Source organism: Galleria mellonella, unplaced genomic scaffold, assembly GCF_026898425.1.
Source record: "Galleria mellonella isolate WM207_F2 unplaced genomic scaffold, CSIRO_AGI_GalMel_v1 utg21103, whole genome shotgun sequence".
In the NCBI taxonomy this organism is placed as follows: Eukaryota; Metazoa; Arthropoda; class Insecta; order Lepidoptera; family Pyralidae; genus Galleria; species Galleria mellonella.
In genome coordinates, this window is record NW_026442038.1 from 1 (window position 1) to 51,519 (window position 51,519).

Genomic DNA, 51,519 nt, shown 5'->3' on the forward strand with positions numbered 1-51,519 from the left:
GGACTCCCCGTAGTGGTCGACCGGATGACGGCAGTATGGTACACCTTTGCTAAAGCACGGGTAAGTATTTCAGAAATCATGTTTCTTAATTCAGATTGTTTACAGTTGAACATGTAGTTGTAAATCAACATATACATAGTATCCCAATATTTTATCCCTATTTTTGGTTTGTCCTTGGACCTTTTTATGATATTTAAAACAGCAAACAAGCTGACGGCCCGCCTGATAGAAAGTGGTAACCGTCATTTTTAGACATAAGTACTATAGGCAGAATGCACAGTGATTCCCTCATGCATTGCTATTCTTGAAGACTCACTTACACGCGCAACTACTCTTTGAAATCAACTTCCAGCAGCAGTATTTCCGAACCGATACAACAACGTAACCTTCAAGGAAAGAGCATATTCCTTTTTAAAAGGCCGGCAGCACACCTGCAATACCATTGGTGTTGTGGGTGATCATGGGCGGCGGTAGTCACTTACTATCAGGTGAGCAGCATGGTCGTTTGCCCCCTTTGTTACAAGAAATCTTATTGTAGTATTTGAGGGTATCAAGTTACACTATTGAAGGTAACTAAGAAATAAAATGTCATCCAGTCTGTAACCGACCAGTAAACAAGTTTTTTCTTATACCACTGAGGTGGCAAACAAGCATACGGCCCACCTGATGGTAAGCGGTTACCGTAGCCTATGAACGCTTGCAATACCAGAGGCATTACGCGCGCGTTGCCGACCCTAAAGAAACCTCTTTACCCCCCTTTTGAAGAACCCCATGCTGTAATGTAACAGTAATCTTGCATTTTTATTTCGATATCTCTGGACATACGTTACACTTATATAAAAATATGTTATAAGTCTATGGTCTTATTATACCTATGTGTCCTGTAACTTCACTGTCAAATGCCAGTCTTCAAATCGCAACACACAGCTATGTATGCACAGCTATTTCAATGAGGGAAACACTGGTGTACAGTGGTACCCGTGCAAAACCATTTTTTTGAGAAAGGGATTGTTAGTAATGGAGACTGAGAATCCTATTGCTAGCAATATACCCAACCAGGTCGACCTCCTCGCGGTTCTCCCTGGAAACTATCATGGTTAATTCCTAATGAATTCATCATGATGAGCTAACTGGCCTGCTTTCATTCTCATCTATCACCCTTCACTGGTGCTCCGCAAGCGTATACCGTTAGCGCAGGCGGGGTTACCATATCATTTTTACCCATCAAAAAAAAAACCAATTTTTTTATAGTTTTCCTCTAGTAAGTTGGTCTGATTTTATTGTTTGTTTTCAGCGACCCAAATCCCCGCGGCAACGAGCTGCCGGAGCTGTCGACCCTGCAGTGGCCGGCCATGACTCCGACGGCGCGCAAGTACCTCAAGTTCGACCGACAGTTCACAGTCGAGGAGAACATGTTCGAGGACAGGTTCAAAGTGTGGGAAGAACTGTACCCTGTTGAATATTAAAGTACAGTTTGATTAAAGAAAACCAACTTTTGTTATACTCGGTTAATGAGAATCAATAAACACTATTTAATTTGGATAGTAGTTATGTTTTTTTAAAACTACCCACATATGTATAGGATAATCTTTAGTAATAGTATTGTTGAAGATTGCAAAATTTCTTTGATAAAAATAATATATCTATTTTTATTTTATTTATTTAACACTTTATTTATTGCACTAACATAACATGATTTGTTAAACAATTTTCAATACGTATAGTGTAGTACAAAAGGCGGTCTTATTGCTAAGCAATCTCTTCCAGACAACCTTTGGGTAGAAGGAATTAAAGCATGAATAGGTAGGTGGCGCGTTAAAAAAAAAATTTGTAAAAAATAATATCTGTGACAGCATAGTCATATACACATACATAAATAAACACATACATTCAAACATATACATACATATATACACATATACAGCTTATTTTTTTTTTCTATCAGTCACTGTTCTTATTTTGTTTTTTCTTGGCACAATTTCTATCTAAATATACGGAAGCTATTTACTATTACAAGACAATTATTTATTTATCATTTACCATAAAATTGAGAATTCCGTTATACTCTCCAATTATTATAAAATGTTTTTTTTTTTATACAACTTAGAATGGCGAACAAGCTGACGGCCCACCTGATGGTAAGTGGTAACCGTCGCCAATAGACATGAGTTGTACCATGGACATAACAGAGTATACTGTTTCGCCCATGATACCCCCTATGCGTTGCCATTCCTGAGGACTCAGGTGTTATTCCTCTGTACCGTGTAATTTCACTGCCATATCCCACCCTTCAAACCGAAACACAGCCATGCAAACACAACTGCTTCACGGTAGAAACACGAATGGGACAGAGGTGCACAAGCAATCGACTTTTGTACAAAGTCTCCCTCTGGTTTACTTGCTGTCTGGTTTTATTTACTGTAAAATTGTTTTATGATATCTTTTTATAACTTATAAAACATACTGAATACGAAATTCTTAGGAATGGAATTATTTAAAATCGAAATGAAACACAGAGGGAAGGACGTGTATGCTTATATTTACACAATGTATGTATGTATGTATGTATGTCTGGCACAACATACATTAGAATACAACATGGTACAGACAATTACTAATTCTAATCATTCGCCGGCGCCTAGGAATCTTATATTTGTAATTTTGACACAAAAAAAAAAATTATACATTCATCACTAGATTTTATATAATCAAAACTACAGCGCCACAAGTATAAAGCGGTGGTCATTTTCGGAACTAACATGTTATCTTGAAGTTTGCAAATTCTAAATTTAAATTATGGTGGACATATCAAACAGCGCCATCTTGTGTCACACTAGGCAAAACTTATGTGTACTAGACATTATAATATACATAGACTCTTACATAATTACATAGGAAACACCCACACTAATACAAACAAAAAAAAAACAAGACTGTTGACTGAATAGATTTATTTCACGTTTACAAAATGGTTATTTATACTTGTGACACTGTATACAAGTACATAGACGACGACCCGTCGTCGGTCTGTGGCAGAGCGCCATTTCTATTTAATATTTAAGGGGAAAGCAGTCGGCACAAAACAGTGCATTACTAAAATATTGACAAACCCATAAAGTATCGATCCATTACATTGGATATTCCATACATTGTTACATGACACTAAAATATTTAGAAAGCCGATTACAGTAACTGCACAACATTGTAACAATATCATAGACAAATAAAATACATTTTTTTTTCACGGCAATAATACATATAAACGTAGAATGTAAACATTTTTTGGCGCGAAATTCGAATCGAGATTTTTAAATTTAAATTTAGAATAACGTGACATACTGATATCGGCACTAAAGTATAATAACCGCCATTAGAAGGCGCAGCACGGTCATTCAGCGCGCGACTACAATACGTAAGCACTCCACAAAGTAAGTATTAATTAATAATAATAAAAAAAATATCATCTATATTATATTAATGAGCTCAAATTATAATATAAATTTTGTTCTTTACTTGTCTCTTTTAGTTAGAAAACCAACTTAAATTAAGGCAAAAGAACTATCTCTGTACAGCCATATCTGATGTTTTTCACCTTCACACTCACGTTATGTACCGGATAAGGCAGTAAAAATCGATGTTAGGTTCAACAATACATTCAATATTTTAAGTGGATAGAAAAAGTTAATTAAAAAAAAAAATCATACAAACTAAGAATGGTGTAGAAACTAATAATGTAACAATACTTATATTTTTTTATAAGCAAGTTCCTTGCTTCACATGTAACCTATAATCTAACAAACCATCCAATTTTTTAATAATTATTATCATAAATTATTACAAAAATTAAATAAATACACAAGAAGTCGTTTCTGAGAAGCCAATTGTAAGATGAAAATATAATAACTACCGGTTTAACATGTGTGTAATTAGATAAAGCTCGACTAGTTTCGAAATCAATCCGTGATCCTTAGTCATGAGCGGCTGTGATGCGAGCGCGAGCCTGACCGTACGCCACGGCAGCCTTTACATTAAAATATAATACGTGCTTATGAAATTTCTAACAATGAAAATCACTATGAAATCGTCATTGTAAGGACCAATATGGACTTTTAAAATTATTTTAGTCTATAGAACTGTAATTTGCTAAGAATTGGCGTCTTAGAATCGGCCTCATAGTCATGCTAACATTCACTCTAAAATCCTTAATATTAATAAAAAAATTCGTTTTGACGAGTATCATGGCATTATGGCTTAGGTCTGACATTATTTATTGTATTAAAAAAAAAATATGCCCACATACTGACGAAACTGGAATTAGATTCTATGCAACAAATAAAATAAACACAGTAAAATAAATATTCATATTGCTGTACAATTACTTATACATAGCCACTTTACAGTGTAAAATATTCAAATGTAATAAACTGGTTGCATAGATTTATTATGCTTTATTGTACAATAAAAATTGGTACGAGTGGCGAGCTTAATGCCGTATGGCGTTCTCTACCAGCTAACCGTTAGGTAAAAACAGAAATCGTTTGAGGGCAGTAGTGGCGAATATACATTACACAATACAATACGAAATATTGTTTTTTTTTTTTTATTAAGTGTCAAAGACCGCACGCTACACAGATCTCATTATCACAATCGAGTAAATACGTCAGTGACATTAATACTTTATTGTTTGTTCTACAACTCGCTTCAAATTATTCTACTAGAGTATTTCTAGATATTTTATCACATAGTCACAATAACTAAAAAGTAGTCAATTGTCATCTCCAAGAATTTTAATGGTATAAAAAACTTTGATATTATTACGTACATATATTTAAAATAAAATTATAATAATTAATTGATATTCAAGTAATAAAATGCTTAAAACATCTCCTTTAACCTTGTTAAAAATAAAAGTATCCTATCTAATCGATTTTGTGATCAAAATCTGATCATTTTCATAAAAGCAACATCACTATTTATATAAAAAAAGTATAATAAAAAAAAATGAAGTGCTTACATTTGTCGCGAAAAGAACAAGGTGCCAAATCGAGCGTGTTTCCATCTTGTTGGTAGCAAATTGGAACATTCTCGTTTCTTAGAAAGGTATGCAAGGCGATAGGCGAAGTCTCACATCAGCCGCCATATTGGATTTGTGATGACGTCATATACAAAATCATTAGTATTTTTAAGGAAGTGTTCTACCATAGATACTGAACGTCCTTCCAAAAGGAATACGGATTGAAACAAAGAATTTCATTAATAGGACTATGTGTTTCAAATCAACCATTATAGAGGGCAGCACCATCACACGATTTGCCATTACAAATAAAAAAAAAATTTAATAAAATATCTATGGGATCAATCTGTGAGTATCTCCTATCAGATAAAAAAAATTGCCAAATCACTTTCAAACTGACGAAATAAATTTAAAACTGACGGAGTTATGGGGGTGACATTAAATAAAAAAAAAAATACAACCGATTTAAGAACTTTTATCTTTTTTAAATCGATTGTAAAAGACACCATTTTCTAAGGTCGTAATTTTTTATACAACTTAGAATGGCAAACAAGCTAACGGTCCACCTGATGGAAAGTGGTAAGCGTCGCCTATAGGCATGAGCAGTACCGTGCACATAACAGTACACACACATACTGTTTCGCCCATGATACCCGCCATGCGTTGCCATTCCTGAGGACTCAGGTGTTATTTGTCTGTACCCAGTAAATTCACGCCATATAAATTCAAACCGAAACACAGCCATGCAAACACAACCGCTTCACGGTTGAAACACGATTAGGACAGAGGTACCCAAGCAATCGACTTTGTACAAAGTCTCCCTCTTAAAATCTACACACGTAATCTTTTAGAACCCACAATGGCGGGGTAACATTATGGCATATACTCTGACGTAACTATAAAGCACTGTCGCCTCGCATACAAAATATACAAGCCGCATGCACTACATGCACGCATTTGTACTTTAAATAGAAACATTTATAACTATTTTACAATATTCTAACAATTTCATATAGGTATAATAATATTTTGATACAATTTTACCTTTATGGCAACATTTGTAACTATGTTCCTTCACACATCACACATAGCTTATACGCAATAGCAATAATCGATTATAAAAAATACATTTCGATTTAAATAAAAAATAAAAACATATATCAATGTACAATATCAGATTTATTTATTTATTTTTTTTATCAAAGGAAACAATTAAACCAGCGAGATTCAGAACACTGGCAACAATACTACTTTTATTTTTTATTGACGAGCCAAAGTAAACAATTATATACAGCTATAATCTCGCAAAGAAGTTTATGACATCACTATTATGTAAATAGTACGTATATTTGTTCTGTCGCAGATCGTGTCTAGATAAATATTATATAATCATATTATTTACAATTTAAAAATTATACACACAAACATATATATATATATATATATAAACTGTAATATAAATAGATAAACGTTTATTGCAATTTTATGACATAAAAAACCCATAAAAATCACTAACTTCTACTTTATAATTATAAAATATGTAATTAGCTTTTTAATGGCCCACATGTGGGGCAAAAAAATCCAGTAGAACTCTTGTCTATGCCAAAAGCGAATTGAGTAAAACTCCAAAACATGTAAGGCATGGCATATAACAAATGCCATGCCTTACATGTTTTGGAATGGAAAATGTCCATTCAGGAATTGCATAACCGGATAACGGCTTAGATTTGTAGATTTTATAAATTATTTTAAAGCCTACGCCATCGACTGCATTAATAAACTGCACTACACAATTTTAATGTATTAATTACTTATACGTATATAGTGCGACTAACAAAGCTATAGCCTGACAACTTCGAACGCAGTACTGCGTAGTGACAGCGCTGGGCGCTTGGAAAGTAAGGAAAGTAAGGAGGCATGATTAATACTTACGAAACGTAAATTTGACCTCACCAAATAAGACTTGTACGCGTTTAGAGATCACGGTTACCATCTTTTGAGGTTGAGTCTTGTATTTAAACACGTTTTTTGTGGTAATGAAGAGAAAAGTGCGTCTAATCCAAAAATACAGTTTCCCCTCTTTCTTCAATACCTGTATATCAATAACGCAGTAGCGCCGCGAGCGAAGTTGTCTGGCTACACTATGACTATGTAAGTCAGTATTAAAAGTAGTATTGTTCCGTTAACATTATTTGTTCAGCAAAACTATCGCATCGCCGTTCACTAGCTGGCGCATTTGGTCTTCCCGTCTAACAGCTTCCGCCACAGGTCGAACTGCTCGTGATACCTCACCATATGTATGGCCACTCCCCTCTGAACCGCGCACGGGTGGGCGGCCACCTTCTTGTTGTAGAACTCGGGGGCGTGCTGCCGCTTTATGCCCAGCTTGTTGGCGAGCACGCCGGTCACGAACACGTCCTCGAGCCGCAGGTAACGCTCCGACGGCGCAGCCGCCAGCAGCATCCTAATCGCGTCAGCGGTCATCAAATAAGCCGGCCCCGTCGCGAAATCAGGAAACACCTTACCCGGAAACTGCAATGGTGATACGTAGTACTTCGACCGAGTCGTCCGCTTCGGCAGCGACTTCTTGACCACCTTGCCCCAGATCGTCTTCGTCGCGTTGACGCGCGACGGCGCCGACGCGAAGTCGAGCAGCTTCGGCACGTTTATGAACATGTCGTCGTCCGTTTTGAGGATCTTCGGCACGCGCGGGCAGTACGTGTCCACCCACTCGAGCATCGACAGCGTTTTGAGGGTGAGATTCGAGTAGGAGTCCATGAAGCGGCCGATTATGATGTCGCCGTAGAGGGCGTCCTCCGCGTCGACCGCGGGCCGCATCTTGTCCGGCGGCACGCCGAGCACGAAGGCCAGCGCGACGTCGGCCCGCGCCGCGTAGTGTCCCCACGTGAGCCGCACGGCGTCGCGCGCGGCCGCGTGCGACGGCGCCGACGTCACCAGCATCAGCAGCCGCAGCCGGCCGCCCAGCGCGGGGCACAGCTCGGGGTGCGGCTTCTCGTGGCCGGCCACGTACACGTCGTTGGTGATGACGGGGCCGGGCTGCGCCGGCTTAGGGCCGAGCGGGGCCGGCGCCGGGGCCGGCTTCGGGGAGGGCGGCGGCGTGTGCACGAGCGGGGCCGGCGGCGGCGCGGTGCGGTTGGTGGTGGTGGAGGGCGCGGCGGTGGAGGCGGGCGCGGGGGCGGGCGGGGCCGCGCGGGGGCGGCAGGCGCGCCAGCAGCAGCAGCACGAGCGCGCCCACCGCGCCCAGCGCCGCGACGTGCGAGCGCCGCACCGCGCCCATCGCGCCCTCACCTTACGACGTTACACACCTGGAATTGGAGAGCACGTCGTCAGCTATATGCATGGACTTCATCACTATTAACGTCAAATTGCTGAACACGTATCTCTTACCGTGAGAGAGGATTACCTCCGGTTACCCCATGGAATGCAATAGAAGATGCCAGACTTATAAGGAGCAAACGGATCAATCAATCAAACTATATATCGTTAATGAGTCCATGAGATAGAGTGAGATGACAATATGTGGTGTCCTGTTCCTTCTCATAGGAGTACTAACCGAAACAACTTTGTCGATTGATTCGTTAGTTATTTGTCTAGGCTAGCTTATTTTCCTAGCCGCCTCCTACGACTTCCTGGACATGTGAAGATGTGGTGATACATTATATTTTCATTCTGCCACTACTTGAAGATATTTAGAGTACTTTCCGCTTAAAAACAATAAAAGAACTGACTAAATGATGCGGCGGGCGATAGATCATAAAAATCATCATTTCAGCCATTATCCGTCCACTACTGGACATAAGCCTCCCCCATAGATTACCATAAAGAACGGTCCTGAGCCACCTGCATCCACTGGCTTCCTGCAATGCATTTCAGGTCGTCACTGCATCTAGTGGGAGGTCCTCCTACACTGCGTTTGCCCGTACGCGGTCGTCACTCAAGAAACTTTATTCCCCGTCGGTTGTCGAATCTTCGAGCTATGTGACCAGCCCATTGCCACTTCAGCTTGCTTATCCTTCGGCCTATATCAATGAGTTTGGTTCTTTTGCGGATATCCTCGTTTCGGATTCTATCACGCAAAGACTCCGAGCATAGCCCTCTCCATAGCGCGCTGAGTAATTTGTAGCTTTTACATACGGGCAATCGTGTAGGACCATATTTCGGTCCCATATGTCATCACTGGCAACACGCGCTGGTTAAAGACCTTCGTCTTAAACAAACTTACTATAAAAAAATATTGTCCCATTTCCCACAGAATCTTTATCAAAATCGGTTCAGTATTTCGGTTTTTTTTTTTATAATAACCCCCAAAATTGATAACGTCATCAGTCACTGTAGCATTGATAACAAATATGAACGTGCGCGTGAGCATACACACGAGGCATACGGCAGCAAGGATATGATATTAATTGCCTTTGATACCGAATTGATGACTCCGTCACGAGTTGCGATGACCTTACGCACTTCACGAACGATATATGATCATCATTGCCGAGTATTTGTCGTGTAATTATAGTATTCGAAACGGTATTCGCAAGGCCGGCATATTTATTCTAGTTAGAACTAAGGTTCTTACGCATTTCATTGCTTATAGTTCTCTAAGTGGAAGGAAGGAACCCTGAGTTTTTTACACAACTGTGATGACATCATATCATATACATTTTTTTTAATAATCATTAAAATAAGTGTATGTATATATATATATATATATATTATATATATATTTTTTTTTTTTTTGATGGGTGAAAATGGTATGGTAACCCCGCCTGCGCTAACGGGATACGCTGGCGGAGCACCAGTGAAGGGTGATCGATGAGAATGAAAACAGGCCAGTTAGCCCATCATGATGAATTCATCAGGAATCAACCATGATAGTTTCCAGGGAGGACCGCGAGGAGGTCGACCTGGTTGGGTATATATGTATATATATATATATATATATATATATATATATATATATATATATATATATATATATATATATATATATATATATATATATATATATACATACTACAACATATTGCATTATAACATATAGGTTTTTATGTTATTAAATACAATACAATATTAATGCACACGCCTATTATAGGTAGTATTCACAGCATTTACTTTAACAGAATTATACAGTGCGTATATGAAGTAACAATTATAATGATAATGATAATGAATTAAATAACAATAGACTACAAATATTTTATATATATATATATATGGTATTTTTTATAAGAACTGTTATATCGATATACTTTTAATAAACAGTTATAAAGCGTTGTAGGTGAAACAGTTTACCGAGTCAGGCAATTTGTAAATTTATTTTTTTAAATATAGTTCTTATTAAAAAAAAAAAAGAAAACTACTTCTCAACTTGGAACAAACAAGACACAATTCCATTAAAATAGATTTGAGCAGTTTCGGAGATTAGCGTAAACGTACATCGTGACGTGGGATTCTTATAATATACAATTTTATATACAAAATAAAATTATTCGGTCATTTGGTTGCTGATAAATGTGCAAATTAGATATTTTTTTAATGTCAAATTAGTCATCATACAGTTATTTATCTTAGCTCATTACCGGATTGTATAATTTTGTATGAGAAACAACATATTCACAACTTATTCATTTACAACATGTATTTTTTACACCATTTAGGTGGGTAACAAAACAACCCACCTGTCAGGCGTTTACCGTTGAACACCTGCAATACTAGGGGTATTTCGCGCGAATTACCTACCCTAAAGATTTGCCCTTTTTTAGAAGAACCCCATGCTATAGTCTTGGAAAAACTTCGACAGGGAGCTCATTCCATAACCTAACCGTTCGTGGGAGCAAGTATCTTTGAAACCGCGCTGTACGCGATCATCCAGGCTCTAAGGTACGCGGGTGAACTCACTGTCGGATATTAAGGTGTCTAATGCGATGATAATGGAATGGTAACTCCGCCTGTACTATCGATCTACGCTGGCTAAGACTGGTACTCAGAGAGAGAGATGATAGGTGAGGATGAAGTCCGATCAGTTGGCCTGTTGCAACGTTTTCACTAGGAATCAAAGATGGTTTCCATGAGGGAACACGTGGAGGTCAACCTGATAAGGTGTATATTACGAAAAATAGCAATGAGGATTAACCCGTCCCGTGTGGTCTCGGTACAAATTAAGCCGCCCCTTCGTAAGAGCCAACTAAGGGAATGGCAGCAACGTCCCTCTTAAAAAGTCTTCAAAGCCTAACTGCGATTGCCAATCCGCCTGCCGTGAAAGCGTGGCGACCACTGGCAAGGACATGGGGGAGGTTCATGTTCAGCAGTGAACAGTCAACAGCTGATATGGTAATGATGATAAATGTAATTGTTTATATATATATATATATATATATATATATATATATTTTCACTTTTGTGTCTATCTGTTTATCCGAGCACACAAAAATTACTGAAACATTTTGATAAAATCCCAATAGGTAACAACGTGGGTAAATCCATGCACAACAACTAGTAATGAAATGTAAAATACCATTACATATATTTACCGTCAAGTAAATATAACAGACATTGGCGAGAAGCCATTTACAACGAGTTTATTTCGACTGTCGGTGCGTAAAGCACTTTTTAAAATCACCTATGTACCTACGCAATTGTCCTACATACAAGAGTAAATAGAGTTTTTTTTTAATGGATGATAATGGAATGGTAACCCTGCCTGCGCTATCGGGATACGCTAGCGGGGCACCAGTGAAGGATGATAGGTGAGGATGAAGCAGGCCAGTTGGCTCATCGTGACGAATTCAACAAGAATTGTTCACGATGGTTTCTAGGGGGAACCACGTAGAGGTCGACCTAATAGGGCATATTGCTAGCAATGAGGCTGTCAAACTCCATTGCTAACAATCCCTTTCCACCCCAAGGTAAATAGAGTTTCGACAGCGTCTATATATACAAGTACAAAATAAGAAAAAAAAGTAAAAATATAATAGTAGAAAGTGTCCAATGATAAAAAATAAATAATTACATTTTAGAATACAATGGAATAAAAACATTTATTGCCATACAATTACAATATAAAATATAAATAACATATACAAAAAGTGTTCCATACTAGGCAAAAGGAACCGGCTCAGTTGATTTTTTTTTTACAACACAGGGGGGCAAACGAGCATGCTGCTCACTTGATGGTAAGTGACTACCGCCGCACATGATCACCCACAACACCAGCGGCATTGCAGGTGTGCTGCCGGCCTTTTAAAAAGGAATATACTCTTTTCTTGAAGGTTATGTTGTCGTATCGGTTCGGAAATACTGCTGCTGAAAGTTGATTCCAAAGAGTGGTTGCAAAGATGCTGTGAGTGTCCCAGCGCAATGTGAACAGCTGCACAGCGCTGGTTTTCAGCCAGTCCCTCTCTTAACAAAACATAACCAAAGTACAGGGTACAACTGTAAATTGTTTCTTACAAGAATCTTTTCTCAAATATACTAATTAAAAAAAAAGGAAAGAAGTTTCTTTTCGTGCCTATATTTGACACATTTTTATTTTCTTTTATATATCATCATCATCGTCATATCAGCGTTTAACTGTCCACTGCTGGACATAAGCCGCCCTCTTAGAGGGCTTTGCCAGTAGTCGCCACGCTTGGCAGGCGATTTGGCAACCGCAATTAGCCTATAAAGATGTTTTTAAATGGGACGCTGCTGCCCATCCCTCGACTTTTAAGTTCCCTTAGTCGCCTCTTACGACACCCACTGGAAAGGCAGGGGTGGCCTACTACTATGTCGCGACCACACAAAAATATTGTAATCAAGTTCCCTTGATTACCAGAGGGAGACTTTGTACAAAAGTCGTTTGCTTGGAACACCTCTGTCCCATTCGTGTTTCTACCGTGAAGCAGTTGTGTTTGCATGGCTGTGTTTCGGTTTGATGGGTGGGATATGGCGTGAATTTACAGGGTACAGAGGAATAACATCTGAGTCCTCAGGAATGGCAACGCATGGGGGGTATCATGGGCGAAACAGTATACTCTGTTATGTCCATAGTACTGCTCATGTCTATAGGCGACGGTTACCACTATCCATCAGGTGGGCCGTCAGCTTGTTTGCCATTCTAAGTTGTATAAAAAAAAATGATCCCGGTGTTTTTATGTGAGACATAATTTTTAATTAATATCTAGATTATGCCCACTTGTTTCCCCTCAAGCAATCAAATATGAATTGTGAGGCTTTCTGCCTATATTTCCATTCTCTTATGGGGCGTCATAAATTAATTAAAAGATCTTATACTCTTTATGTATTTTGTGATATTACAAATACCGGAATAAAGGGAAGGAAGGGATTGTTAGTATGTGGACTATCAGTGCCATTGCTAGCAATGTACGTTACCAGGTCGACCTCTATTATAAAAAAGGAAAATCCTTACAAATAAAAAAAAAGAACAGAAACTAACCGAAAACCTCCTTTTTTGCAATCCTTCAAAATAAATTTTGCTACTTCTGGAAAAAGTTAATCTAACAATTCCAACTCTTAGCATGCAGGGGGGGAAGGGATTGTTAGTAATGCGGATTATCAGTCCCATTGCTAGCAATATACCCTTACAGGTCGACCTCCACGTGGTCCCCCCCTGGAAACCACCGTGCTGAATTCTAAGTGTATTTATCACGATGGGCTAACTGGCCTGTCTTTTCATCCTCACTTATCATCCCTCACTGGTGCCCCGCCAGCGTATACCGTTAGCGAATACCATTACCATTTCATTATCATTCATAAAAAAAAACTTAGCATGCAAATACCCGTATACCTTATATGTAAACAGAGAGATTTAATTAGTTTTCCAAATCGTGACGCCCAAACCACATAACTCCAAAGTAACGGCCTCGTTTGAATTGAATAGCCACGCAATAAACATTTCCGTGTTTAATGCAGGATTAAGATACGCGTAAAGATTACGCGACGACTCGTCGAATTTAATTGCTTGCATTCTTAAGCGAATTTTAAAGTGAAGATTAGTAATATATTGCTATATCTCTATATAGCCGTACCTATATATTGCTATATCTGTATATAGCCGTACCTATATATTGCTATATCTGTATATAGCCGTAACTATATATTGTCATATCTATATATTGCTATATCAATATCCAACCATACCTATATATTGCCGTATATATACATTCCTATATCAATATCTAGCCGTACCTATATATTGCCGTATCTACATATTGCTATATCTATATATAGCCGTAACTATATATTGCCACATCTATATATTGCCATACTATATCTAGCCGTACCTATATATTGCCGTATATATATATTCCTATATCAATATCTAGCCGTACCTATATATTGCCGTATCTACATATTGCTATATCTATATATAGCCGTAACTATATATTGCCACATCTATATATTGCCATACTATATCTAGCCGTACCTATATATTGCCGTATATATATATTCCTATATCTATATCTAGCCGTACCTATATATTGCCGTATCTATATATTGCCACACTGAGGACTCGGGTATTATTTCTCTGTACCCTGTAAATTCACGGTAGAAACACGAATGGGACAGAGGTGCCCAAGCAAACTATTTTTGTAGTATCCATCTGGTTATTATGAAGATGACACAACGGTTAACCGTCCACTGCTGAACAAAGGTCTCCTCCTTGGGGGGTTTCACCTGTAGTTGTCAAGCTTGGTAGGTAGGTTGGCAACCGCAGTTAGATTTTGGTGATGTTTTAAAAGAGATGCTATTGCCCATACCTCGACTCGACAATTAAGTTCCTTTAGTCGCCTATTACGACACCGACGAAGGAAGGAGTGGTCTATTCTATGAAGGGACCACACGATGATAGTAACCTCTGTCCCATTCGTGACCTGCCTCCATCCTCACCTCTCATCCTTCATTGGTGCACCGCCAGTGTATACCGATAGCGCAGGCGGGGTTACCATTCCATTTTCGCCCATTAACAAAAAAATCCTATGACAGGACCACTCAACAATTTATAACAGACATTTAAATAAGCAGATATAATGAAATACCAGCATGAAATACATGAAATACCAGCATGAAATACATGAAATACCAGCATGAAATACATGAAATACCATCATGAAATCACAACGCAAACAGTGGATTGTTTTATCGTAACCGCAAATAGAGACGTGCAATAATAATGGCGCTAAACAATTAGATCTTTAAACAGGGCAACATGAATATTGCGCGAGGAAACATTGCCGCCAAACGGAGACGCAAGGTTAATGTTGGACAAAGATGGCGGCCTTCAAACATTTCATAAGACGTAACATGTCCAAATCCTAATATGTCATTGAAAGCACAAGTGTGTTACATGTCTATAGGCGACGGTTACCACTTTCCATCAGGTGGGCCGTCAGTTTGTCATTCTAAGTTACATATAAAAAAAATATATAATTTTTTATTATTATTATTTCATTCATTAATTGTTCACTGCTCAACATAAGCCTTTACCTAAGTGGGTTTTCCCAGTAGTTGCCACGCTTGGCAGGCGGGTTGGCAACGGCAGTTGGCTTTGGAAATGTTTTAAGAGGGACGTTGCTGTTTATTGCCCACTTTGAGAATAAATTATTTTTTAGCGCCCCCACTTTTTTCTATTACTTTAAATTAAATTAATCAATTATTGTGAGCTATATTAGCGAAGATTAAACATTAATTCTAAACAAGCCTCTACACAACGCCTCCATTTGTTTTCTGGGTCTCTTGCCGCTGCCCTTTAGGCCTGCAGCGCCCACAAGGGGGCGTTATCGCCTACTTTGGGAAAGGCTGAGGGCCTACCATGAAATGTTTTCCGAAATTTCGGAGCCAAACGAAACACAAATTTGATGTTAAAATTACATAATACATGCCGTTTGGAAACATTAAAAATGTTAAAATATTGTTCCTTTGGACTTTCATGATAGGATGTATGACGAATGAAATGTTAAACGCCATTTATTGGTCCGATTTTGGTACAAACAAAAACACGAAATTGAGTCCGAAATTTCGGAATTTCATTTCTTGGTAGACCCGCTGATCTAGGCTGGAGGGTATAAAGGTGAACTCCCTGTCTATGGCGAGTCGTACTTCCAATTATCGACGATGCAAGGATATGACGTATTAAATTTACGCAAATTGAAACAACTATCGACGATGCAAGGATATGACGTATTAAATTTACGCAAATTGAGTAAATACAAGTAACAATGTCAAAGTCTAGCGAAATATTTGCATTGTGATTATGTAAATTAAGGCGGTTGCGCGTGACAAATTAAATAATTAATGGTTTTATCTCAAGTCTCTTAGGCATTCACGTAACCAGAATATTTTAATTAGCATCAACGGAAAGAAACTCAATTTAAACAGCGAAAACATCAAGACTTCAAAAACAAGAAGGATCTCAAATGGATTGTATTTATTTATTTATTTATTTTGGAAAAAGTACAGCTGATTTACAGTCAATACATAATCAAATTTATATCTATGTTAAGCCATGAATCGTTTTCACATATGCATAATTACACTTTTTATTTATACTTTATTGTACATAAAAATTTACATACATGTATATAATTTATATAAAATAAAGATGTACAACAGGCGAGCTTAACTCTGTAAGAGTTCTCTTCCAGCAAACGCTGAGTGGAAAGAAGCATTAATTACTACCGGGCAGTGTGCGTACAATAAAAAGAGGAAACAGTATAGTCGTTTTTAGTAAAAAATAATAAATATGTTTACATATATACAAAGTAACTTATATACTTTATAATATATAAAATACGTACATATACATACAGAAACATAAGTTCATGAAGACAGAAGAAGATATTCAGCGATTGACTTTCACGAATATGCAGTGGAAGAGAGTTCTATATTCTTTTTATATATTTTTTTAATGGACGATAATGGAATGGTAACCCCATCCGCGCTACCGGTATACACCAGCGGGGCACCAGTGAAGGATGATAGATGAGGATGAAGCAGGTCAGTTAGCCCATCGTGACGAATTCAACAAGAATTGTTCACGATGGTTTCCAGGTGGAATCACGTGGAGGTTGACCTAATAAGGCATATTGCTAGCAATAAGGCTGTCAAACTCCATTGCTAGCAATCCCTTTCCCCCCATTCTTTTTATATTTATTGCCTCATAACTCCATCAGTTGTAAACCGATTTGGAATTTATTCTTTATCTTTTTTTATACAACTTAGAATGGCAAACAAGCTGACAGCCCACCTGATGGAAAGTGGTAACCGTCGCCTATAGACATAAGCAGTACCATGGACATAACAGACTGTACAGTCACCCATGATACCCCCCATGCGTTGTCATTCCTGAGGACTCAGGTGTTATTCCTCTGTACCCTGTAAATTCACTGTCATATCTCACCCTTCAAACCGAAACATAGCCATGCAAACAACTGCTTCACGAATACGCGTAGTTCTGCGGTAGAAACACGAACGGGTGAAGGGATACACTTACAGATTGGTCATATCGAAATTTTATGAATACTAATTTAGTTGTTTAGTTTATAAAATTAAAATGTGGAACAAAATCTTAAAGTAAAAGTACGGTAGAGCTAGATGCAAACAAGCCATTGTGAGGTTCAATGGTTAAGTTTGTAAATCAAAATAACTGGTTTTGCGACACTTGAAGAGTGTTTTTTTTGTGAAACGTAATCTTATTGTAACTAGTTATTTAAAAAACTAAAATTAACAATCACAAACATAGAATGGTCAACCGTAAAAAAGCGGGTCAAATGCGAGTCGGACTCCCCGCAACGTTTAGTACAAAATCATCAATTTTTTTGTGAAGTTACTACAAATTTACGGTTTTCGCATTTTTCCCTTTTAATTGTGCTGCATGACATTGCTTCTTGTCAAATTTCATGATTCTAGGTCAACGGGACCCTATAGGTTTTGATTCCCTTTGCGGCTGTCAAAGTATACGATATAAATGGAACATAAACGGCCGTATCTTTTGATTGCGTCGACTTAGAAGCTTGATTTTTTCACTGCTTTAAGAGATTGCAGCCCTGAGTATAAGATATTAATTTCAACTTGATATCTCCACGCGTTCCTAAGAAAAATGATCTTGACAGACGGACGGGCGGACAACGAAGTGATCCCATAAGAGTTCCATTTTTTCCTTTGGCGGCTCGCAAACCGAAAAGCAGCAAAACAACGACAATATCAAATCGAAGATCGATTTGTTGAAAGGGTGACGAATCGTCAAATAATACATTTGGCAAACAAAACGACTTATACATATTTATGAATTCCATTGTACATTAATATATTACATTGTTAAATTTTATAGCAGACAGCAAAATAATGTAGTAAACCGTTCGAGAGCATGTCAGACACGCTTCGTTATGGGCCCAGAGATTTGTTTAAGATATTATCCGACTTCACAACGAAAGAGATTCGAAATTATTTTATTATTATTATTATTTCTTTATTAAACACCATAAATACAGATAAGTACAGAGAGAAAGCTAGATGGCGCAAGTCAGACACAGTAAATACAAAAAAAGTAATCAAACAAAATGCATAATATTCTAAATAACATTTATTTTATATTTATTTCATTCTTTTATCTCTTTTACTGTGTATTATGTGTATGTTTGTATTGTAATTTGTGTGCTGTAAGTAATGTAAATAAATTATCTATCTATTTATTATTACAAAATTTCAGAATTACAGAAAGTATGTTATATTAGCGTTATTTGTCAGAGAGAGACTTTGTACAAAAGTCGTTTGTTTGGCACCTCTGCCTCATTCGTGTTTCTACTAACACCTGTGAATAACACCTGAGTCCTCAGGAATGGCAACGCATGGGAATAATCATGGGCGAAACAGTATACTCTGTTGTGCCCATATGCTCATGTCTGTAGGCAACTGTTACCACTTTCCATCAGGTGGACCGTCAGCTTGTTTGCCATTTTAAGTTGAATAAAAAAAATTAGTTGGTGTCGTGTCGTATCAAGAGGTGAAGAGACTCGCTGAAAATCGTAGTGAGTGGCAAGAGCTACACCGACAAGTGTGCAGCTCTTAAATGGATAGATAGATATAAAAAAATGCTCTTTTTGTAAGTATAAAAAACATTTCGTAGAATCAATATGGGACGAGAAATGGAAATATCATGTATGATTCATGACAATTATAAACCGCGTAGAGTCATAGCGGTGCGCGACCTTGTACCATAATAATGGTTACTAAATGTGGGTAATTTAAATGCAGGCATATTAATGCTAATAATGTTGCCAATACTGGCTGTGGTAACGCTATATTAAAGAGGGAATTGCTAGCAATGGGGCTTTTTTTTGATGGGTGAAAATAGTATGGTAGCCCGCCTGCGCTAACGGGATACGCTGGCGAAGCACCAGTGAAGGGTGATCGATGAGAATGAAAACAGGCCAGTTAGCCCATCATGATGAATTCATCAGGAATTAACCATGAGAGTTCCAGGAGGTCGACCTGGTTGGGTATATTGCTAGCAATAGGATTTTTAGTCTCCATTACTAACAATCCCTTTCCCCCCGATTTTGTTTGTTTATAATGTTGTTTGTTTAAAAAAAAAAACATTTACACACCTGCTTGTATGTAGCGGTAAATACTGTTGAACAATTGTAAAAGGGTAAGATATGGCAGTGAATTTACAAGGTATAGAGGAATAACACCTAAGTCCTCAGGAATGGCAACGCATGGGGAGTATCACGGGCGAAACAGTATACTCTGTTATGTCCATGGTACTGCTCATGTCTATAGGCGACAATTACCACTTTCCATCAGGTGGGCAGTCAGCTTGTTTGCCATTCTAAGTTGTATAAAAAAAAAGATGATAAACTCCAAAACTACACACGAGAGTGGATAAACTCCAAAACTACACGACCGATTTTAAAAATTCATTTACCTACACAAAGCCACATTACAAGTGACATAGGGTATAAAGTTTTTTCGAAATTTCTATTTACCCGTGAAAAACTGGGTCGGATCGCTAGAATATCTTCTTATATATAAAATTCTCGTGTCACGGTGTTTGTTACCAAACTCCTCCGAAACGGCTTTACCGATTTTTATGAATTTTGTGTGGATATCGGGTAGGTCTGAGAATCGGCCAACATCTATTTTTATACCCCTCAATGATAAGGGTGACCCACCCCTAAATTTTTTTTTTTTATTTCTTTGACAAAATTTTTTATTTTTATTTAAATATGATTTAGCATTGAAAAATACATACAACTTTAAATTTTCACCGTTTTACGATCAACCCCTGTATTTTAATCGCGATTTTTATAATTTGTAATAAGTGGTAAAACAACGTTTACGGGGTCAGCTAGTCTAATATATAAAATTCTCGTGTCACGGTGTTTATTACCAAACTCCTCCGAAACGGCTTTACCGATTTTTATGATTTTTTGTGTGCATATTGGGTAGTTCTAAGAATATGCCAACATCTATTTTTTATACCCCGCTATGATAGGGGTGACCCATCCTTTTTTTTTTATTTTTGAATTTAATTTTTGAATTTTTTTTTTATTGAAAAATACATACAAATTCAAATTTTCACGCTTTTACAATCAACCCATGTTGTTTAATCTCAATTTTTATATGCCGCAATATGGTTGCAAGATGACAATCGAATACAATAATTGTAGTACGATATATTTTCATGTATAGTTGAACAAAAATAAAGTCGAATCTTGATCTTGAATGTGTTTATTAATTTTGTACAAGAACGTCACAATCGAAAGTGTCAGATAAAAACATTATTTTTCTTTTTTTGTATAAAGGGTCAGCAAAGAGTTCATATAACAATTATTAATTAAACATTCCGCCACCCAAGGACTACTATAGTCCTTCACAATATGTTAACATGTAACACAAAGTGAGATGATAGAAATCAAATTACTACATAACTGTTAGAAAAAATTAACAAATTTTAGTTATTCAGTGGCAGAGGGCACAACTTAGCTACAAGTCTTAAAGAAATTGTTAGCTTAACATTAGAATATATTTAGACCATTTGTACTGGACACTAGAGAGTATGATATATTTGCTACTGTTTGTTGTTTAAAACAAGATATACATTTATTCACAGTACTTGTAACAAGACTTTAAACGAATAATCCAATACCTCTGTCTGACGTAATTTAAAGGTAAGTTGCAAGTAACCATGCAAAGATTTAATATGTGCATCAGAAACAATTAGTTTACATAAATGACATTTGTTACTTAAAATAATATGAGACTATAGATAGTTCGAAACCTCTGCATTCACTAGTCTGCCACCCACTCTTAGTATCTTTTGTTCATCAAGAAACGGATTAAGTGTATATAAAACTTACTTCTTTTGTGAATTTGCTTGTTGTGAGTTAAAGTTTCAATCTCATCTTTAAAATAGCTTGTGACCAACGAGTACATACAAGCAAAACAATTTTTATTTCAGAAGCAGTTAAATAACAATTACAATCCCTTCTAATTGAATTAATTTTGTTTTTACAGCATTGAATAAATGGTTTAAATATTTGTTTATGTAGTCAGTAATATCATTATTTTCAGTGATACAAATGTGAACTTTAACTTTTGTTTTAACTTCTAAGTCTGTTTCAGGAATATCTATATCATTATTTATAATATCATCGGGTTGACTTAGAAAATCAGGGCCGTTCTACCATAGTTTTGACTGTCTCAAATCATTCGGATTTAAACCTCGTAAGCTTAAATTTGCAGGATTATTAAAAGTATCAATATAACGACATTGACTACTATTTGCGATAGTTAAAATTTCTGCTGTTCGATTAGCAACAAATGTTGTCCAAGCACCAGGTGTTTTACGTAACCACGTTAAAACTATAGTAGAATCAGTCCAAGTGAACACACAATTATTTTGTATTCTCAAAACAGTTTTAAGGCTGCTCAACATCTTGGCTAGTATAAATAGCACCACAAGTCGTGGCAATGTAACTTGTTTTACTGAAGCTACACGTGTTTTCGCGAAAACTAAATGAACATTAACATCTTTGGCATTCCAAACTCTGATGTAGACAACAGCAACATAAGCAGCACAAGATGCATCGTTGAAGCCATGTAATTCTAATCTAGTAGTAGTATTTGAAATGCTGAGCCATCTTGGAAAGGGTATTGTATGATTTGCATGTGAGAAAATTTATTTAGGTAAGTGAATCATTCAGTTTTTACTTCTAGTGATAGCTCCTCATCCCAATCCAATGCAGCTAGCCATAATTTCTGCATGAATATTTTAAGAACAATAATAGAAGGTGCTAAACAATCAAGAGGATCAAAGAACTTAGTTATCGCAGAAAAAACAGTTCGTTTAGTGACATTGTGAGATATAAATTGTAAACTTAGTGTTAGTTCAAAGTTGTCAGTTTGTGACTTCCATTTAATACCTAAAGCTTTAATAGCTTTTTCTACTTAATAGTGACTGTACTTAAAGAATCTCTTTTATCGTTCGAAATTGGATTCAATACTAGTTTACTATTAGACGACCATTTGTGCAAAGGAAAGCCACCTCGAGCTAATAATTCAGTTAACCGATTTTGAAGAAATATTGCATTTTCCTCTGTTGACGTACCTGTTAACAAATCGTCCATGTAGAAGTCTTCCTTTACAATTTCAAATTCTTTAGAAAACTCACCACATTCATCTTCAGCAAGTTGGTGCAGTGTACGGATGGCTAAGAAAGGAACACAAGACCAAACGTAGGTTACTGTAAGTAATCTGTCCTCTTCATTAGGAACATTGAGAGATTCACGCCATACGACTCTTTGAAGATCTATATCTTTTTTAGATACAAGTATCTGTCGATGTATCGACTTCTGTATATCTACAAATAAACATATTTTGTGTTGTTTCCATCTTGTAATGAAGTATCGAATATTTTGAAGAAGATGAGGACCGATAAACAATTCATCGTTTATTGATTTTTCAATTGCAGGTTCAACACTACCATCGAAGACTACGCGCAACTTTGTACTCAAGCTCAACGGCCTAAGGACAGCATGGTGAGGTAAGTAGTATATATTTTTATTAGTATTAAGTTCATTTTCAGGAATCATCTCCATATGTTCGTGTGACAGGTATTCATCCATAAAGTTACTATATTGACTTCTAAATTCAGGTTTGTGTAAAAATCTCTTCTCCATCTGTTGCAGACGATTAATAGCCAAGGTTTGTGAATTACCAAGACTTGTGGAAAGAAACTCTTTAAATGGCAAGCAATCTATGTATCGACCATCATCGTTACGTGTGTAAGTATCCTTATAGTGTTTCTCGCATTGTACTTCTGATGTAGACATAGGCTTTTTGTGAGGAACGTGCTCTTCGATCTCCCAAAACTGCCTAAGTAACTGATTCACCTCCAATTTAGTATGAGCTACAGTCACATTGTGAACTTGTGTATCAGTTTGTGAAACGCTTCCAGACAGCAACCAACCCAGGCGAGAGTTAAGAGCAACGCGAGAGTGTTGTGTTTATGTATTCCATCGAGAATTATGTGAGCATGCACATCGGTACCCAATAAAACATCTATAGGACTCGGCTTGTGAAAATCAGGATCAGCTAGATCTAATTGCATTGATGAAGGCCAAGTACCTTGTGGAAATTCTCGAGGCGGTAGTATTGAAGTCAGTTTTCTAAGTACATAAGCGTTAACTTCAATACGTGAAAGTGATGGGTTTTTACAATGAATTGTGAGTGTTACCATAGACTTAGTAGTAACTCCTTGTGAATTGGATATTCCAGTAATTTTACCAATTACAGGTGTGCGATCAAGATTCAACAGTTGTACAGCTGCTTCAGTAATAAAAGAAGCCTGAGAGCCCTGGTCTACAAGTGCCTTGAGAACGTAAGTAGAGCCATTCTTTGCCTTTACTTTAATTTGAGCTGTAGGTAAAATAACTTGTTTATTATTTGTTTCAGGTTTCGTGTTAGCAGTATGACAAGACGTAGAGGGACTCTGTACTGACTCATTTCTCTCAGTTGTAATCTCTGGTTTGTTAAGAGTTGTTAAATGCAGCAAAGTGTGATGACGTCGTCCACATTTTTTACAGGTTGTGCTTTGCCGACATTGTTTCACGGAATGACCCTTAATCAAACAGTTGAAGCAGATGTTGTTCGTTTTTATAAAATATTGACGTTCTGATTTGGTAAGTGTAGCAAATTTCTTACAATGACAAATATAATGGTTCTGTGAACAATATGTGCAAGTACTATTTACTTCAGTAGCGTAAGTTTTGACAGATGTAAATTTTTGTGGTGTGTATATCTTTTTTGACAGTTCTTTGACTTGAGTTGAACTAATCATTTCTAGTGTTCTGAATCTATTCTCCAAGAAAGAAGCTAAATCGGCATAAGTAGGAATCTCAATAGAATTACCAAGAGACTGCTCCCAAAGTTTATGTGATTCGGAGTCTAACTTTCCGACAATGACATATACTAAAATAGCATCCCAGTTAGAAATACATATGTTGAGATTTTTCAACGAGTCAAGACATTGACTAGTAGTGTCTAATAATTCTTTGAGACTTTTAGTTGATTCGCCAGCTAACTTCTTTTGACTTAATAAGCGATTCAGTATGTTGTTGACAATAATCCTCTTGTTGTCGTATCTTTCTTCCAGCTTTTTCCATGCATCGAGATAATTAGCTTCGGTAAGTGTGAAATTCTTTAATAATTCTGCTGCTTCCCCAGTTAAACTAGACTTAAGGTAATGATGCTTTTCAATTTTAGACAAACTGTTATTGTTATGTATTAATGAAATATATAAATCTCGGTAGCTAATCCAATCATTATAATCACCAGAAAATACTGGAAGGGGTATCGGAGGAAGATGTGGTCTCGAGTGTGAAGATGATGCGATGGTGATGGTGTTATCATCATCAGTTTTAATTGATTTTGTTTCATGTTCATACGAGGTCTGTCCGGAAAGTTCGTATAAAAGTGTTCTGGAATGCGAGAAAGAGGAGTGGGGAGGCCAGGTAAGCGCAGGACCCCTTCCTTATGTCCCTAACAATGCTTCAGTTCTGGTCTGACCGCCGTGCGGTGCGAACTGGCTTGTCACGCCATCTGTGAAGTTACCTCTTAACGAAACCCCGTCGGCATGGAGCCCGCTTCCGTTGAAGAGCAGCGCGTCGTAATCAAGTTTCTCTCGAAACTCGGCAAGAATGGCCGTGAAATTTTTGCCGATCTCAGAACAGTTTATGGGGATGATGCTGTGAAGGAACCAACCGTCCACAAGTGGCTAAAAAGATTCAGAGAGGGCCGAGAAAGCGTTCAAGATGACCCACGTTCAGGACGTCCTTCCACTTCACATTCCGACGAAAACGTGGAAAGAATTCGAACTTGTGTTAATGGGGACCGTCGTTTAACGGTCAGACAGGTGGCTGAAGAGCTTAATTTGGGCAAAACCGTGGTCCACGAAATTCTAAGAAACGAACTTCAAATGAAAAAAATTTGCGCCAAGATCGTTCCGTGAGTTTTTGAGTAAAAATTCCATTACGGTGACCGAACACCCCCCCTATTCGCCGGATTTGGCCCCGTGTGACTTCTTCTTGTTCCCAAAAACCAAATTGGTACTTCGGGGGCGGCATTTGGGGGACATAAATGAGATAAAAAAAGCTACGACGGGGCAGCTGAGAAACCTACAACCAGAGGACTTTCAAGGAGCCTTCTCACAGTGGAAACGGCGTTGGCACAAGTGCATTATGTCACAGGGGGAGTACTTTGAAGGGGATAAAATTGATTTACCTGAATAATTGTAAAATAAAATTTTTAAAAAACTTTTATACGTACTTTCCGGACAAACCTCGTATAACCAATCTTTTATCCAGGTCTTGAGATCTAAGTAAGCCTCTTCAGTAGAATTATAATTTTCCTCTAGATCGAGGTTATATGGCTTAACATCCGAATCTGAATATGTAGTTGTAATGTACTCATATTGTTTATTATATGATGACCAGTACTCACATAGCATCTCTAAACGTGCATCCAAATATCCTCTTGTAATCTTAGCTCGAGCGCACTTCTTCGTGTTAGTTAGTAATTTCACAATTTTATTTGAATTGTCCAACAACATTGTAATACGTGATCTAATATCTTCTGTCATTGTGATATGCAAACAACAAAGTCCGATATATATATGTGAAAAAAGTATTGTACACTGAAGTTGTGAATATTTATGCGTTTAGTACTGCACGATATTTATTTACTTAATTATGCGGCTATCGAAGGACCAAATGAACAAAAATAAAGTCGAATCTTGATCTTGAATGTGTTTATTAATTTTGTACAAGAACGTCACAATCGAAAGTGTCAGATAAAAACATTATTTTTCTTTTTTTGTATAAAGGGTCAGCAAAGAGTTCATATAACAATTATTAATTAAACAATAGTTCTAGAAATAATGTATATGGTAAAACAACGTTTACCGAGTCAGCTAGTTATTATTATATAAAACATAGCGTGTAATATAAAACTGTTATGGTCGATGTGAGGTCAGTCAATCACACGTACAGTCTGATTATTTACATCATTACAGATCATTTACTGTCATTATATCGTACTACATATCTGAAAGGAGACAATATCAGAAAGGACACTTGATACGACACGACGAACTTATGAACATCAAATAATAGAAGGTAAGAAGGAAGGAGGCGAAGGGGAGACTAAGGTATAGTTACACCAGGCAGATCAAGGAAGGAGTTGGTGTCGTGTCGTATTAAGAGGTGAAGAGACTCGCTGAAAATCGTAGTGAGTGGCAAGAGCTCCACCGACAAGAGCACAGCTCTTAAATAGGATAGATAGATAGATACTGTATCGTATTAGCAAAATACCGTGCATAATCATGGCCAATCGCTAATTTATAATATTCACAAAGGCTTATTATTTATTAAGGATATTTATTTATTTATTTATTGGCCATATTACAAAAAATATTTAGTACAAAAGGTGGACTTAATGCTATGATAGCATTCTCTCGCAGTCAACCTTTGGCAAAACAGAAATAGTCGAGGGATGGGCAGTAGAGTCCGTTTTAAAACATCAGTAAAGCCTAACTGCGGTTGCCAATCCGCTTGCCAAGCTTGGCAACTATTGGCAAATTTCCCCCTTTTGGGGCAGGCCTATCTTCAGCCGTGGACAGTTAACGGTTGACGTGGTATGATGATAACTAGCTACTACATATTAATTAGTAAAATAATAATAAAACATTGCCCCATAGATAGATAGAGTAGAAATGAATCTATTGATAGGATCGCTATCGGTGGCGAGTTCATGAGACAGAGTGAGATAGCAATATGCGTTGTCCTGTTCTTCCTCATGTGATCTTGACTAAAACGATTCGATCGACAGATTGTCTAGTGGAGTTCGAGAGAAAAGATTGTTAATAACTAGAACTCGTAGGGGGGAAAGGGATTGTTAGTAATGGGAGTCTAATGAAGCCATTGCTAGCAATACCTATTAGGTCGACCTCCACGTGGTTCCCCCTGGAAACCATCGTGAACAATTCTTGTTGAATTCATCACGATGGGCGAACTGATCTGCTTCATCCTCACCTATGATCTCTCACTGGTGTCTCGCCAGTGTATACCGATAGCGCGGGCGGGGTTACCATTCCATTAAATAACCATCAAAAAAAAAACTAGAACTCGTGTTACTCACAAGTCAATTACCATTCATATCATCCATTAAAAAAAAAACTACAAAAGTCGTAGGGTATTTACAAAATACCTCATCGTTTATCGGGCCAGTAAATGAAAAAATATGTATACACAAGTGCCCACATTAAAATGTCTGTCACTAGCAAGATAAGGTGTAATCACTAAATATACGAGGGTGAAGCTGTCATCATTACATTTTTATGCAAATATTAAGCACAAGTCACACAGAGCTAAACTAAGCAAAATTTGGTTGCATAAATTCCTGCGTTGTTTATTGTCCAATTTCTTAATATAAGGGTAGTGCCGACTCTTAAATATAATAACATAATGACTAGTCCGTGGTCACTTGTAAAACAATAGGATTGTTCTCATTGAGTAGGTACCTAAATGAAACATTCGCAAGTTTGTAATATTAACAAGAACCCGAACAATTAATTAAGTATGTTTGCGTTTACAAAGCGAATCCAAACCAGCCCGCTTATGACAACATATCTTCGAAACAATGCACTTTAATGCAATGAATTGTTGTGGCGGTCAGGCGCAGGCATGCCTACAGTACAACGACAGTAACGCAGTAGTTTTGCAGGTTTTGCTTTTTTTTGTTAACTAAATTTATTTCAATCAGTAAGCATGTCTTCACGAAGCACTTCATTTTAACTTGTTGCTTTCGTAAAACTGGCTTAGTATTTTAATTTAATTTATATTTGTAAATCACAGTGTTTTGGCAATCTCTTATGGACTCCCGCGATACAGGTTCGCTTAGTGCGGGGTCCAATGTACTCTCTGTTGTAAATTTTTTGTGTTTAATAAATAAATAAATAAAAGTATATAATTCAAATTTAGAATCCAGATTTTTCCTTTGTTTTTTCGTAGAAACTAGATTGTTTATAAGAGATTAAGCCGCATAGCTTTGTACCTTTGCCTTTTGCACTGTGAACAAATCGTCATAGTCGTAGAATACTGACAGACCTGACAAATATTACATATATAGATCCGTCAGTATTCTACGACTATGACGAAATAGTGGTGTAATAGTTTAATTATTCATCATACAAGGGGTTCGATTCCCAAACAATAACGTTTGTATTCATAAGTATGTCTTTTTGTGTTTACCATTTTTTTTTTTAACAATTTCGCAAAAGATCATGATCGCGCCATGTTTGTTACATAGAAATCCGCCCCCGGGCCCCGGCACCTACCGATCAAACCGGATTTATTACAATTCACTTCAACAAAAACTACTACGATCGACGCGTGTACAGGCCGCTTATTCATTACCAATTACGTCACAGCGCGGCACGGCAGCATTTTTATAGGTATTCGACGCGTTGACTGACGGTCATTCACTTTAAGAGTACATGTTTATAGAATTCTGCATGTGGATACATTGTAATACCTAACTACTTAGTGCACAGTTATTGGTTATATTTACTGAAATAACCTCCGTGGCGATTGGCAAATTTCGTAAATATATAAATAATAAAAGAGAGAGATATTAAGTAAGAATATTTTTTCTTATACCACTATGGTAAGTGGCTACCGTAGCCCATAAACGCCTGCATTATCAGGGGCATTACGCATGCGTTGACGACCTTAAAAAATCCTGTTTACCTTCGTATCTTTTTGGGGATTGTTAATAACGCGAACTACCAGCCCCATTTGCTGCCAAGTCGACATCCCCGCGGTCCTCACTGGAAACCATCGTGCTGAATTCAAAGTGTATTCATCACGATGGGCTAACTAATCTACCCTTTCATTTCACCTATCAACCCTCACTGGTGCCCCGCCAGCGTATCCCGTTAGCGCAGGCGGGGTTACCATTCCATTATCATCCATTAAAAATAAAAGCTTTAACCCTTTTTGAGAGGGGAAAGGGAGTGTTAGTAATGGAGACTGAGAATCCCATTGCTAGCAATATACCCAACCAGGTCGACCTCCTCGCGGTTCCCCCTGGAAACTATCATGGTTAATTTCTGATGAATTCATCGTGATGGGCTAACTGGCCCGTTTTCATTTTCATCTATCTCCCTTCACTGGTGCTCCGCCAGCGTATCCCGAAAGCGCAGGCGGGGTTACTATACCATTTTTACCCATAAAAAAAACCCTTTTTTGAAGAACCCCATGCTGTAGTCAGAAATCAAAATCAAAGTCTTGAAAAATCAGGCGAGAAAAGATAAAAAAAAAAGACAGAAAAGAGACGTCTTGTCTTCTTATAAAAAAAAAAAAAGTTGGATTGTACACATTAATTTGAAAATGGAATTATATTACTACCAAATCACTACGATAACTCGCAAACTAGCGGGCTACTAGTAAGAAGTGACAGATGAGAATGAAATCAGATCAGTTGGCAGGTAGTGACGAATCGAACACGATGGTTTCCAGGAGCACAACGAGGAAGTCAGGATTTTACGAGTAAATTATACATGTAACAATGGAGCCAATATTTTTTTTTTTATGAAATCTAGAACGGCAAACAAGCTGACAACCATCCTGATGGAACGCGCAGGACGCACAGGAACGGTAACCGTCGCCTATAAACCTGAACATCATAGAATCATGATTATACCAGTTATTGTTTGCCCATTCCTAAACATAAGCCTCCCCCTATTAGTTGGTTTTGCCAGTAGTTGTGTAATATACAGATAAATAACTACAGTGATGGAAAATTACGTATTGTTCGTTCACAGCGAACAAAGAATATTGTTATATGATAAATATGTTAGAAGAAAGTATCTTAACTAAATAGAGCGATTACAGCTTTGCTTGCTATTGATTAAATAATGAGTTATTATAAACTTTGGATATTTACCTAATGATCACTATGCTAACATATGTTTGTAATCTTATATAAGGACCTCCCACCCTTAAGAAATTCAGTTGTTGTTATTGTTGTTGTCCAGTTGCAGTTGCTCTACAATTACTGAGCTGTTCAGTAGCTATTATCATAGTGCTAATCTCTAGTCTAAGTCAATTTTATACTCTTTATTAAAACTTATAAATATTCTTCGGCGATCTTTTCTTCTGACGACCCGAACATTACAAATTGGTGTCAGAAGTGACGGATTTCGTATCCTGATAATAAAATTCAACGGGTCAACCAAGGAAACATCGACAAGCAGATCGTAACCACATTGGTACGTGTTTGTACGAAATACCTTAGAAGCAAGACGCACAACGAAGTAAAAATCAAATTCGAGTCAGTAGTCGAGACACATTTACCCTCGATACTCGTCTAAGATTTGTTTAAGAAGAGTGAAATTGGAGTTCTTCAAAGATTATTTCATCTTTACTCATCCAAGACTTAGAAGATAGCACAGCACTGCACCAGCGGTTCTTCGTTATACCTTGGCAGTTACTACCACGGCGTGACTACGAGCCCTACAACGAAGTAACAAGCAAAAGGAACATCTCCGCAATATAAAACTAGACAAGTAAGTTATATTGTGTATTTAAAATTTATGTAACATTTTGAAAGTTATAAAATATTTTAAGTTATAAAAAATAATTAAAGTTAAATATTTTTGTAAAAATGTCTACTTCAGAAGATATTAAAAATAATGGATTTATCGATATTAGTCTGGCAGAAAGAATGATACAAAGATATAATGGTGATAAGGCAAATTTGCATGTTTTTATTGATAACTGTAATAATGCGTATAATTTATTAAATCCAATATACAGAATTGCGTTTGTGTCAGTAGTGTTATCGAAAATAGAAGGAAATATTAGGTCGACATTATTAAACCGAACATTTAATTCATGGGATGCTCTGAGAGAACATCTATTAGAAAATTATTCCGAAAAACGAACATTTGCACAATGGCAATTAGAATTAAATTCATGTAAACAAGGACATAATGAGCCAGTTTTAAATTATTCAAATAGAGTTGAAAATTGTTTCATTAAATTAATTAAATCACTTAATCCAAAATTAACAAAGGAAGCGCGAGAGGCAAATATAGACTTATTGAAAAGTCAAGCATTAAATATTTTTATAAGTGGTCTCATACCTCAATTACATATATTATTAAAATCACAAAAACCTTCCAACTTTGAGGAAGCCGTGTCTATAGCCATATCTGAAGAGCAAGAAATAAAATCGCGTCAAGAAATGAGCTCAAAACATTTTGAAATTAATAAAACAAAGCGTTGTTCGAATTGCCATATGTTAGGACATTTATCATTTCAGTGTAGAAAACAACCCATGATTAGGTCCGTTCAAACCAATAGAATACCTACATGTTTCAATTGTAATAAGAAAGGACATGTGTCACGAGATTGTTGGTTCAACAAACCAAATTCTAATAATTTTAATAATTTCAAACAAAATACTCAGTTTAACAACAAACCGACACGTTATCAACATAATTATAATAATCAACGACCAAATTCTTATAATAATAAATTTCGTGGTACAAATAATGTAAACAACGCGTCCGATACTTTAAACTCCAAAGGTCCCAGGATGCCGGTCGATCCCAGGACAACCAATTAAAATCAGGCCGAGTTATGTCGATTAATACTGGTGGTTCGTCGTATGTTAATTTAAGAGTAAAAGAATTAAAAAGAGAAGAAGGAAAATTTTTAATAGATACTGGTGCTGAAGTCACCCTAATAAAAAATAAAGCTTTAAAAGAAAGCACAATGATTTATGAAGATAAAAAATTAAAATTAAGCGGTATAGATAATGATGCGGATCCTACAGAAACTATAGGCTATACATACTTAACGTTTTACTTAGGAGAAAAAAGAGTTTGTCATACCATCTCGGTGGTGCCCGACAGCTTTCCTATAGACTACGAAGGTGTTATTGGCAGCGATTTTCTGCAGGCAACGAATGCCGTAATCAATTATCAGAATGGTCAAATAAAATTGTTACAAGAATGTTTAGAAATAGAACAATATAATAAAATGATTAAGGAGGACTATTATGAATCAGATATTGAGAGTAATTGCGACTTTATAAAATCTCCTATTCGAGATGAATTTTTATGTGAAAAAATAAATACTAAAATGAGTAAAATTAAAAATAAACAGAAAAAAGGAACGCAAGTTAATCAAAGCGAAGAAATAATATTTGAAAGGAAATTAAATGAGAAGATTATTCAATCAAATGAAAATGAAGAAGATTATATAATTATTGAACCAAGATGTGAAAAGGTTATTTCTGTAAATATAATAAATTCTAATTTAAAAGAGGGAATTATTCCAGAAAATGTAGAGCTATGTAAAGGTGTATATTTATGTCCAAGTATTGTTAAAATCAAAGAAAAGAAAGCGATAACCATGTGTTTAAACACAACAGATAAAACTATTAAGATAAAAAGAGTGCATGTTCAATTGGAACCATTAACGAGAAATGAAGATAACGAAACGACAAAAATAAATAGAATAAATGAGAAAATAAATTATAGTAGTAATCGTTTAAATAAATTAGAACAGTCATTAAGATTAGATCATTTAAATAATGAGGAAAGGAAAAGTATTGTTAATATGTGTAAAGAATATAATCACATATTTTATTTAGATGGTGATAAATTGTCAGCAACAAACACAATTAGGCACGAAATACCAACAAAGGATTCGTCGCCAGTAAATACAAAGTCTTATAGATATCCTGAAGCATTGAAAGATGAAGTAAATAATCAAATTAATAAACTTTTAGAAAATGAAATAATTAAACCCTCATCCAGCCCTTGGAACTCTCCAGTATGGGTAGTCTCTAAGAAGATGGATGCATCTGGAAAGAAAAAATGGAGGCTTGTTATAGATTTTAGAAAATTGAATGAAATTAGTACTAGCGATGTATATCCATTACCTCAAATAAACGATATATTAGACCAATTAGGTCACAGTAAATACTTTACTACGTTAGATTTAGCATCAGGGTTTCATCAAATCGAAATGCATCCTGATGATCAAGCAAAAACAGCTTTTAGTGTACCTCTAGGACATTATGAATATACTAGAATGCCATTTGGATTAAAAAATGCGCCAGCAACGTTTCAGCGGTTGATGAATAATATATTGACAGGATTACAAGGTTTAAAATGCTTCGTTTATTTAGACGATATAGTTATTTATGGAAGTTCACTGGAAGATCATAATTTAAAATTAAAGGAAGTATTTGATAGGCTTTCACAACATAACCTAAAATTACAACCAGATAAATGTAATTTCTTAAAAACTGAAGTAATGTATTTAGGACATCAAATCACTCAATATGGAGTTAAACCAGATCCAAAAAAGATTGAAGCTGTAAAAAATTATCCAGTTCCTGAATCACCTAAAGAAATTAAAAGCTTTTAGGCTTAGCAGGTTATTATAGACGATTTATTGAGAATTTTAGCCAAATAACGCAACCTTTAACAAAATTATTGAAGAAAGATGAACCATTCATATGGACAAGCTTACAACAGAATTCATTTGAAACTTTAATAAATAAATTATGTGAAGAACCTATTCTTCAATACCCTAATTTTTCAGATACATTTAATCTTACTACCGATGCAAGTAACTATGCCATAGGCAGCGTTTTATCACAAGGTCCACCTAATAAAGATCTCCCTATAGCTTATGCTAGCCGAACGTTAAATAAAGCTGAAATTAATTATTCCACTACGGAGAAGGAACTTCTTGCGATAGTATGGTCAGTAAAGCATTTTCGTCCATATTTATACGGTCGAAAGTTTAAAATTATAACCGATCATAAACCCCTCGTATGGCTCTTTAATGTAAAAGATCCAGGGTCAAGATTAGTAAGATGGCGGTTACTCCTTGAAGAATACGAGTATGAAATTGTTTACAAACAAGGAAAATTAAATTATAATGCAGATGCTTTAAGCAGAATACGTCCGAAGGAAAACGTAAAGTTACAAATTACCACTAGAAATCGTGAAACTTATTCATCATTTTTAAAAGAAATCGAAAGAAGACCTATTTTGTCAAATAATTTAGAAGAATATAATGAACCTATTTCAAATAAAAGTAATAAGGTAATATTTTCATCGTGTAATTTAGATATTTTAAATGAAAAACACCTCCTGGAATATAAAACAGAAGTTGAGAAAATCAGAACAAACAACCCTACACAGTATGACGTCATAGATTCACAAGACTCACAGAAAAATTCTTTGTACTTTGTTTTCCCTAAAAATAATTACTGGGATAAAGTAACATATGAAGATTTGTTTGAATGTCTGAAGAACCTGAAAATTAAATTATGTGAAAAGAATGCTAATGAAGTAAATTTTGAAAACTTTTCATGTTTCCATTTAAAGTTTCATAAAATAAGAACTATGCTAAGATATTTATTTAGAGACACAAATATAAAAATAAATGTATTTCATAACAGAATTATAACTCCAAAGCAAGAGGATATACCTAGAATTTTGGATGAAAATCATACTAACCCAATTTCTGGACATATAGGTTTTCATAAAACCTATAGGAAAATTAAAACTAATTACACTTGGAATACAATGAAAAAAGACATCAAAGAGTATATAAAAAGATGTAAGTCATGTCAAGAAAATAAATTAGAAAGAAGAAAGAAAAAACAACCCATGGAAATTACATCTACATCTACAGAAGCATTTGAAAGGATTGCATTAGATATAGTAGGACCTTTACCGGTTACTGAAAGCGGAAACAAATATATTCTCACACTTCAAGATGATTTAACTAAGTTTTCTCAAGCATATCCATTAAAACAACATGATTCCGAAACAATAGCAGATTGTTTTGTTCACAATTTTATTTGCAAATTTGGAATTCCTGATGTGTTATTAACAGATAGAGGTGCCGATTTTACTTCGACGTTAATGAAAGATATATCAAAATTATTTAAAATAAAGAAAATAAACACGACGGCATATCACCCACAATCCAACGGTGCGCTAGAAAGAAGTCATGCCACGTTAGCTGATTATTTAAAACATTATGTTAATGAAGACCAATCAAATTGGGATAAATGGATAGATTTTGCCATGTTTTCTTATAATACTAATATTCACACCTCAACACAGTTTACACCTTTTGAACTTATTTTTGGAAATAAAGCGAAACTACCAACGTCAATAGTAAAAACCCCAGAATTCAAATATTGTTATAGTGATTATTTAGATGAATTAATGTTGAAACTTAGAAAATCCAGACAGTTAGCACGAGAAAAATTAATAAAGTCCAAGTTAAATAACAAAGAAATATACGATGCGAACAGTAAAAGAATAGAATATAAAGTAGGAGATTTAGTGTATTTAAGTAATGAACAAGTAAAACCCGGAAAGTCAAAGAAGTTATCACCATACTATTTAGGACCATATGAAATAATTGAAATAAATTCTCCAGTAAATGTTACTATTAAAATAAAGAAAAATAAAAAGAGAGTTCATACCAATAGATTGAAACACGCGTTTGTTTCGGAATGAACACCATGATTGGAGTTTTGAAGATGCTCATTATCATCTACGGATGTAACGCAAATAGGTTAAGTTCGTATAATATTACTAATATAGATAAAGGCGGAATATATTTTGAACATTTAGGTAAAGTCAACCATTACGATAGCGAATGGAATATGATTAGTTATTTGGATATTTCTGAAATACATCAAAAGATTGATTTAATAGATAACACTTATAGTAAAACAAAAGAATTATGTAATCATCAAAAGTTTAATAATTTTTCTCTTTGTGAAACATCATTTACAGTACTAGATCAAATTATACCTCAACTCTATAGTCAAGAAAACATTTTAAAGGAATTAACTGGTAGAACAAATACAGTTCATCGAGTAAAACGATCTTACATTGATGGTATTGGAAAAATATTTAAGGTTCTTTTTGGTACTTTAGATTCTGAAGATGCCGAACGATATGACGAGGCTATTAACAATTTAGATTCTCATGAACACGACATATTAAGTTTATTAAAGACTCAAACTAATGTTGTTAAAAGTACTCTTTCAAATTTTAATAATACTCTTACAGATTTGTATTCTAATGAAAAAATTTTCAATAAAAATTTAGATATTCTCTCTAATTATACAAAAAGAGTAAACACGATAATTTTTGATATAAATTTAAAATAAGATATTGATGAACATTTGTCATTGTTAACCTTAATTACTACAAAAATAAGTAATGAAATATCAACCATCATAAACGCAATCCTGTTTTCAAAAAATAATGCATTACACCCATTAATTATAACACCTGAACAGTATATTACAGAACTCAGAAAAACTGTACCATATTTGCCATTACAAACTAAATATCCCTTAAGTCTTTCAATTAGTGAAGCTTCTGAATTATTGTCATTAGTAGACTTAGTTTCATATTACATGAATGGTAAACTTGTATTTTTAATTAAAACCCCTTTAATAACACAAACTAATTATGAATTGTATAATGTTGTTCCTGTACCCATTAGAAATAATGATAATACATTTGTATTCATTTTGCCCAAAGAAAAATATTTCATTATATCCAGTAATAAAATGCATTATGCATATTTTAATAATTTAGAACATTGTAGAAAATTAAGTCAGAATTACATATGTAAACTTAACTCACCTTTGTACTCTGTTCATGGAAGTCCTACATGTGAAACTCAATTAATGTTTGGAAATATAAAAGTTCCTAATGAATGTGATACTAGAGTGACATACGTTCTTAACGAACAATGGTATAAGTTATACACTAACAATAAATGGTTATTTGTCATTCCTAGGAAAACTATTGCAACCATTAGCTGTAAAGATAAAGAACCTATCGATTTTGATCTAATTAATACAGGCATATTGTCGATGACCGATAATTGTAAATTATATACTGTGAACATAATTTTGCAAACTGAAATAAAAGGTCTAATTAGTGAATATAATTCTGTGTTACCTTCGATTGACATTGTGAATGATGATTGTTGTAGAAAAATAAAAGATAAAAATATATCAAAAATTGAATTTATACCTTTAAGATCTCACGATAAATTAGATTTGGAAAGTCTTAAAATAGCCAGCCATAAAATAAATAAAGTGGAAGAAATGATAACTAATTTGGAAAATGAATCAATTTATACTAAGATAACAAATAACGCGTACTTTATCTATATTTTCATGTCAATTGTAAAAATATTGTTTTGTTATATAATATACCGTATTGGAAAATATATTTATAAACGTAAATTCTTCTGTACTAATCGAAGTAGATTATTAGCTCTCGAAGATTCTCGAAATTGTTGTGCTAGAATTACTAATTGTATTACTTTAAGAGTGAATAATAGTAATAATACTGATACTGAAAGAGATGTTGAGTTAGAAGACATATCCTCTACAGAAGAACCGGTTTTGAAACCACTAAGAAGGAGCAGTAGAATTGCTCAATTAAAAGTAAATTAAATTGTTAATGTAATGAAATGTAATGTAATGAAATAAAATAAAATGAAATAAAATGAAATAAAATGTAATGAAATGAAATGTAATGAAATGTAATGAAATGAAATGAAATGAAATGAAATGAATTAATTTTCTTTATATTTAAAATAAAATATAGATTATAAGTACCAAATGTATGATAATTTATAGATTTAATATTAATACTATATAAGAATAATTGTTTGTTAAAATTACTTTAATGATTTTGTATTAATTGATGAAAAAAAATGTACACATAATTTAAAAGACAATGTATTGTCTTTCTTAACGGGGGAGGATTGTAATATACAGATAAATAACTACAGTGATGGAAAATTACGTATTGTTCGTTCACAGCGAACAAAGAATATTGTTATATGATAAATATGTTAGAAGAAAGTATCTTAACTAAATAGAGCGATTACAGCTTTGCTTGCTATTGATTAAATAATGAGTTATTATAAACTTTGGATATTTACCTAATGATCACTATGCTAACATATGTTTGTAATCTTATATAAGGACCTCCCACCCTTAAGAAATTCAGTTGTTGTTATTGTTGTTGTCCAGTTGCAGTTGCTCTACAATTACTGAGCTGTTCAGTAGCTATTATCATAGTGCTAATCTCTAGTCTAAGTCAATTTTATACTCTTTATTAAAACTTATAAATATTCTTCGGCGATCTTTTCTTCTGACGACCCGAACATTACAGTTGGTATGCTTGGCAGACAGGTTTTTTTTTTGGGAGAAAATGGTATGGTAACCCCGCCTGCGCTAACGGAATACGCTGGCGGAGCACCAGTGAAGGGTGATAGATGAGAATGAAAACAGGCCAGTTAGCCCATCATGATAAGTTCATCTTTTATGCAGGCACGGTTACCATTCCATTTTCACCAATAAAAAAAACCCGATTCTACATAAAAGTATCATTCTCTTGTAATTTTTCCTACAATATTAAAGGATTCGCAGGTCATATGTATTTTTTTAACAACTTAGAGCATTAAACTGCCAGTACAGCCTGTATACTAATAGCGCGGGCACAATCACCATTCCATTTTGACCTGTCAAAAATCCTCATGTGTCGCCATTTTACAGTGTTACGCCTTTGCCTTTCTACATTATAACAATACAGAACTAATTTTAAACTTTCGCGTCGTTTACACATATTTTAAATCTACGCGACGAAAAATGTTTGCAGGTAAAAAGCACTAATAGAATTATTGATCGCGTTAAAACCTAATAGTGTATTTCAAATACCTAATTAGATTCCAAAAATTTCGAATTTTATCGACCAGTTTATGTTGAACTAAAATCTATTTTTAAAGAATCTGGTACTAAGGTAAACAAACCTATTTCTGTTAAAACTACCACACACACAGTTTAGTTTCTACTTGTCTAAATCATTTACATCACCATTTTTTGCAATTATTTATCAGATTAAATAATAATTAAGAAATATAATAATAATATATTACTATTTTATTATTATAATAGTTTGTTTGGGTACCTCTGTCCCATTCATGTTTCAACCTTAAAGCAGTTGTGTTTGCATGGCTGTGTTTCGGTTTGAAGGGTGGGATATGGTGTGAATTTACAGGGTACAGAGGAATAATACCTGAGTCCTCAGGAATGGAAAAGCATGGGGGTATCATGGGCGAAACAGTATACTCTGTTATGTCCATGGTACTGCTCATGTCTATAGGCGTCGGTTACCGCTTTCCATCAGGTGGGCTGTCAGCTTGTTTGCCATTCTAAGTTGTATTAGCGTAGTTGTAGTAGCGAGGAGGTCGACCTGGTTGGGTATATTGCTAGCAATGGGATTCTTAGTCTCCATTACTAATCGCTTTCCCCCCACAGGTGTATGTTTCATCTTGATACTCCAGCTAAAGATTCCCTATTTCTAAAATCCATATGTAGTAGCAGAAAAAATGCTGGTGGTAAATAAAATACTTTAAATAATACATTCACTTTAGTTCATTGGTTAAAACACCTACAGTAGTGTTGCCATATCTCTTTGTATTGTATGAAAAATATCTTTCAGTTCATTTAATTGAAATTTTAATAGATATGAAAAGGAGAGTACTTTTTAATGGGAAATGAAATGGTAACCTTCATGCACTATCTGTATCTGCTGATGGTATACAAGTGAATGATGGTAGACAATAAATTCACCAGGAATCTAGATAATATCTAGGAGGGTCACACTGAGCAAACGCGAAACAACAATTTTTTAATAGACAATTACATAAAAAATATATATATATATATATATATATATATATATTTTAGTAGTTTATAGTCTTCATTAATTGCATTATTTTAGAAATTTTTTTATAAAATTATTCAACTTGTTCCACCATAATTTTAGAAACTAATTAGTAAATCAATTTTTTTTTTCAATAATCTTCTTTTGTAACAGTCTTGTAAAACTTATTATAAAATTTAACAGATTTGAAATAAGACTTCATTAAAACAAATAAAATTATTAATATTATTACACAACACTAGATGCCCGATAATGATGTTTATGCTAACCCTTACAAATATTATAAATATAAAAGTTTGTTTGTTTGTTTGTCACCTCGTAACACCTTAACAGTTTTATCACTTTGAAATTGTGTATACACATAATTTATGAGATGGAGAAGGATATAGGCAGGTAAAAGCTACTAATATATTAATAAAAATCATATTATTTATTTACCCCTGCACATTGAAACAGAATATAGTCTATAGAAATTGTCTATAAACCCATAGACAAAAACTGAACACACTTGGAGGAAGTACATTGCTGATAATAGACTGTTAACTCAATAGCCTGCAATATATAACCTCCACATGGTCCTATCTGAAAACCATTGTAGTTAATTCCTGGTGAACTCATCACAATGATCTATAGTCATTGACTGGTACCTCTCTAGCATAAACTAAAAGCATGACCACAGTTGACATTGACAGTCAAAATAAATTCATTTCATTTCATTTCACAGTCCATTTTCATAAATAAAAAAATATATATGTAACAATTTTTTTTTTATCCAGATTGTAATGTAAAACACAAATATACAAAGCCATACAGCATCTCTTATATCTTGATGTGTATCTAACAAATTCAAATTATCATAAACTTTATTATTTTTGCTAATTGCAACAATGAGCTTTTAATACACTGAATTAGCAAATATATATTTGAAATAATTTATGGATTCTTTCTTAATAAATCTATTTAATTAAATAAAATAAGTGTTGATAAAAAAAGAATTAGCTATCCAAATGTTAAACATTGGCAAACTTATTTAAGTTTAGACATCAACTCAACTTCTTAAAATGATTGTACAATTTCCTGAACAAAATGCAAATAAATAATAATAATGTTTCATATAAATTAAATTAATCCAGTTAATACCAAAAACTTTGTTGTAATTTCCTTATAACGTAAAATTTTTAATTTATATGTCAGGAAAAAGCTAAGTGCATCATGATATTTCCCAAAAAAAAATATATGACATCAATTCACTATAAGCTATTTATTGTTGGAACAAAAGAAAAAACAACGACCATTTCCTGACGATCATAATTAAAAAAAAAAACTTATTGGAATCTTTTAGGCAAAGGAAACAAAAAGTGGCCGTCCTGGTTAATGACCACAAAAAGCATACGTAAAAAGTAATTAGGATCGATCGTGCAGTGATAACATGCAAAATAACTGCTAAAAATGCTAATAGGACTCACCATAACGTGTACAAGCTGATGTGAGTTCCAGGGCTGCGTTCACGGATATCGAAGAGTGCCGAGATTCTTGGTGTACGTTGAGGCAGCGTGAGGAGCCGCCAGCGTAATAATCACCTCACATCACCTGTTGGCGGTTTCGCAAATTATTTTGTTTACAGCCAATAGACGGCGATACTTAAAAGCGAATCAATTGATATTGAAAGAACACGAAACAACGACAAGCATTGACATGACTGACTGACAAAGTGATGAATTTTAGAATCGCAGTGTGTTCAACGAATTGGCAGATGACGTTGACAGATACGTTCCGTTCCATCAATGTTCATAAATTGTTATTATTTACAGTAAAAATTTTTCCAACCAACCAAGTTTAATTTATACGTATTTAGTAAAAATGTATTAATTATGATTATAATTTATTTATCTAGTTAAATAAATTACGTTTTAAGAAGTAACATTGACGAATTTAGTAGTTTAGCAGCTTAATACACGACTTTACCTCCTAATAGTCGCAAGTTCTATCTCCGCTCAATATGTACATTGGTCTCTATGAATATATCTGTGTATTTGATGTTTCTTATATATAATATTTACGTATTTACATAAAAAAAATATTTATGGTTTAGTATAAATAAATAAATATATATATATATATATATATATATATATATATATATATATATATATATATATATATATATATATATATATATATATATATATGTCTATCAGTTGTCCGGTTGTATAGTAAAATTCTATTCTTAGTTTGAGGCTAGAAATAATTCGGAGGTGTTCTAAATCTATACAATTATGTATCTTAATACATTTGATAGTAAATAGAATTACATGATTATGTTTATTTATTTCCAATGTATTATAATTATAAACATAAATTGAAAGGTGCAAGAATGATAATATAAGTGTTAATAATTGAAGTGTGTTTTAATAATCCTTATACAAGTATTACATTATTTATATTATGCAGAAATTATTGAAAGAAAAAGGGTGTGGTAAGTTGTTATACCAACACAGTTGTCAAAGATCTGGATACAAACACATACCTACCACATACACGTTCCCTTTAATTCTTTTGCATTCGGACAAAAAAGCATGAAAAAAATTGATTACCAGAACAACTTATTGTTTAATTTGAAAATCGAACCTTTCTCATTACAATGAAGCATTTAAACCAGAACAAGTGGTTCCTACTCTAATATAATCAGGAGCCTGTTCCATCTTTAAAATCATTATCGCCCGATAAACGTGTCGTTAACCAATGCAGGGTTACAGGCCAGAAAATTGTATTAGGGCGAAACGCACACGCGCTGGTGAACACTGATTGGAAACAGAATGGCATTTGTTATCGCCCCGAGACAGATGCGGCTGCGCTGTGCTATCCTATAAACTGCTTAGTTCATTTTCCCAGACGTTCCGCGTGCGTGAACTGTTCCACAGTGTTTAAATCGGGATATGTGAGAATGAAGGAAGGTGAAGCGTCAACTAACGGGGCTCTGGCCTTCGCTTTGATCTATTTCACGTTCTTTCTGGATAATGTGCTGCTTACAGTTGTAGGTAAGTTTTGTTCATGCTTGAGCCCTTACAAATCAGCCACGGAGCATCAATTAAAGTGATATCTTGAACATCTCTTTACTTAATTTTCATATTCGTCTCATGGTTTCATGGTTCCGGAGACGTCTCTTTCAGATAGAACATGATGTATTTTTACCTAATGATGGTTGATCAGTTTGAATTTTCCTCGGTATTTATTTACAAGTGCAAGTTATTGCTTCTGAGTGTTCTTGCTGGACAATGGTTAACTGGTCACAGGAGTGCCGTGTGTTTACCTCTGGTGATTTATTATAAAATTTGAAATGGCTAAACGAGCTGATGGCTCACCTGATGGAAAGTAGTCATTGTTGCTTATAGTCATGAATAGCACTATAGATCCCACAGAATACAGCGTGACAGCTGAGCCTGCGATCGTACTCCCATAAAGCCCCTGTCTATCGAAAAGGGAGGAAATGGATTACTAAAACAATGGTAATCATTATGATGTTATGACTGCTACTTTTTTATGGTTGGTAATGGAATGGTACTCCCGCCCGCACTATCGGTATACGCTGGCACCAGTGATCTGCTTTCATCCTGTCACTGGTGCCAGATGAAAGGTGAGGATTAAAGCAGAGCCCATCGTGACGAATTCTACAATAATTAACCACGATGGTTTCCAGGAGGAATCGCGTGAAGGTCGACCTGACAGGGTATATTGCTAGTAATGGAGCTGTTAGTCCCCATTACTAATAATTCCTTCCCCCCAATGACTGCTACTATGATATTATTTTACAGCAGGGCACGTATCATTTGTTGCAGTTCCTATAATACCGGACTGGGTGCGCGGTGAGTCGTTGGAGCTGTGGACCACACACGACGCGCCTCTTGCTGTACTGCTGAACAGTACCGTACATAACATCAACACAGAAGATACTCAAGGTGGGTATGGTAAAAATTGTGATCAGGGGCGACCACAGCTTTACCTACATTTCTGAATATACCTAGTTATTTTTCTAGAAAAAAAATTACTTTTTGACATAAAGACAGATCTTTTTTACACTTTTTAGGTAAGTTGTATGAGAGGAACATAGTTATGTATTAAGACCTAGGCAAAATCAGAAAGAATTTGCTGTATGGTATAGAATCTACCAGGTCTTTCTTCCTTTCCCATGGGTGTCGTTGGAAGCTACTGAGAAGTTACTACAATTTATTAGTCGAGGGATGGGCAGATCAGTATGCTTCTTAAAATATCACTAAAAACCAAACTGCGGTTGCCAACTCAAAGCCAAGCGTGACAACTATTGGCAAAATCCCCCCAATGGTAAACTGCCATAAGGAGCAGCCCTGTTTCTTATGAGAGTCTTAGAAGACCTATGTTTAGCAGTGGACAGAAAACCACTGATATGGTGATGAAGACGGTACATTTTACGGGATTGTATCAGTATTTCTGAATTAGTTACAACAATTCCTTTCTAGTTTATGGAATTTACCCCTATGTTGATCTCCTATTAATTTTATGAGGACTACAGCTGATATTTTTCTAAGAAAAAACTCCTTGATATGAAACATAAGCAAAAAGCCTTTTTTTTTTATATCACCGAGGTGGCAAACAAGCATTCGGCGTACCTGATGGTAAGCAGTTACCATAGCCTATCAAAACCTGCAATATCGAGGTCATTACATGCTCTTTGCCGACCTTGAAGAAAGCTATGTACCTCTTTTGAAGAACCACATGTTGTAGTCTCTTGTAAAAACAAATTTTAATTATTTCTCTTTATAACTACGTAGCTATAGATCTATACAGGGTGTAAGGCAAGTTAGCAAAAATAGAAACAGTGAATTCAGACCATTCAGAACTGAAAAGCGGTAGAAATACTTTCCGGAAATTTTCAAATTTTTCCTGTTATTTTTTTTCCATTTAAAATCATGTAATCTATGATATTATGTCACAATATAATGAAATAGTAATAATTTATTGTAAAATACTATAAAATACCAAAACACAGCAATGTAATATTTGTATTACAATCTTACCGCGACGCACGAAATCAGCTGTAAAGTCAACGCCATAAGCGTAGGAAAACTACCTATGAAGAAGCGCCATTGACTATACGCGTTGTAGGTATCACGCGCCATGTGTATCGCAAAATTTCAAATACATTGCGCGGCATCAAAACTAACATTCGTTAATTATATGATTGTTGTGCATTTCCGGTGAGAAAATAATCTGCCATCTGACTCAGACCATTCGTCTGAATCTGCTGTTTTCGTTTTGGCCAACCTGTCCCTTCCACCCTGTATATTGATGACTTGAACGGCATCACGACAGGTATAGGGGGATCCCAAGCAGTAGTAGGACTAGTGCTGGGTGCTAAAGCAGCATCACAACTTGTGACGGCCCCTTTTGCTGGAGTAGCGGTCTGCAAACATGGCCCCGCTAAGGTACTCCGCGCTGGTACCTTAGTGTTGGCCGGTGCTGCCACCGGTATGTAATAAATAAATGTACTAATAAATGTATGTTATGCAGCAATAAAGAAAACTTCTGAAAGCCATTTGAGATCGTCACTCCATCTACGGTGTGTTCCAGTACGTATTTCTCCTCAAAACAAGAGGTCAACTGATCTAACCTCATCCTTACCGGGGGAAAGGGATTTTTTTATTGGGTGAAGATGGAATGGTAACCCCGCCTGCGCTATCGGTATACGCTGGCGGAGTACCAGTGAAGGGTGACAGGTGAGGATGAAGGCAGGTCAGTTGGCTCATAGTGACCAATTGAACAAGAATTAACCACTATGGTTTCCAGGGGGAACCGTGTGGAGGTCGACATGATAGAGTGTATTGCTAGCAATAGGCCTGTTATATCTCATTGTTAGCTATGGGGTTTGTGAGGAGTCAGGTAGTGGTGTGGTGTGGTGTGGTGTGGTCGCAGTGTTCATGGCATGCAGCCGGCGGGCGGGCGCGGCGGGCGCGGCGGGCGCGTGGTGCGCGTGCGCAGGTCGCGCGGCGCACGGCGCGGGCGCGGCGCTGGCCGGCGTGGCGGGGCTGGCGCTGGCCGCCGCCGCCCTGCCCGCGCACCAGCGCCACCGGGCCATCGGCCTCCTACTCGGGGCTGTTGCTTTAGGTAACTTTTGAAAACCACTGGATTACGCGGCCGAGATCTACTCCCAAACCAAGCAGATCTTGTACTATGATCCGTAGTATTCTAGGACTATGACGATATGTAAGTATTTGTAAGTGTAAATGTTAATATTGTGCAGTAGTCAAAGGAAAATGAGGCAATGTGCAAAACCGCTAAACCTCCAAAGTAGGTTATAATTGAACTCTAGAACCTAAGGGTAGAATGATTGTTATGGTCACAGGGCCAGTAATGTATTCTCTCAGGTCTTTCTATACCTACGCAGTCCGCCTTGGAAAATTCTTAGTTAAAAAATTCATTTAACTTGTCATTAAAAGTATCAATATCTGGCTGCTGAGTGATCAGGGAATTGAACAAAGAAATAGCCTGTTAAGTGGGAGCAAACTGAGCAGTATAGATAGAGCAGTGCCGATAGTAATCGACAAGCACGCAATCGTATGCAGCATTGGAGCGCGTACAAAGAACAACGGCTGAGAGTTGCGGAATTGTCTATTCTGCTATTTATCTATTTTTATATTAGATAATAGTGACTGTATAATATTTATGTGTAAGGAATTTTTTACTTATATATATATTTGTTTATATTATATATGTGATTTTAGTATGTATGTATATCAATAATTACTAGTACCGCATTCGAGTATTCTGACACTTCCCTACGGTTGACTGGGAGAGAATGCTTTTAGCATTAAGTCCGCCATGCACACATACATATGTTAATGAATAAATGAAATTTATACTATCCTAATTTTAAAATAAGTAGGTAATATTTAACAGCACTTAATCTTATTGAGAAAGTTTATAACGACCGATGGATGGATGTCTGTTGTTCTTCCATACAAAACTACGAAACGAATTTAAATGAAATTTGATACACGGATACAGTAAACTTAGCACCGGATATTTTATGTACTTACTGGATCACGTGGAAGAAGCTGAGAGATTTAGGTAGTTAATTTATAAATGTTTAAAACATCTTTGTCATACAGGAGTGTTAATTGGCTACCCATTTGGCGGTGCAGCGTATGCACTCTGGAGTCGCGGAGCCCCATTCCTGCTATTATCTGCTGCATTACTTGCTGATCTTCGTAAGTATATACCTATATTTATATCTTCTTCTTGACGGTGCAACTAATTTATGCATTCTCTTCTAGTCAACTTTATCCTAGACCATATTTTTGACCTCCCTTTATGACATGACACATTTTTTCCTTTATCTGTCCCATGTAGTTATTTCTCGATCTCTCCTTCCTCTTTTACCTTCTATTTTTCTTTCCAATACGTCTTTAAAAATCGTCATGTCGTATAAGGTGTCCCAGAATTTTACGTCTACTATTTTCTATAAATTATATATATAAATATATATAAATATTATATAAATATTATATATAAATTATATATATAATATTTATATATATATATATATATATATATATATATATATATATATATATATATATATATATATATATATATATATATATATATATATATATATATATATATAAATTATATTAATGGTGATGAAATATAGCTCTTAATAAATGGTATAATAATATAAATGACTTAATAAATTAGTATATCTATCACAAAATGTTGATTAATATGCAGAATAGAATAGAAGAGAATAAATGTTTACTGTGAGCTGTACATTATAAGATGTTATTATATTATTTTGGCATTATTATATAATATTATTATGGCAGTGAATTTACTGGGTACAGAGGAATAACATCTGAGTCCTCAGGAATGGTAACGCATGGGGGGTATCATGGGCGAAACAGTATATTCTGTTATGTCCATAGTACTGCTCATGTCTATAGGCGACGGTTATCAGTTTCCATCAGGTGGGCCGACAACTTGCTTACAAAGTTACATAGTTGCATAAAAAAATTAACGTCTTAAAGGGAATTTACATAATCTACCCATACAACGGACATACAATACAATTAGCTACATAACATTAATTTTATTTTACAGTTATACAATGAAGTCGTCATTAAAGTTTAAAACAGATTAAAATACAACAATCAACAATAATAAATTCCCACATGGTCACAATTACAATATACTAATGATTATTTTATATATTAATTAAATTATTTATAATGTAAATATAAAAAAAGTCAAGAACCAAAGAAAAAAATCATTAAAATTGCAAAAAGTAATATCAAGTAACCTTTTTTTTTTTTTAAATTTTAAATTTAGTATATTTTTAGGTTATTTGGCAAATGACTATAAATTTTAATAGCCATTATGTAAGTTTTTTCGTTTGTTTCATATTAAGTTAGTTTGCGGTAAATATAGATGTTTGCGGTAAATAAATATAGATGCAGAGTAATCTGTATCATTTATTAACAAAATAAGACCATAAATAAGTTGTCTGTTTGTGTACCTTTCTTCCATTCGTATTCTGCCATAAAGAATTTTTGCATAGCAACACATGGACACCATGATCTCTTCTTTGATGTCCATGACGCTTTTCATGTAGGTATATTGGCTCGTTTCATAAATTTGTCACTTAAAATTGCATAAATCAAATTTAATATTCGTTAAATTTCGAATACTAAATTAACTCGAAATACCCATCAATGTTTCATGTAATAACATGAAAAACCCATCTTGTTTCAGTCATGCAATATGTGTTTTTGGATAAAGAAGAGTTCAATCAAGTATGTACGGTGGTCTACTTTGAATTTAACTTGGTAATCTTCAACCTGCTGCTATAACATAATTTGTTTCAATTTCCTTAGATTTCCACAGAGCGTAGTGATTCCACCAAGAATGAACTATGGGGCGCGCTTAGAGTAGCGAAGCGCGAGTCGACAGGCGCTTGCGTTGGAGCTATACTGCTCACCACCAGCGTCATGGCATCATTGGAACCTTGCCTTCCTCTTTGGATTATGAAAAAGTTTCATCCGCAGGTTTTATTTAATAAATATGTAGTCAAAGAAAGAAAAAAGAAATATTTTTATTAGAATAAACTTAAATTTTTGTGGTCCCGGCATAGAGTGGGCCGGCGTAGGTGGTTTTAATTCTTAATTTCGAATGATATTACAGTGAAATTATTATCTTCATGTGATACGGGTCAATAACTCAGATATTACAAGCATTCCTGAACTGCGCTACTTACTGATCGAAAATATACTTTTTTTTCTGCAACTTAGAATGGTAAACAAGCTGACGGCCTACCTAATGGAAAGTGGTAACCGTCGCCAAAAGACATGAGCAGTACTGTGGATATAATAGAGTATACTGTTTCGCAAATTTAACCCCCCTCCCCCCATTCCTAAGGACTCAGGTGTTATTACTCTTCTTCTTCTTTTCATTTAAGAGTTTCCTCGTGTCGGTGCAACTTATTCATGCATCTTCTTCCAGCCAGCTCTATCCCAGGCCATATCCTTAACCTCCCTATACGACATGACACCTAGTTATTACTCTGTACTCTGTAAATTCACTGCCATATCCCACCCTTCAAACCGAAACACAGTCATGCAAACACAACTGTTTCACGGTAGAAACACGAATTGGACAGAGGTACCCAAGCAAACGACTCTTGTACATAGTCTCTCTTTGGTAAAAATATTGGTTTGGTATTTAATTGTGTTACTGTATAAATTGCAAGTACATAACCAGTATATGGTTTGCAGCGCTGGCAAACAGGAGCGGTGTTCATCCCTGACAGCGTGGGCTACCTGTTGGCCGCCAGCTGCCTGGGCGGCGTGGCGCGACGGCTGGGCGCCGAGCGCGTCGCCATCACGGGGCAGGTCGCGGTGGGGCTGGCCGCGCTCGCCGTGCCGCATGCTACATCTGTAATTTCTGTTATTTCCGTGCATTTATAGATGAAAATAAAATGGTACTAGTGGTTACTGTAACCTGTATGTAGAAAATCAAATCAGATGCGTGCATGCGAGTGCGTGTGCGTGTGTGTGCATGCGAGTACGTGTGCGTGTGCGTGATTACATGCGAGTGCGTGTGCGTGTGTGTGAGCATGTGCGTGTGTGTGTGCGTGTGTGTGCATGTGTGTGTGCGTGTGTGTGAGTGTGTGAGCCGTGTGTGTGCGGCATGTGTCGCGGCTGGCGCTGCCGCACGCGGCGCTGGGCGGCGGGCTGTGTGTGTGAGTGTGTGAGCCGTGTGTATGAGTGTATGAGCCATGTGTGTGCGGCATGTGTCGCGGCTGGCGCTGCCGCACGCGGCGCTGGGCGGCGGGCTGTGTGTGTGAGAGTGTGAGTCATGTGTACGACAGGTGTCGCGGCTGGCACTGCCGCACGCGGCGCTGGGCGGCGGGCTGGGCGCCACGGACGCGGCGCTGGTGGCGGCGCTGCTGGCGCGGCACACGCGCCGCCTGCCGCACCTGGCCGCCCTGCTGCAGGCCACCTCCAGCGTCGCCTATGCACTCGGTACTTGTTCACTTTACTTATTCATTTAACCGCCTTTGGGATTGTAGCGCAATTTGAAAGAACTACAAGATGAGATGCTTGGTAAGGCCAAGAAAGAAAACCGACTTTCAAATTGACTAAAGTGTGAATAATCCAAATCCTCTCGCCAGATGTCTGATTTCTCATAACAGAATATTTTAGCTCAATGACTAGAATGTGATATTAGCTGTACTTTTGGTCTTATAAATTTGGTTATAAAGGTAACAATATCAAACCCAAATATCTTCACTATCGTTCATCTTTGTAAATTCATATCAAGCCACTTACACATGGAGTCTCTTACAAAATAGGTAAAGAGAATCAACTTCTAAACACTTAAATTTAAACTTACTGAGGGAGCAATCTCCCTTTCTCATTCAATAGTCGCCATATCGCCCACATTAAACCGCGAGAATAGGACTTCTTTCTGATGGAACTTTGAATTTGGAAAAACCTATATAGATTATGGAGTTTAGGCGGTTTCCCATCCTCCTCCTGAAATGATTTTGTACTAATTCTCAAGATTATGTTACTGAAATGAT

At 35.8% G+C, this 51,519-nt stretch overlaps 3 protein-coding genes, 1 long non-coding RNA gene and 1 pseudogene across 4 annotated transcripts; 3 read left to right on the forward strand and 2 right to left on the reverse strand.

Moving 5' to 3' along the window:
* Positions 1–87: 87 nt before the first annotated feature.
* Positions 88–1,544, forward strand: LOC128200574 (uncharacterized). The gene is made up of 2 exons (XR_008252783.1): positions 88–488; positions 1,295–1,544. It is a non-coding gene; the product is annotated as an uncharacterized LOC128200574 (long non-coding RNA).
* Positions 1,545–2,519: 975 nt separating this feature from the next.
* Positions 2,520–8,335, reverse strand: LOC128200573 (beta-1,3-galactosyltransferase 5-like; annotated as a pseudogene).
* A 12,397-nt stretch (positions 8,336–20,732) lies between these two features.
* LOC128200575 (uncharacterized) lies at positions 20,733–26,171 on the reverse strand. Its single transcript, XM_052894416.1, has 4 exons — positions 25,872–26,171; positions 23,582–24,767; positions 22,704–23,459; positions 20,733–22,291 (listed from the first exon to the last, which is right to left on the reverse strand). Exons 1-4 carry the CDS (start codon positions 26,169–26,171, stop codon positions 22,260–22,262), a joined length of 2,274 nt encoding a protein of 757 aa, XP_052750376.1. The 3' UTR covers positions 20,733–22,259.
* A 4,192-nt stretch (positions 26,172–30,363) lies between these two features.
* On the forward strand, positions 30,364–32,230 carry LOC116413150 (GATA zinc finger domain-containing protein 4-like). The gene has a single exon (XM_031910531.2). It carries the CDS (start codon positions 31,256–31,258, stop codon positions 32,219–32,221), a length of 966 nt encoding a protein of 321 aa, XP_031766391.1. The 5' UTR covers positions 30,364–31,255; the 3' UTR covers positions 32,222–32,230.
* Positions 32,231–43,306: 11,076 nt separating this feature from the next.
* On the forward strand, positions 43,307–50,959 carry LOC116412961 (chromaffin granule amine transporter-like; the record flags this gene model as incomplete). The annotated part of the gene is made up of 9 exons (XM_052894417.1): positions 43,307–43,444; positions 44,243–44,362; positions 45,753–45,908; positions 46,353–46,544; positions 47,549–47,647; positions 49,191–49,231; positions 49,313–49,483; positions 50,210–50,371; positions 50,806–50,959. Coding segments are annotated over exons 1-9 (1,189 nt in total), but the record flags the coding sequence as incomplete, so codon positions are not given.
* Positions 50,960–51,519: the final 560 nt, after the last annotated feature.

Coding starts and splice junctions, on each gene's coding strand:
- LOC116413150 (XM_031910531.2), top strand. CDS start 31,256: ATGTCTACTTCAGAAGATATTAAAAATAATGGATTTATCGATATTAGT.
- LOC128200575 (XM_052894416.1), bottom strand. CDS start 26,171: ATGACAGAAGATATTAGATCACGTATTACAATGTTGTTGGACAATTCA. Junction 24,768..25,871: donor TAAAAGATTGGTTATACGAG/GTTTGTCCGGAA, acceptor CATTACCTTAAG/TCTAGTTTAACTGGGGAAGC. Junction 22,292..22,703: donor ACTTGCTGAAGATGAATGTG/GTGAGTTTTCTA, acceptor ATATTCATGCAG/AAATTATGGCTAGCTGCATT.